At 42.0% G+C, this 72,089-nt stretch overlaps 1 long non-coding RNA gene across 1 annotated transcript; it reads left to right on the forward strand.

The window, feature by feature from the left end:
* The first annotated feature begins 13,156 nt into the window (after positions 1–13,156).
* Positions 13,157–49,478, forward strand: LOC311521287. Its single transcript, XR_014711848.1, has 5 exons — positions 13,157–13,307; positions 14,214–14,284; positions 34,794–34,875; positions 44,384–44,508; positions 48,559–49,478. It is a non-coding gene; the product is annotated as an uncharacterized lncRNA (long non-coding RNA).
* Positions 49,479–72,089: the final 22,611 nt, after the last annotated feature.

Below are 72,089 nucleotides of genomic sequence, written 5' to 3' on the forward strand. Positions count from 1 at the left end.
TCTGTATGCCAGTTGAATGCAAGGAGTTAAGCAAGCACCATGTTTAAAGAGAAATAGATTACACTATGCCTAACCTGTCACCTTGCCAAAATACTGATGAGTTTTTTTATTTTGTTGCAATTACTGTGGCAAAATAAATAAAGATTTAAAAATCACACATTGGGCCAAATAGGTCAAATTGCCAATTTAAGCAATTTAAGTTTATTTTTTCTTTTTAAAAAACAAAAACCCTACCCCTTCCTCCCCTCCCAACTATTTAAGACTTGGGTCCTGATTTCAATCAGGCCACATAAACTGCACTTACACCTTTGTAGTCACCTAAATTAAGCATGAAACTCATGAATTTTCATGCACATATAGCCAGTTAGCCACTTATGTTGCCACGTGTGTTCAAATATTCATTTTGCAAGCATACTCCAGGTATGCACACAACAGACGTACTCATTTGTAAATGCTGAACTTTGAAAAAAAATGCATAACAAACCTTTGAATTTGATAGTTTTGAGAATTTAGCTCTTCTGGTTAAGTAGGATATTTTTGTAAAATACCTAATGCCATACTGAAATTATTTATTTAAAAACAAAACTTTTGTAGTGAAAACTTTTCAAATAAAGCAAAAGGCATATAGAAAAGAGTATTAGACAGCGGTTAGGGAGATGGAAGAACCCACAGGGAGGAGAGGAAAAGGCTTATGAAAAAACCTAAGAACACCCTGAAGAGCCTTTCAGGTACATGAATCCGAAAAGTAAATCTACAAAAAATGTTTGCTGTGGACTAAAAACACTGAGGCCATAGAGCTTGAGATTCCTAAATCTTTTTACATCTTTCAGGGTTAGGTGTAGTAACCTCCAGTTTTCGTATGTGTGTGGTGATGGTAATGGGGGAATAGTTAACTTTATTTTAATGAAATAGTTACTGAATTTTACTTCACGGTGGAGGGGATTTTCAAATTGAAGTTGGACCTCAAATTCCCATGTGCTATCAATAGCCAATGGCCATCTATGCCTTTGAAAGTCTCCCTCCCCTTTATCTGTTTAATCCAAGATCAGTTTGGTATTTTCAGGCCCTGTGTTTACTTGGATTGAGGCAAGAGTTCCTGGCACAGCTCTGGTAATATCCATCACAGCGCTCATCAGAGCAGCATCAAGGGGCCGAAAGGATTCTGCCAATAGAAACAGAAATCCAAGAATGGGGTAAGACTACCACAGGCTAGATAGCTGGAAATGTGTGCTGCACCTATTAGCTGAGCTGAAGCCACAAAATCGCCAGGTGCTGTCTCACCTTTCTCTCTGCTCCAGCCCAGCTCCTATGCCTGAATTGGAGGAGCAGCAGTTATAAAGCTTACTGCAGCTAGACTGGTTTTATGCTAGCTAAGGATCCCCTTACACTGGGGAAACCTCAGTGACCTGTTTGAGGAAGCTTTACCTTTAAGTCCCCCTTGTGCAGCTGGAGTGGTACAAATAGCTGCTTTCCCCTACCTGAAAGGGGGTTCCAAAGAGGATGGCTCTAGACTGTTCTCAGTGGTAGCCTATGACAGAACGAGGAGTAACGGTCTCAAGTTGCAGTGGGGGAGATTTAGGTTGGAAATTAGGAAAAACTTGTTCACTAGGAGGGTGGTGAAGCACTGGAATGCATTACCTAGTGAGGTAGTGGAATCTCCTTCCTTAGAGGTTTTTAAGGTCAGGCTTGACAAAGCCCTGGCTGGGATAATTTAGTTGGGGATTAGGTCCTGCTTTGAGCAGGGAGTTGGACTAGATGACCTCCTGAGGTCCCTCCCAACCCTGATATTCTATGATGCTATGAAATGGGATTTAGGCAGGGCCAAGGATCTGGCCTACAATCTCTGACAAATCATTAGAGGAACCAGCATATAATGTCATTTTCCATAAGACCAAGGAGAGGAGAGAATACTTGCATGTTATGTAGAACACATCCTTCTTTTCACTTCCACTCTAGATAATTTCTCAGGCACTCATATCTCTATCCACCCTTTTAATAACAATACCTTGCTGTGTTGTTCATGCACAGCCTGCTCATAGCTGACGCTGTTTTCTGCCTGTGACAAGTCATTCCCTGTTTTGGAGTGTGCATAAGCAACACTCAGCTTTTCCTTTGCTATATCAGAGGCTTGTTTTTGTCTATATTCCCATTTTGGTTTGTTTTAACAGAAATTCCAGGCCCAATAACATAGTTTGTTTAGCAGAGGTGATGTTATCAGCTTTTCCTTACTGGTTGCATGCTTGTTTGCTTGTATTTCAATGACAGGAGATTTTGGCCTCCATCCCATATCCTCATTCTGATAATGACTTATCAGAGGTTGTCCCTGGAATTTCTCCTTCTGATAGAGTCTTTGCTCTATGAAAGACCAGTTTAAACTGTATGGTGTTACCACTTTTTGTGTTACTCATTTATTATTTATTTATGAATTCACTTTTAATAATATCTTAGATGGTTATTCCAACATTGTTCTCTTATAACACTCAGCCCTTAGGATAACATTCATAGATTCTAAGGCCAAAAGGGACCATTGTGATCATCTTGTCTCATCTCCTGTAGAACAAGGCCATAGAACTTCCCCTAAATAACCTCTGACTCCAGCAACTGGTAAGACATCAGCTTTTAAAATCATGCCACTACTGAAATGTGGAAAAACATGAAATGATAATAAGCATAATATTTTGATTTTATGGTTTGATATCTTGCAAGCTGCCAGGACTTAGCCAACTTGTAAAGGAGGAGTATAAATGCTTTTGGGACCAGCACATTTTCCCAACCTTTTGTCCTAGACCAGTGATTAGGAGAAAAAATTAAAAACCCACCCTGACCCCTAGCTGTGTGTAAGACACTGAACTGTGAGTGCATAAATAGATTGGCAATAGCCCTCATTCTTGTATTTTCTGTTCCATCCACAGAAGATGTAATTATATGATGCACAGGTGGCTTCTTTTACTCTCCTTAACTTGGGACTCACTTCTGGCTTTCAGGGAGAGTAAAAAGCTATATCTGAAATATTTTAGCTGAAAATTGAATTATCATCATTCTGGAATAACACTCTGGTGCCTTATGGAAGTTGTTGTTTGGATGCCTTATGCCCCTGTTCTCCTCTATAAGCTGGCATTCCTAATCAGACTACATCTCCCATGACATACCACGATCTCCCCTCTTGGCAGTCACATAGCCCCAGTGCATTATGGGAAGCGAGGAGTCCAGCCCATAGAGGAGAACAGGGGAGCATGAAGCACCTGAACTTCAAGTACCCATGAGGCACTGCGGAGCATTTCAGAATCAAACTATTTTCATTTTTGGTGAACACTGATTTTTGTTCCTCTAGTTCTCAGGCCTTCAGGATTTAAAAAAAAAAAAAAAAAAAAAAAAAAAAGAATTTTCCCCTGGAAAGTAGAAACTTTTCAGGAAAACATTTGTTTAGCTCAAAACCCGGTTTTCTGTTAAATTAATTTCAATGGCAATTTTTTGAGCAGCCTTAATTTTAGCCACTGCAGAGCAGCACTTCCCCAGCTGAAGTACCAGGAGGTTTTGTGCCTCATGGCTGACACCTCCTGAAGTTCCACAGCATGAGGGGGATCATCTCACTGCCAAGTCCCTCCAGGGCCAGCGCAGGTGAAGGAAGGCCCAAGGCTCCCTATTCCTCTCAGCTCTCTTTGGGGTGGCTAGTACCCCAGGGGTTAATAAAAGGGAGCAGACCCTATGCTCAGGAGCTCACCTGAAGAACAGCTCTGTGTAAGCGCGGAAGCTTGTCTGTCACCAACAGAAGCTGGTCCAATACAAGGTATTACTGTAACCTCACCCGCCTTGTCTCTAATATCCTGGGACCAACACGGCTACAACAACACTTCATTCACAGAAGCATCTTAGCTGCAGTCAAAGGATGGAAGACAAGGGATGACCTCCTGGTTTGGGAAAACAAGTTGTGAAAGGCTTGGGGGAAGGTGTCCATGTGATAAAATGACTGGAACGGCAGCAGATGGAGCTGCTGGTGCAAACAGAGCAGAGGACAATACATACTAATTCTCACCATGGCTTCATATTTCAGGTGAACCAATAAGGCAGTTCTTTTCAGCAGGCCAACACATGTAAGGCCCAGGTCTGGTAGGCTTTGTACAGACCAGAACCTGGAGACAATGCAAATATTGTTATGAATCATAGCTGTAATATTCACATAGCAGCTTTCATTCCAGGATTTCATAGTGCTTTAAAAATCATTTAATTAAGCTTTACAGAACACTAGTGTGGTAGATACATGGTATTATGGTATAGTCCATATTACAGAGTGATAAACCAAGGGAGAGAGAGATTAAATGTCACAAGGGGAGCCACTGGCAACTGTGGGATTTAAAGTTAGGAGTACTGATTCCCCAACCTCTGCTCTAATCTCTAGACAGCCCACCTTCCAACCCTCACCCCATAAAGCTAGATCAAGAACTACTTTTGATCTATCAGTAATACAGTGGATCCCCAGTATACGTCGGGGTTGTGTTCTTGAAAAGGGCCACGGATACTGAAACAACATATACCGGGGACCTGCTGGTATAGCAGTGGCATAGGCAGGAGGGGAGACTTGGATGTGTCCCAGGTGGGCAGGCAATGACAGAGGTGGGGAGTCAGAGGGGTAGTAATTGTAGTAATTATTTAACATTTATATTCTGTAGTGCCTACAGGCCACAGCCAGGTTGAGCTCCATTATGCTAGGTGCTGTACAAACACATAATAAGTGACAGTCCTTTCCCTAAAGATCTTATAATCTTCAAGCGTGTCTACATGGTGAGGTAATGCACGCTACAGGGTGTGATTTTCCAAAGTTCACTGACGTGTGCTGCACATTCAGTGACACGCCGCAAACCCTGCTGGTGGAAAGTAAAAAGTTCCCTAGTGCACTTTAATGTTGTGCACAGTACTACTTTAACCGAAACTAAGGATCTTTTAGTGTGGACCAGCCAGGTCTACATGGATCAATTAAAGTGCAGCATGTTAAGGCACTTTAGAAACCACACCCCCATAGTGTGCATGATCCTACCATGTAGACATACCTAAATTGTATGGAATATAGTCAGTGTACACCTGTTGCAATTAAATAGCTAGCCTCTAGTCACCACCCACTTAGTGACTCAGTTCCCCCATCTGTAAACTGGAATAAATGATACTGACCTCCTTTGTACAGCACTTTGTGACCTAATGATGAAAATTCTGTATAAGAGATAAGTATTATTATTATCAAAGATTATCACACTGTGGTTTCTGAGATTTTGCCATCTAATAACTGTTGATAGCTATTTTTAATGTCAGTATTTTAAAAAAACTGGCATTACTTTACTGGGGTAAGCACTGCAAATCCAGAATTATTTTAATGTATAAATTGTTACAGGAACCAAATTCTCTGCCAACGTAACTCCATTCAGCAGAGAATTTAGCTCAAAGTACAGAGAATCTGCTAAATCCTGATATCCTGCTGGATGGTCTTTTATCCCACTTAAGTAGAACTTCTGACTTAACAGAAGATGCAACTATTTGTATAGCACTGCTGGGGAGCTGTAGAGATCCTGTCACATCACGGTACATTGCAGAGGAAGCACGATCTGCTCTTGGATAAGGACTCAACCTGCTGCCTAAGGTTCAGCTGTGAGAGACCCAGAACAGCAGTCTAATACGAGTATGTGACATGGAAGGAGAAAACTGACAGTCACATTAAGCAATAGCATTTCATCACTTATATATGCTTTCTTCGGGTATCCAAGGTAAGGAAGAACTGAAAAGTGTCCTACAAGCCTACAGAACCAGGAAGAGACTGAGACGTTGTCAAGGTTCCTCCCCCACTCTGAACTCTAGGGTACAGATGTGGGGACCTGCATGAAAAACCTCCTAAGCTTATCTTTACCAGCTTAGGTCAAAACTTCCCCAAGGTACAAAATATTACCCCCGTTATCCTTGGACTGGCCGCTACCACCACCAAACTAATACTGGTTACTGGGGAAGAGCTGTTTGGACACGTCCTTCCCCCCAAAATACTTCCCAAAACCTTGCACCCCACTTCCTGGACAAGGTTTGGTAAAAAGCCTCACCAATTTGCCTAGGTGACTACAGACCCAGACCCTTGGATCTTAAGAACAATGAACAATCCTCCCAACACTTGCACCCCCCCTTTCCTGGGAAATGTTGGATAAAAAGCCTCACCAATTTGCATAGGTGACCACAGACCCAAACCCTTGGATCTGAGAACAATGAAAAAGCATTCAGTGTTTTACAAGAAGACTTTTAATAAAAAATAGAAGTAAATAGAAATAAAGAAATTCCCCCTGTAAAATCAGGATGGTAGATATCTTACAGGGTAATTAGATTCAAAAACATAGAGAACCCCTCTAGGCAAAACCTTAAGTTACAAAAAAGATACACAGACAGAAATAGTTATTCTATTCAGCACAATTCTTTTCTCAGCCATTTAAAGAAATCATAATCTAACACATACCTAGCTAGATTACTTACTAAAAGTTCTAAGACTCCATTCCTGGTCTATCCCTGGCAAAGACCCAGCATACAGACAGACACAGACCCTTTGTTTCTCTCCCTCCTCCCAGCTTTTGAAAGTATCTTGTCTCCTCATTGGTCATTTTGGTCAGGTGCCAGCGAGGTTACCTTTAGCTTCTTAACCCTTTACAGGTGAGAGGAGCTTTCCCCTGGCCAGGAGGGATTTCAAAGGGGTTTACCCTTCCCTTTATATTTATGACAGACGTGAAGATCTAAGTACCACTAAATCACCTGAAGGCATCATCACAATTAAGCATAATTACTGTCCCCAGTAGGCAGCAGTTATTACCATTAAGTGTCACTGGGCTTAAAATAGAGATGGCAAAACTGGGGATAACTTTGTTTTTGCAAACCTCTTTTGGTCAGGTTTTGTTTTGGAAAGGGTATTTTGAATCCAGATCCCATTTTACCTAGATCCCAAGACTTTGGACAATGATTTGGTTGAGATAAATATTTCCATTTTGGGTTTCATGGGAAGCCCATGGAATAAGTTTACACCAATTAAGGCCCGGTATTTAAGCACTGATCAGTGGGATTACTCACATGCTTAACATTAGGCATGTGCTTCAGTACCCTGGTATATGTGGACTTTTATAGTGTATGCTGTAATCAAATAGTTACTAAAAACTGCTTTGTTGCACTTTATTTATGGTTTTATAGGAATATACCATATTCAGTAAAACTGGGGAAATCACCTGGCCTGGGTTACTTTAATGGGTTCAGTTGTCTAGTCACCCTGCAGAAACAACATAGCCAAAGGAATGTTAATGTCTCTGACCTAACTATTTTCCTGGTTGCAACACAACGTTGCCACTGAAATAAATTCAAAGAAGTGGGGTGGTGCTATTTCAAAATCTCCCTGACCATATTCCTACCTTCAGCCATACCTCTGGGAAAACTGCAGTGCTAACTTCTGGAACCCCACCCCAGAGTCAAATACCAGAGTACTTACACTTAGATATAATAATAATAATTAAAGTATAAAAATGGCTTTTCAACACTGACACATGAAGCATTACGAGCTATGCAAGTTTCTTTTATTTCTTAATAATGGAAGTCTCCTGGCCTGTGCAATAGGTTAAAAGGAGCCTGGGACCAGGTGATAGCAAACACTGGAAATGCTGGTTGCTCGCCTTCGGTACTAATGTGTACTCAGATCAGGTGGCATTCGTACAACATAAAAGCAAAATACGAAGTCATCGTGGGAATGTTGAAAGATTTACAAGAGGGTGTAATTTGCTACGCTAATTCTCGAGGATCTCGTCTGCTGCTGCAAAGGTATCATCTGTTTCAGTGGTTTTCAACCTTTTTTCATTTGTGGACCCCTAAACAATTTCAAATGAAGGTGCAGACCCATTTGGAAATCTTAGACATAGTCTGTGGCCCTCCAGGGGTCCTGGACCACAGATTGAAAACCACTGATCGACCTGAAGCATAGAGAAGCCGGGGGAATGAATGGATCTTCCTCCCAGATCACTGACTGGTTTGCAACTGGAATTTGGGGTTTTTTTTTTTTGTTTTTTTGGTGAACTGAAGCCAGTTTAACTTTGAAACCAGCCTAATAGAGGTTCCTATTAAGGTGTCCTTCATAAATGGTTTATAAAGGGTTAATAAATGACCTCAAATTGTTATAAGAATGTTACAGACATGAGCAGTATGTGCAGAGATGGTTAAAACACACCAGGAACAGGTGTTATAGAGGGTTATAAGCTATGGTTATAAACAAACTGTTGACATGTGGGACTCTATGACAATTGAATACCTGTTTATTAAAACATCTATTAACCATTTATTAGCCCTTTATAGAAACTGTTTATAAATGGAGACCATATAATATGTCACCAAAGTGGGATAAATATAGCAAGGTCTGCACCAGGGAAGAAAGGTTGCACTTTCTTCACCAACTGTAGATGAAACCAGCATAATTTATTATGGAAGCTCTGCTGATGACCTGAAAGGCTGTTTGCATTATTTCTGTGCTTATTCCCTTTAATGGGAATGCTCTAATTTGAGTAGGCAGTTTCAACTAAAATGTCACCCTGAGTTTTAGCATATGGATTTGTTTGTGACACACAGAAAATGTCTTTTTGATTTCTCAATACTCAAGTGAAGAAGAGATATTTACCACAAAGCATTTGATTGAGAGGCTAAATCACCCTATGAGTTCTGAGAGGTGGTGATGAGGAGAGATTAAGCCCACCCAAGCAGATGTTTGATGATCTCCAAGGTTACTGACAGTTTTCTAAAAAGTTCTTTACTAACTGTCTTTCAGATTTATTACTGTCCGAATAAATAATGCAAGGTGGGGTTTTGGTTTTTAACGTGAGTGCATTTACCAAAATAGATTCTTTCCCAAGGGAGGAAAATTATTCCAGCTTATCAAATAAATATAAACTCAGCACCAAAATGCATACACTGTAATGTGTAAGCACTGGGTGATATTCATTCCTGGGGAGAGCATTACACAAGGCCATGCACCCCTTAAGTCCTCAAAACGGATCTTAAGTGAGACTTGAGTTGTGCAAGCGCCTTGATTTTTGCCCTCTTAACTTGGGGGTGTTTCAGCCTTTAAGAATGCTGAAATGTGCATGCAGAGGATTTTTAAATATTTGCCTTACTTATATGAGTCTATGTGTTTAATGCCTTGGTCAAAGACAATGTTTCGACAATGGTGTGATCCCTGTTACACAGTAAAAGCTGACAAAAGCCAGGAAACTCAGAGGCTGCGAATCTGTCAGTAAACATCAGGGGCCTGAGTTAAGGAAAGTCTGTCTGAACTTTGACTTTTTGTCAGTTTGTGTGTGTGTGTGTGTGTTTACCCTTCAATAAAGCATAGGTGGTTGTGACACGCAGCTTTTGTCTGGGAATAGATTCCCTCCCCCCTCCCCAGCAACTTTTTGTCTGCCTTTCCTGTGCCACCATCTGCCAGTACACCCATTGTTATGGACATGTTGTCTCTGAACCCCTAAAGTTGCATGACTGACAGGAGCTGCTGCTTTGGGGAGCACTGAATTAGGCATTGATTATGTCCAAGGGCTACTCACCTACTGCAAGACACTAAGCTCCCTCAATTCCCAGAACTAGGACTTGCAAGTCTCAACTCCTTGCAGGGGCAGGTCTTCAAAGTAATAGGAGAGAAACAGGAAGGATTGGGCTCTTAATCAACTGCCCCATTCCTCTAAATCTACAGCAATATTTCCATAAATAAGGTAGAAAGGAAGGAAGAAGAGGAAGATAATGACAGCAGACAACAGAGTGATACCATACTTGCTTTTTCCCTTGAACTAAAGACTATAATGCAACCCTGAGAGGTTTTCAAACTTCAAAAGCAAAAGGACAGCAAGAATTGTTGTATTATTTACCTGGATGCAAATTATGCTCACCTGCTTACAAACTGATGTCATTTGTGTTTATGCCATACAGAGTTCCTGGTTAATGGTTCTAATTAGTATCAGGAGCCAAACAATTTCCTGGCTCCAGTTGCATGGTTATTATTTACATATCTGAACAGAGAGGAAGGAATGTTTCTTGTAGGTGCATGCAGAGCAACTTCAGCATGTGTAATGCCTGGGAACTAACAAACCCTAAACTTCATGTTGGATGAAACGAAGTGGTTCTTCCAGGCTGAGATAACTACACAGTTGTTTATAAATAGAACAATGGATTCATATGAGAGAAATGTTTGGTGTTTTCTACTTAATTGTTCTCAGGCAGCTATTCTTGCAGTTAGAAACAGGCAGACTTGCAAAAATCTTGTCTAGACCAGCATTAAACTAACCTGTTGTGACAGGTTTTCATGGAGGATAGATAAATACGACTAAACTGGTATATTTACTTGGAATCATATTCTGTCTTGTTTCTTTCTTTGCTTTCCTTTTGATTTTGTGGGTGAATCTTCTGATCGTGGGAGACAGACTACAGAGCACTGGTTGGAGTGAGGCACAGCCTAGGCATGTACTATGCAAATTGCTCAACACAGTTCTAACAATGCAGCTAATTCCTAGCCTGCCACACCCGTGTTATTCCGATCCCGGTTGTCCTTTGAACAGAGACTTCAAAATTGTGTGGTGGTTTTGCAATCTGACTGCTTGCCAAACAGACACCAGCATGAGATTAGACTCTTGACATTTGTCTGAAGCATGATTTGGTCTCAGGCCTCCACAGATGCACTAAGATACTACACAATCCCGCTCTTCATGCAGGTTGTTTCTTTGGACGGGTGATGAGGGCAGAAAGACAGGAGCCTAATTAAGCTGTTTAGGTTGGAAAGGAGATCTAAGTTTTCCAAGTGGGAGTGAGTATCTGGATGATTCTGACTTGGAAATGGGATATGTAGCTTTCACTTTTAGATCACTGGCTCATATGGAACTCAGTCAGCTGTGACTAGAAGATGATACAGTGAGAAGGCTGATGGAAAATGGGTTGAAGTTGTCAGTAATATGGCCTATCACTATTTAGAAAATATAACTAAAAATAAAACACATGTGACCATTGGCAACAATGGTGGAGCTGAGTGGGAGAACTCCCTAGAATTCTCAATGTACATTGATATAGGAGGATAAAAGCACAGTGTTTAGTATAAGTATTCAGTAAGCAGGGTCCAGAAGGAATGATAGGGACACCACTGTGGTAAATTATATTTCTTATACGGAGAGTGACACAATATACAAACATCAAGAACTGTTTCAGTGCCAATTGTTTTGTCAGGAAAGGTCTGGGCATCTTAAAAAAGCTCTTTAGATCCTGCACTTGAATAAACACAGGAAGATTCTTGCATCTCCCAGTACTGAAGCTTTAGAATGGAAACCTCCTCTCAACTTTAATTACTATGAAATGTTTCCTGCCAAACTAGAACAATACTTTAAAACATTCTTCCTGGCTTTGAATTCTAGAACCCATGAATCTAAAAAGCGTTCTAGGTGAAAGGTTCTGTTCTACTCCCATCTATGTACCTTGTATCTATTATCTTGTCAAGCACCCATGGAAATTAGGCACATTATTTAGCTCTCATTTAAATTTCATGGTTGTTGTAAAGAAAGAAAGAAATAGTCTGCAGGCAAAAGGGAAAAAGGAGAAAGTCCCCTCCCACTTCCACACTTACCATGACTCATGAGGCTACTATATTTTAATATGTTTCATTTTCTAGCTTTTATTTGACTATAAGACTAGTGACATCAATTATTTCATAAAACATTTCAAAACCTAATTTCTATCAATTAACTGAACCACACAAAAACCACCTTTATTAAATTATAGGTTGATGAGCATTACCTATTTCAGAGTTGCTTCATGTACCTGGTGGCAAAATGCACTGCCAGTCCTGCCCCATGTACCAGGCACATCACTCTTGAACGGGCAAGATCCTACTTCAAAGACTGTAGCCACTCTTCACTGCACCAGAAGCCAAAAGAGAAAGGGATAATATGTCACACGATGCTTTGGTTTTGTAGGCCTTTCCAAGTATTTGGTAACCATGCCGTGGGATGACTGGTAGAAATGCAACTTGTGCAATGTCATGATTTCTCGGAGACTTTTTATCTTTGGTTTGTGACATATTCACCATATAAATTGCACGGTTGGAGTCTCCTACATCTTACTGATGACAAACATAAGGGGGAAATTCAAAGAGGACCAAATCCAAAATGATACAATTATATTTAAAACAAATTTCCAGCTAAGAACTCAGGGTGGGCAAAGGGAAAGAGGCAGGTGGCATGCAGGCACTTTGTAGACTTTGCCCTCTAACCCCAGAAGAATCAGCATGACTAAATGCAGATGGCCTGTCATTCAAAGGTGAAGAAGGAAAGGGGCTAATCTGCCCAACAAATATCTCCTTTGAAGAGATACTGGAAGCATGGTAGCTGCACAACTGAATCTCCAACAGCAGGGAGAAGCTGGCACTATGAGAGTTAGGGAGGAGCTTTGGGATCTCACCTCTGTGGGTATTACACCTCAGAAAAGCTTTTCTTTTGTGGAGACACTGGTGCTTGCCTTGCTTTAGCTCTCTTTTTTCTGCTGCTAGCGAGAGTAAGAGACTGGAACGAATACTGCAATGGCTTACACTGTGTGCAACCTCACTGGGACAAATTCTGCTTCCTCTGCTCCTTCCCTGGATTTGTCCCAGCCAAGCTAATATCCTAATGGTCTTTAAACTTCACTATCTGTGGCTGCTGTGCAATAATAATAATAAAAAAGGAAGTCACTTGAAAACTTACAGCTCCCAAGTGCTTCTAGTCAGTGCTTCCCAGCTGTGTGTTGACAGTCTGCACTCCAATGATTGTGGGGTGACCATCACTGGTTTGAAGGTCTTCAATGAATTGCCAGAAAAGAGGCCTCCTTAAATATATATGTGATTCTACATTATATTACATGTGATTCTAAGCTTATTTGTGGAGTTATTGGTGTTTTAACTCACCTGTTAGAATCGTTTTCTGGTACTTACCTAATTCATGGCATTGTTATAAGGATTAATTAAAAGGGACATTTAGATTTGGTGTTAACATCTAAACTCTCAGCTTACAAACCTCAACCTCAATGTAAATATTTCCAGGAATGCATTTCTAAAGCTTCATACTTATATGCAAACATTCCTCCTGTACCATTTGCAACCTCAGACACAAGCAGCATTGTACTAGCAGAGCAGCTCTCAAACAGTGAGCCTCAGACCTTTCAAGGTCCTCAGTTCACTTCTGGGTTCACAGACAGCTGGGTTGGGCAACTGGTGCGGCGCTTCCCTCTTGTTTCCTGCTGCTAAAATGTATGAAGACAAGGTAAAAATATAAACACACTCCTAATGTTATCTTTTCTGTGTAAGCAATATCTGTGGTTTGCACAGGGATATTTAGGTGATTGTGAGTAGAAGGTGCATACAAGACAAATCTTTCTATTAAAATATGGGACAAACTAGCAGGGGCATGCACAAGGAGGGGCAAGCAGAGGCACGCCCCCACAATCAGTGAGGACACTGAACTCCTCCGGGGCAGGGAGAACAAGATCCTTTAGCCCTGGGGCTGCGGAGGGAGAGCCAGCTCCACAGCCCGCGGGGTCAAGGTGGGGAGAACCAACTCCTCTGGCTGCAGGGGGCACAGAAAGTGCCCCTCCAAAAGTGGCCAAATTTGTATTCCTGTGCATGCCCCTGCACCGTAGAATTTGATGTTCAGTGTACTAGTGCATGAAAACTAGAGTTAAAGGCCAGATATTTCCCAGCAATGGAAAGAGCAAATCTGAGCTAAAGCCAGCTCCCTTTGTTCATGGGAATCCTCCAGTGACATAGAGCCCTCTGACCACCAGTGCTGGGGCCATCGCTGGGGGAAAGGGAATGATGCTTGGGGGCCATGGGCAGCTGGTGTAGATTAAGCCTCCTTCAGGCAGTTCTAATTTGTGTCTGGGATGGCACAGAGCACTACTGTAACTCTAGGACAAGGGGAGCACAAACGTGGCTTACGGCAAACTTTGAAACCCCATGCCATCTTGCACAAGAATTCCTTGCTTGCAACTCAAGATCCAGTCATCATTATCCAAGCGGGGTGAAATGCAAGAAGTAAACAAACAGCATCAATTGTGAAAAGTAAATTACTTTCTTACAATGTTCTTTTTTAAATTAATAATCTAAGATGTTATACCAGTAACAGGTAGAAAATTTGTTTCATTTAAAAATTATGGTTTCTCTTTAATAGGTTAAATCCCTTTGAAGATTAAGGGTGCTATATAGCTGAGGAGTTGTACTACTGCAGATAATCATTGTAGAGTAAGTTCTTTATCACTTTTGACTCAGAGCTAAAGGGCATAGTCTCATTTCTTGTACACAAATTCTCGCCCTCTTATATGACCACATATCTGCTATAGGAGGATCTTTCTAATTACAAAAGCAAAAGCGAAATTTGAAACTATTAGATACTGAATATCTTTTACTACTTGACAGCCAAATGGAGTTGTTTTCAAACATATTTGTCCGAAATTTCAGTCCAGTTCAACCTCTCATGAGTGAGCTATGAAATCCTTAAAAAAAAAGTGCTTATAAGAAGTTGGTCTGGCCATGGCAAATGTTTATGGAGCTCATAATGCAGTTTTACTTTTCTTTCTTAAATAACAGAAAGATATGCAGCACAATCAGTTATTATCTATTCTAAAGCACACATCTCCTTCAAAAGGTGATTGATGTGACTGTATCACTGTCTATCATAAATCTTCAGAGACAAATCCCATGTATCTGATGATAAGGTTGTGACGAAAATAACTATTGCAATTCTGACGTTCTGAGAGCGTCTGGCATATTTGATCAAGTCAGTTTCACGCACCCTCTTTAATGGCCCTCTCTCCAAGTCATCCTTAAGAAAACAAGTCTTCACATACCAAAAGAAAGAGAACCGAAAAGTACTGTATTCCATTTGCCTTTGATCTGAAAGGATTCTCTATTTTCCACTCCAATGCTGGGATCAGATATTTGTTCTATAGAGGGAACATAATGTTTGCTTTCCTTGGTTATCATCAGAATAGTACTTCAAAGCAGACGGGCACATAAGGAAGCAAGCTCTGGGCATATGGTCCATATGAACTCAATGAGAAAAGAAGAGAATTGTTTGTTTCCTTATACTATTCCCCATAGCAGTGTGGACCTCAGGAAGGAGGTAGAGGTCAGAGCATAGTTGAATCCCACCTGAAACCCTGTGAGTCACTCCAATATGGGCCCACGTTCCAGGTTATTAATTCTGGGGGGTTGAGAATCTACTACGAACCTGTCTAAAAATTGTATTTGGTAACAAAACTGGGCACATTCTATATGGTTGCATGTATCACAAAAGTTTTGCACTTCTCCACATGCATCCTGAGAGTTGGAATATAAACTCAGATTTATGTAGGTGAAAGATTAGTGCCACCTAACCCCACAGTGGGCACATTCATGAAGGGAACACTGAAATGAACGGGACCTATGAAATAAGTGGCAACTTGTCCTGACTGCAAATTAATTGTTTGATTAAAATATAAATATAATTAATTTAGTGAATGATGTTTGTCCTCCATAAAGCTCAGTTGGTGGATGTTCTAGAGGGGAAAAAATCATTCCATAAATTATATAGTTATGAAAAGAAAAGGAGTACTAGTGGCTTAGAGACTAACTTTATTTGACCATAAGCTTTCGTGAGCTACAGCTCACTTCATCTGTAGCTCACGAAAGCTTATGCTCAAATAAATTGGTTAGTTTCTAAGGTGCCACAAGTACTCCTTTTCTTTTTGTGAATACAGACTAACACGGCTGCTACTCTGAAACCTATACAGTTATAGCTTAGAGTGGAAGAGGCAGAAGAATTTGGTTTGTTTGTTTTAAAACTGGAATTATTATCAGCCTTGTATTAAGACCCAACCCTGCAAGCAATTACAACCAATAACAGTGCTTACTACAAGTGAAGCTGTCTTTAATACACTGAATTACCCCAGTGAGAAGCAGTAAGTGGGCACTAGTAAGTGCTTGCAGGGTTGGTTCTTTAGATTGGGATCTCCAAGACAGCCTAAGAGTCATAGTTGCTGAACTTCAGTGGGACTGGGGTTCTGACACAGGCGTCTTTGAAAATGGCGGCCTTTGTTAACTGTATTAAGGTTACCACCTTTCCTTCTTAAAATATTCTTCTTAGAAGTAAGAAGTGGCATCCAGGCAAGTCCACAAGAAGAAAATATTTTCATATGCAGTGGCTACAGGATCAACTTCCTTAATGGAGATGGTGCACATTGAGACTGTTTTGTTTTGTTTTTTTGGTTTGTTTGTTTTTTAATTTTAACTGTACTAAATGGGGCCCCAGAGGAATACTGTATGGTTCTGTAGTATAAAGAATTGTACTAATCTCTAAGTGTAATGCTGTTCATCTGGCACCAATTCAACTTTGATTGAGGTTTGTGAAAAATATCTTTCCATGATTCACAATTAACAGAGTTCATCCTTGATCTACCAAGGCATACATGTTCTTATTGAAAATATAAATTACCTACATCTTTTAGAAATGTCAATGACTGTATTCTTTGGCTAATTAAAAATCATAATTCTGAACCTCTGTTGTATGCACGTAAACTACCTTCAAGGCATACTGGTGCTTTTCAGTTTGTTCAGTTGGTTTTCTTTTTTTCTTTGTTTAATTTATATATGAATAGAATACAAAAATACAAGAACTAAGAGGTGAATGACAGCACTCTAATTATAAGAGAAACAGTATATAGGGTGAGAAGCAGGGCTCATAAAATTCATGTGATGGAAATCAATTCTATTTTTTAAGCAGAAAATCCCTTACAAGGTAACCAATTCTGTCATTTATCTTTAGGTTTTATATAATGTCCATTACTAAGTGCTGTATCAAGTGTCTTGCCAGCAAGCAATAAGGAATACCCCACAACAGGAAGTAAAAAATAATTTAATCCAAAGCCCCATGACCAAAGGAACAGTTGGCAAGGTTGGTGAACTAGGACAGCATAAAGTCATGGAAAGGAAAGGGAGGGGGACCTAGGAGGAGCAGATTGTTACCTTGGTGAGTGTATTGGGGTGTATTGGAAGGTGGCAAAAGCCAGATAGGAGGGGATCAACTATGAGGATAGAAGAGAGGAACTGGAATAAGGATAAGTTTTAAGAGTTTAAAAAGAACTGGCTGAGGAGCTCACTGGACCATTAATGATGATTTTCAATAACTCATCGGGGAAGTTGTAGAACACTGGAAGAAAGCAAGTGTTGTGTCAATGTTTAAAAAGGGGAAACAGGATAACCCAGGTAATTATAGGTCTGTCAGCCTGACAGAGACCCCAAACAAGATAATGGAGCAGCTGATACAGCACTTGAGTAATAAAAAATTAAATGAAAGCAATATAATTAATGCCAATCAGCATGGGTTTATGGAAAATAGAGCCTATCAAAATAATGATTATTATGAGTTTACAAATTTGGTTGAAAAAGGTAATACTGTTGATGTAATATACTTGGACTTTTGTAAGGCATTCAATTTGGTACCACATAATATTTTGATTAAAAAAACTAGAATGATATAAAATTAACACAGCACATATTAAATAAATTAAAAATTGATTAATTGATAGAACTCAAAATGTAAATGAGGAATCATCGAGCAAGTGTGTTTCTAGTGGGGTCCTGTCTGTTCTTTGTCCTGTGCTATTTAACATTATCAATGACTTAGAAATCATCATTGATAAAGTTTGCAGATGACACAAAAATTAGGGAACTGGTAAATAAGAAAGAGGACAGGTCACTGATTCAGAGTGATCTAGTTAGCTTGGCAAACAAGCAACATGCATTTAATATGACTAAATGTAAATGTATACATCTGTGAACAAAGAATGTAGGCCATACTTACAGAATGGGGGACTCTATCCTGTGAAGCAGTGACTCCGAAAAAGATATGGGATGGGCGGAGGGGTGGATAATCAGCTAAACATAAACTCCCAGTACAATGTTGTGGCCAGAGAGACTAAGGTGATCCTTAGATGCATAAACAGGGAAATCTCAAATAGGAGTAGAGAGGTTATTTTACCTCTGTATTTGGCACTGGTGCGATTAGTGCTGGAATACTGTGTCCAGTTCTTGTGTCCACAATTCAAGTAATATGCTAATTAAATTGGAGAGGCGTCACAAGAATGATTAAAGGATTAGAAAACATGCCTTATAGTGAAAAAGTCAAGGAGCTCAATCGATTTAGCTTAACATAGGGAAGGTTAAGGGGTGACTAGATTAAAGTCTAAAAGTAACTATATGGGGAACAAATACTTAATAATGGGCCCTTCACTCAAGTGGAGAAAGATGTAACAAGATCCAATGGCTAGAAGTTGAAGCTAGACAAATTCAGACTGGAAATAAGGCAGACATTTTTAAAAGTGAGAGTAATTAGCCATTGAAACTATTTATCAAGAGTCGTGGTGGATTCTCCGTCACCAGCTATTTTTAAATCTAGATTAGCTGTTTTTCTAAAAGTTGTGCTCTAGGAATTATTTTGGGGAAGTTCTATGGTGTGTGTTACACATGAGGCCAGACCAGATGATCACAATGGTCCCTTTTAGCCTTGGAATCTATGAATCTAGGGCAAATGAAACATCAGATTGAAGAATGAAGAGTCAGTTACTCCAGTTTGAACCAAGATGCTTTCTCACCAAGAGAATTTTTCTCACCATTCATTTACTTTGAATGAGGTCAGAGCTCGCATAAACTCTTAGGCATAAGCAGACTAAAGAATTGCTTAGGGCCCCGAGCAGCTCAAGGGCCCCTCCCTATTAATTATTAGTATGTGCTGTGGGGGGTCCCCCCCCAATAGTCTTCCTTAGTGCCCCCAGTGGGTGAGTACCACTGAACAAACTGCTTGAAATTACACTACCAAAGATGGCAGTGCATGCTCTGAAGTACTCTAGATCACCCATGTTTTAATATAAATTTATAACATTCACAGTGAGGAATGACAGAGAATACAGAACACAAAAACTTCTAGTCTACATGTAGCCTATTCTATTTTATATCGACCTCTGATCCCATCATCGGCACTCAGAGGACATCAATCTAAGGTTGTAAAATGAGGAACGTGCAGGTTTTACACTTCACTGGAGACACTTCGTTAGATGCTACATTTCTGAGCTACATTCACCCTGCATGAAACTCATCCCTGTGCAGAAAGCCAGCGCAAACCTCTGCACCCTATTAAGTCCCAATTAAGCACCTCAAGATTTAAGTGGGACTTAAGCGATGCATAGGCCTTTTGTTTGCCCTCAGCACATGGCCAGTTTTCACCCCTGGTAACTACTAAACCAAAAGATTCTTGTCTTGGCACTTCTGTGGTCCTAGCGATAGGCCTGAATCTGCCCCACCACAATCTGAACTATGGGGAAGTTTGAATCTGGATATAGATCTGGAATGGCAGCTTGGGTGTAGTCATGCAGAGCACTTGCAATTATAATTGAAACTGTAATTGTTTCATTGGCCTTCTAGATGGGCAGCACTGGACTGTTATGTATCAGTATGGCCTACCTGTACTTTCTAGTACCACACCCTTCTTACCACTGAGGTTTCTCTCTCCTCCCATTGCACAGGCTACACATAGCGTGCTAGACTGCTCCACCCTAGGGGGCGAGCTTCCTCGGGGTGGTGGGTGGGCAGTTACAAATTTCCTCATCATCTCACGCGGTTGCTCACCTCCTCCTGAACATGAACCTGTGGCTGCATGAGCGACAGAGTCATTTAGAGAACAGTTCCTCCATGTGAAGGGCTTTCGGGTATTAAGGAGAGAGAAGACAGAGATAGACAACGAAGGAACAAGGGTTGCTCATGAGAGTTGGGATTAGATTGACGGGTGCTGGAGATGGGGAAAGAAACCAGGAACTGTGGATGGTGTAAAGGGGGGGGAGGCTGAAGCAGCAAAAGATGGGATGGCCATGACCCCCCGGGGGAGAAAGAGGTAGCCAAAGAAAGGGGAGGAAAAATTAGTCAGACCATAGAAGAAGGAAAAAGCAATGAGGATGACAGGAGGGACAAGAGAGAACTGGAGATGATGGTGGAACCGGGAAGCCCACATGTCAGAGGGAGAAGAGTTACTTTTATAAAGAATAAAGAACCACAGGGGAGAAGAGATGGATATGAGCAGTGCACTAGAACAGGAACATAGAGGGAAACGACGAGTGAAAATGGGATGGAAAGAAAAGAACGAAGAAATGGAAAGAAGAGGAGAAAAAGCAAAAGGGAAGCAGTTTATCTTTCTTTAGTCACATTTCTACACTTCATTGCATAGCCCCTGGTTCAAAAAGAGAACGGAAAGGAAGGGGGCATTCTAGTTGCCTTTTGGGTTAGGATGAGTTTGAGAATCTCCAAGCTGATTGTGGTCCTGGGAGCGCCACTCATTTTTCCATTTAGAGTACTGCAGCTGCCCTCCTCCCCAGGACTGATGCAGCAGAGCATCTGAATGGTTGGAAGGCTGAGCCATAGGAGCACCGTGTTAAATATAAAAAGGTAAGACTCGATCACACAATGCCAGCAAACTGAGAAAGAGCAGATGGAGATTGAGAGTTTCAAAAGAGACTGAAGCAATTAGGTGCCCAGCTCCCATTCTAATTCATTAGGATTTGGACAACTAACTCCCTTAGGAAAGTCAAGCCACAAAGTATAAAGCACCATTTGTTGTTACAATCACCAAGAAAGTGAAAAAAATTCATAGCCAAATTATGTATTGTCTTTTGCTGTTATTGGCACAGACGTTATTTTTGCTGAGTGTCTAGATTATCCTCTAGCACTTCTAGTTGAAACCTGGATGGATTTAAATCTTAGGGTCATAGCCAGGATTCCGGTAATATACAGATATGACTGTATATCAGTAATCTTTATCTTCCCTTTGAAGGTACCTCATCCATCAGGTTATACTGAGCAAAGTAGTTTTCTTTCTGATAACTTCAGAGAGGAAAGAGAAATAGTTATTTAGTGTAAAGTCGAACTAGCTAGTGCTCTGTATTCTACTGAGCACTCATCTCTTGAAGCACAGAGCTGGAGGAGCTCCTGGAAAGAAAAATGAGAGCCTCAGTTGATTTTTTCAAACATTTCCATGAAAAATAATTAGCTTACTCTCTGCTGCATTAGTGACGCTTTCCCTAAACCTTTAAAATATTCAAGAAGAAATGCTCTGAAAGCTTTAGCTTCCCTTTCACAAAATCTGAAAAGTAAGCTAGCCATAATTAGTACATGTCCAAATAGTATGTATCAGATTCAAGTCTGCCACTTTCTTTGGAGCAAGAGTGCCTGCATTGACACTAGGGACAGGTGAACCAGTTCAGATAAAATGGGAATCAGCCAAAATCTCCTCACCACTTTTGAACTGATCCGTTTCAGGTGCTAAAGTTCAAAGAACTGTGCTCTGAACACAATTGTCTTTGATATTTCCCTGGTCCTGCTATAAATTAGAAGTAGTAGAGATCTCATGAGAAAACCTGTTCCTGTGTGATTCCCAGCACAAGTCTGCTTCTGTCCGATATGGATAGCTTGCAGCAAGTTCCACTGCTGACAGAAGCCATCACCCCTGATTTCACATATGTTCTGCAAAATGCAGCAGGCAAGTGTTATAATCACTGCATTAAGCACTAAACATCATTGTGAGTCAACATCTAGCTTTCAAAGCCCACTGCACCACCGTCCTGCACTTGCTAAGTATCTAGCTGAATCAGGGTCTGTCTACACTGCAATTAAAAACCCACTGCTGGCCCATGCCAACTGACTCAGGATCACAGGGCTCGGGCTGAGGGTTCTAGGACCCTGTGAGGCAGAAGGCTCCCAGAGCACAGGCTGCTCTACAATTAAACAGCCCTGCAGCCTGAACCCAAGTCAGCTGCCATAGGCCAGCCGTGGGTGTCTGACTGTAGGGTACATGTATCCTCAGTGTCTCTCAGGTTTGTGTAATTAGGGTTTGATTTAATTAACTCTGGTAAAAAGTGAGCATGAAAAGTATGGACCTAGAAATGCAGTGGGAATAGGGACACCCTTAACGTCAATACTGTTCTGTACAGAGAATCCCCCTTTGTCCACTCCTGAAAAACCTAGAATTTGTGATAACTCTTTCATCATATGTATTGCTTGGCCTCCTTGTGTGCACATTCTGGAATCAGCCACAATGATCCACGAAGATCAACACCACTACTAAGCAGCATCTCTTGTTAGATAGGCTTAGGGGAGGAAATAGAATGGACACAGAAGCCCAGCAAGATAAAGAGAGTACTGCACAGCACAGGAATCCTAATGATTTAACTCCATCATTGTTCTCTGGCATGTTGTGCATCTATGTAGTGCCATGCCAAACTCCATGACAATCTCACCCAGCCCAGGCTTCCTGACCCCAAACACATGCTCACCTGAGCAGCATGTATCTGGAGTAGCCAGCCTCCACAGGGCAACCACCTCAGGGGCCACTGAGGACCCCATTGAAAGACAATGAGGTTTCATATGTGCAACTCAAGGACTCGTTGGCCTTGCAGAACCCACGATGGTTTTGCAAGGCTGATAGTCAATGAGCACACCTTTTTGTCAGCTGAGCACATTTAAAAATGGAAATCAGGAAGAGATGATAAGCAAGGAACCCCTCAAGGCCATTTTTAGACTTGCCTTTAAGAGTAAAGCATTAGGGGCTATCCATTAATAACTCAGACTTCAGCAGAAAGGCTCTTTCAACAGATTCCATCAATCTATAGTTTTCTATGAGAAATGGTAGGAATGTGTTTGGGATGATGTGGGGAGGGGAGGGGTTTGAGCCTTGCAATCAAACATGTAAAGCCATATTGTGCCCTCAGTTTCCATGCACACCTGCTTTTCGTGTCAATGGGAGTCCTGCTCTGCTCAAGGACAGAGGATTCAATGGACAGAGTCCTGGATGATCGTAGTTGGAGGATCACAGACAATGGCCTTCACCCTCTTCTCCAGGCAAAGCCAGACGAACCAACCATATTTTCTCTCATTCTCCTACTCTTAAGTTTTTGACCTTTCTGTACTGAACAATCATGCCGAGAAAGTTATATGCAACAAGCATGGAAGCTGCCTGCAATGATTCATTCAGACTTAACATGAATTTCTGTGTATTGAGTGCCATAAAGTATTTTAGGTGTAAAAACAACGAGGAGTCCTTGTGGCACCACATCTGATGAAGTGGGTTTTAGCCCATGAAAGCTTATGCTCAAATACATTTGTTAATCTCTAACAGTGCCAAGTGCCACAAGGACTCCTCATTGTTTTTGCTGATACAGACTAACATGGCTACCACTCTGAAACCTATTTTAGGTGTGCCACTTTAGCTTAATTTAAATGCTCTATTAGGGCTAGAACACGGGTTTTCAGTTTGAAGCCACAGATTCTCTTTCTCTCACCCTCTCTTTATGGTTAGATAGAAGGGGAGTCCTAAACTTTTTGTTGTAACGTGGAACATGATATGGAAAACGTCAAGAATCTCTGAGGCAGGAAAAGCCAGGATGAGCTTCAGCAAGACACCAGTCAAAATACATGCTAAATCAAAGCTGGAAGAGACTGTATAACTAGGGTGAAATGTGTACAAGATTAGCAGGAGAGATCTGAGAACCAGTCTAGATATAACGAGGAGACTGGTGGTACCTTAAAGACTAACAGATTTATTTGGGCATAGCTTTCGTGGGTAAAAAACCCCACTTTTTCAGATGCTACTTGTTTTTGTGGATACAGACTAACATGGCTACTCCTCTAAATCTAGATATAATCTGGGCTAATTTGAAGATTGTGCAGTTTCTTTCTCTTTCGCAGCTTCCCAACTTGTGTATTTTTGCAGCAAGAGATAAAAATAACCCAGATAAACAGCTCTTATTTTGAATGAGGCACTTCCCACAATGAAAGCAAATGCACAACGATGGAGCTTTCTACTATGGATATGGGGAAATGGAAGGAAAATGAGTTTTTAAGTCAATTTATAAAATAGTCACAATGCACTAACTCGGAGAGGTAATTTTATGAGCCATTCTCATGTTTATTAGAGGCTCATTCACAATTCAGAAATCAATTAAGTGCTTTGAGACCTCAGCAGCAATGACAATCCCACATTTATTTGACACTGAGCTTTGAACCTGAAATCAATTGCCTCCGCCCACAAATTATTTCTACACATTCTGGATTCCCATCTAACTGTCGGTACAGCGTGTATCTGAATAAGACTTCAAGTTTTTTCTGTGAAACAAATAGTATTAATTGTACATCCTAACAAATTAACTCTGAGCCTTGAGAGGTAGTGTGTGTGTTTCAGATATGTTAGAAATGGATCCACATTGCAAAGTTAAACACTGGGTATGAATATGTCTTACACTGGGGACATATGAATGAATTTATATATATTATTTATATACATGTGTTTATATGAGAAAGTAAGCATGTATGTATGCGTGCATATGTGTGTGTTTAGAAGTATTTCTTGTTTTGAATCAAATGAGAAGGAGAAATGTCAAATGGCTCAGGAGCATTTACTCCTGATGACGAATGTTTCCAACTCTCAGTTCATGGCGATATTTACAAGGCTACAGTGCGGTACATAGTTCTGATCTCAATTACAGGAATGGAATGTTTATGATACCGTATCTTTCTTTATTTAATTAAAAACCAGGCAACTCGTATACAATGAAAATAAAGAGAGCTAGCTTTCTTTCTCCTACTGGCTAGAAATACTGCTACACCCATTGGTATGCAATGTGAGGCACAAAACCAGTATTTCCTTAAACCACAGAGAGAAGATTTTAAGGGAATACTGTAAACAAAAAGGAAGTTTCCAAAACTTGAAGTTAATAGTTTCTTTTTCTGACAAATTAAATGCAAGACATTCGTATCAGTATATCTGGAATGAAACTGGAACGTGCCTAATCATATCAAATGATCAGATATGCAGGGCATTTACTTCGCCAGAGGCCATTGTCGGCAGCCCAATCTAGGCTACTCAGCCTAAAACCAGAAGGAAACTTTGATCTGCATGGTAGCTGTTTACTTTCAGCGGCAGACATCATTACAAAGTCCTGATGCAGCTTGCACGACTGTGAACGGGAAGTGAAGTGAGTGACAACACATTTTCCAGATAAAGCAAGTTTGGAACCTTTTGATTAACCCATGCTGCTTTTCTAGCTGAAATCTAGTACATACAAACAGTATTAAGAATGCTTATGTTTTGCTTTGCCCAGGATAAATGACCTCATCTGAAACATTCAGATACTGCATGGAGCCCTCCAATTTTTCAAAGACAGACAAGTAAATTGTGCCAGCAAAATTTGCACATTCACCTTTTATGCCCCCAAACAGCCTTTGAACACATGATGTGAGTTACTTGGCATATTGCTGCTCATTTGGGCAGTAGTGCAGGATTCGCAGATACAACTTAGCCACTCACCTTTGAAAAATTTGTCCAAATAGTTTCCAAAGTTTTGCTAATGCCTTTCCGAGAGATGGGTCAGAAATGAAAGAATTTTGCTATAACCCAAGCACTAAATACCAGATTCTTGTGGGAATTAATTGGTGCCACCAATTCCACACAGAAGGGCATATGTCCTTCACCCCCATGAATGCAAGAGACCTCCCTACCAACACTACAAAAAGAAGGATTCTAGGTGGACTCCTCCTGAAGGTCGAGACAGCAGACTGGACTTCTACATAGAGTGCTTCCGCCGACGTGCATGGGCTGAAATTGTGGAAAAGCAGCATCACTTGCCCCACAACCTCAGCCGTGCAGAACACAATGCCATCCACAGCCTCAGAAACAACTCTGACATCATAATCAAAAAGGCTGACAAAGGAGGTGCTGTTGTCATCATGAATAGGTCAGAATATGAACAAGAGGCTGCTCGGCAGCTCTCCAACACCACTTTCTACAAGCCATTACCCTCTGATCCCACTGAGAGTTAGCAAAAGAAACTACAGCATTTGCTCAAGAAACTCCCTGAAAAAGCACAAGATCAAATCCGCACAGACACACCCCTGGAACCCTGACCTGGGATATTCTATCTACTACCCAAGATCCATAAACCTGGAAATCCTGGGTGCCCCATCATCTCAGGCATTGGCACCCTGACAGCAGGATTGTCTGGCTATGTAGACTCCCTCCTCAGGCCCTACGCTACCAGCACTCCCAGCTACCTTCGAGACACCACTGACTTCCTGAGGAAACTACAATCCATCGGTGATCTTCCTGATAACACCATCCTGGCCACTATGGATGTAGAAGCCCTCTACACCAACATTCCACATAAAGATGGACTACAAGCCGTCAAGAACACTATCCCCGATAATGTCACGGCTAACCTGGTGGCTGAACTTTGTGACTTTGTCCTTACCCATAACTACTTCACATTTGGGGACAATGTATACCTTCAAATCAGCGGCACTGCTATGGGTACCCGCATGGCCCCACAGTATGCCAACATTTTTATGGCTGACTTAGAACAACGCTTTCTCAGCTCTTGTCCCCTAACACCCCTACTCTACTTGCGCTATATTGATGACATCTTCATCATCTGGACCCATGGAAAAGAAGCCCTTGAGGAATTCCACCATGATTTCAACAATTTCCATCGCACCATCAACCTCAGCCTGGTCCAGTCCACACAAGAGATCCACTTCCTGGACACTACAGTGCTAATAAACGATGGTCACATAAACACCACCCTATACCGGAAACCTACTGACCGCTATTCCTACCTACATGCCTCCAGCTTTCACCCTGACCACACCACACGATCCATTATCTACAGCCAAGCTCTGTGATACAACCGCATTTGCTCCAACCCCTCAGACAGAGACAAACACCTACAAGAGCTCTATCAAGCATTCTTACAACTACAGTACCCACCTGCGGAAGTGAAGAAACAGATTGATAGAGCCAGAAGAGTTCCCAGAAGTCACCTACTACAGGACAGGCCCAACAAAGAAAATAACAGAACTCCACTAGCCGTCACCGTCAGCCCCCAACTAAAACCCCTCCAACGCATTATTAAGGATCTACAACCTATCCTGAAGGATGACCCAACACTCTCACGAATCTTGGGAGACAGGCCAGTCCTTGCCTACAGACAGCCCCCCAACCGGAAGCAAATACTCACCAGCAACCACATACCACACAACAGAACCACTAACCCAGGAACCTATCCTTGCAACAAAGCCCGTTGCCAACTGTGCCCACATATCTATTCAGGGGACACCATCACAGGGCCTAATAACATCAGCCACACTATCAGAGGCTCGTTCACCTGCACATCCACCAATGTGATATGTGCCATCATGTGCCAGCAATGCCCCTCTGCCATGTACATTGGTCAAACTGGACAGTCTCTATGTAAAAGAATAAATGGACACAAATCAGATGTCAAGAATTATAACATTCATAAACCAGTCAGAGAACACTTCAATCTCTCTGGTCACGCGACTACAGACATGAAAGTTGCTATATTACAACAAAAAAACTTCAAATCCAGACTCCAGCGAGAGACTGCTGAATTGGAATTCATTTGCAAATTGGATACAATTAACTCAGGCTTGAATAGAGACTGGGAGTGGCTAAGTCATTATGCAAGGTAACCTATTTCCCCTTGTTTTTTCCTACCCCCCCCAGACGTTCTTGTTAAACCCTGGATTTGTGCTAGAAATGGCCCACCCTTGATTATCATACACAATGTAAGGAGAGTGGTCACTTTAGATAAGCTATTACCAACAGGAGAGTGGGTTTGTGTGTGGGGAGGGGGAAGGAGGGGGAGAGAAAACCTGGATTTGTGCTGGAAATGGCGCAACTTGATTATCATACACATTGTAAGGAGAGTGATCACTTTAGATAAGTTATAACCAGCAGGAGAGTGGGGTGGGGGGAGGTATTTTTTCATGCTTTGTGTGTATAAAAAGATCTTCTACACTTTCCACAGTATGCATCCGATGAAGTGAGCTGTAGCTCACAAAAGCTTATGCTCAAATAAATTGGTTAGTCTCTAAGGTGCCACAAGTACTCCTTTTCTTTTTGCAAATACAGACTAACACGGCTGTTACTCTGAAACCAATGGAAGTACTGTGATTCTATTGGACAGCAGACAAGACAAGATACAGAGATGTCTTGTGTGCCACACAGCCATGGACTGCAGGGACTCCTATCATCCCAATGGATCCATGATCACATGGATACACTGCAATAGTCTTGACAAATGGCCTAAAGTGCCACACGAATGCTATAGCCTATCAACTTGTCAACTGAAAAGTGTGCCCAAAAATAAAAAAGTGAAAATTCTGAGAAAAACGTGGATTTTAGGAGTTGGGGGGAATTATCTTAAAAAAATAATATCCAAAGAGAAAGCGTTCCCCTTTTGGAGAAATAACTATTTCCATTTCTTCCTCTACCTCCACATACACAGGAAACAATTCCTGTTTCTAGTCTTAATGTCTAAAAGTTATAATAGCAACTGCAATTAATGAAGTGGTCATGTACCAAAAATAATCTACTTGTCCCAAGGTCAGAAGGAAACAGTAAACAGTTTTTTCAGCAGGGGTATTTGGCTAAGTGATATGGAGATATAAATAAAAAGAAAAGGAGGACTTGTGGCACCTTAGAGACTAACACATTTATTTGAACATAAGCTTTCGTGAGCTATAGCTCACTTCATCGGATGCATTCAGTGGAAAATACAGTGGGGAGATTTATATACATAGAGAACATGAAACAATGGGTGTTACCATACACACTGTAACCAGAGTGATCACTTAGGTGAGCTATTACCAGCAGGAGAGCAGGGTGGGGGGGGGAGAAACCTTTTGTAGTTCCCCCCGCCCCGGTTCTCCTGCTGGTAATAGCTCACCTAAGTGATCACTCTGGTTACAGTGTGTATGGTAACACCCATTGTTTCATGTTCTCTATGTATATAAATCTCCCCGCTGTATTTTCCACTGAATGCATCCGATGAAGTGAGCTATAGCTCACGAAAGCTTATGTTCAAATAAATTTGTTAGTCTCTAAGGTGCCACAAGTCCTCCTTTTCTTTTTGCGAATACAGACAAACACGGCTGCTACTCTGAAACTGGAGATATAAATGTATTCCCTTGTCAGGAAGGATATTGAGAAAGTTGGGTACAGAAATTGCTCTGACTTGCTGCATTCCCTATTGATCTGGTTTTAGATCTCTGTGCATGGTATGGAGATAGCACTGGTATATTTGGGAAACCATCTTCTTTAGATGAAGAAGAAATATCTAAGTTGAATGTATTAGACCTATGACAGACTTTGATTCAGCTGTCCACAGTATATTGCTGATTAACTTGAAAAATTTGGCAAATGTAGGTAGGACAGGTATTCAATGGTTCCATTTCTGAGGTCTCAGAGGATATTGTTCGTTAGCTTCTTAGTGGTGCAAGGAGTCCTCAGATGTAGGGAACACAGAGATCCATTCTGTTACTTCTATGCAACAAGAATAAGGCTACTAGAGGAGATTTAAAAAGTTAAGTAGGTAGGGCAAAATTTTTCCCCCACTGAATTCAATGGCAAAGCTCCCACTGACTTCAGTGGGGTCAGGAATTCACCCATATAGGCTGGCTAAGAGATAAGTAAGGGAGGGAACATGGTACCAGTCTAGCTGAAATGTAAACACCGAGGAAAGAGACAAATGAGGGTAGCGCACACAGGGTATAACTGTGAGTAATGGGATAAAAATACAAAAAGGGAAAGTTTAGGTCAAATATCAGGAAAGATTTAGTGATGCTGCATTGTGTGCTCACAAAGGTAGTGATGGAACCTCTACCACTTGGGACATCAGAAACTAGATTGGCCAACATACTAGAAAATGTACTGTTGTGAGCAATGCTGCATTGTGAGGGGTATGGACTGGATGATCAATTGGACTTTTCCACCTCTAACTTTACGTGCTTATCATAACCACGCCTACAACTCAAGAGTCATCGGTCACTAATGAGAATGTCAACAAACTAATTGTGACTAATTGTGGAACCACTGAGGCTACAGATGGAAAGCTCGTGGTCAACTACACCATCATCTTTGACAAGGCAGTAATATAAATGTTGTCACAAGAGGGAGCATTCTCTGTTGTTTAAAGCATAGGGTTGGGTGTTGGAGGACATGGGTTCTGCTCCTGGTATTACTTGTGGCTCCCACTCTGAGCATGGACAAGTCACTTAACCTTTCTTTGTCTGTGCTTGGCCATCTGTAAAATGAGAAAAATGCTCCTAATGTGGTTGTGAAGGTTAACAGATTAAAGTTGCTAAAGACCTTTGAGATTTACAGGTGGACGTTGCCACAAATGAAAAATATTATCAACTATTATTATTATGCCCCAGCAGTCCCACTGGTGGGATGAGAGATGGGGGTTAGCCTGTGCAACATTTGCATGTGAAATATGGGACCCAATTTTGTACTTGCTTTAGGCCAGGCCTGAAGCCTTTGGGATGTTCATCTCACACTTTCAAAGGATCCATACAATAGAGAAAGCAGGTTGGAAGATTTCTATATGTAATCTATAAATTGTTTCTAATTTCTTTCTTTCTTTGTTTGTTTCTTTGCTTACCATTTCCGTCACCATTCTTTGGTTTCTTAAGCAGAGTAATCAGGTAAGGTGAATGTTAATATTTGAAAGTGTCAGTGCAAAAAGAGCTTATCCTTAAATGACTGATTTTATTTTCATTTAATTTCCATGGGAAAAATGCTTATACTTTGTTTAATAAATTGACAATACTTTAACTGGTTGAAGTAGATGCAATGAAGCAGGTACTTTGAATTAATTAAATATATCAGTCGATCCTTAAAAACCGAGATATTGCACTGAGCTTTAGCTTTGTAAGAGCTGACAGGATAAAAAAGTCAGATGCAAAAGGAAACTTCACCTTCCATATTGCTGATTATCTTATTACTGTAATTCTACATACTTGCTTTACTGAGCTCATTTTATCCCTGCAGACTACATGACAATATCATTATAACAAAATATTGTTCCTGGACATTTTCTAAGAGCTTCATTTTTAGAAAAAGATATTGTAGATATTTTATCTTAAGGACAGGAATGAGTAGGGTACCATCTTTGCAATTTTCCATTACATTTTACTAGCATTGCATCATATTAGCCGAGTAAAAATGTTATCACGAATAGCTCTTAATCCTGTTTTATTTGCACTGTATTGTAGTCAGCTGATATGCGTGGTAATGCAGAAAATGAAAAAAAGTTTGTCATATTTTCTTGGGAGCCTCATTCTTTGAGACATTTTAAACATTGAGTTATTTGGACAAAGCTCCCCAAAATATACTATTTGGGTGGGAGGAATCTTGCATTGACAGAGAGATCAGGATGACCTAGTATGTCTTTTCAATTTCTATTTTTTCTGAACCTATGAAAATCTTTTTTTTAAAAGACAAGTGCCTAAATTTTTTTACAAGGCGTGTATATACTTTTTGCTTCCTTATAGAAAAGCATGGATAGTTTGTGGGGCATATTGGTATAGCTCCATCAAAATCAATGGCATTAAAGTAATTTATGCCATCTTTGAATCTGTGAATTCCTTCCATCCACATTTAATTTGTAATACTGGTTCTAACAATTAAAGATGTCCATGGGACCAAGGCTGCAGCAGGTATGTATATTTCAGTATATTAATAAGCAGATACTGCTGTGGTCGGTTACAATATCCTAAGTCAGAAGTGGGCCCAATCTGTGAAGTCCAGTTCTGAATCTTGTCAATTTTGGAAGAAGATTGGATCGTGGTTGTGTTTCTGGCCCATCTCTCTATCTATGACAGTCAGGTATAATCTTTATACACACACACACTTTTCAAAAGATTTTTTTAGAACTACCTATCACTGTTTCATTGTCTCCACACATGAGATTTGTCCTTATGTTCTCTGAGTGGAAACTGTTCTGGCAACACTACTAATACAGCAGCAAAAGGGAGGTCATGCTAGAAAGCAAGGCCCAAGTCTTGTAATAAGATTTACAAAGGCCTTCTGTCCTGAGCAAGCTCCACTGAATTCAGTGGGAGCTGCATTTCCATTATTATTAAATATTTCTATTATACTTGCACCGAGAGGCATTCTCAAAGTTGTACTCCAGACTTTTAAGATGGTAGCATTCTATATAATTGTTATGAATTCACTTTTATTATTTAGAAATACACTTTAAAAGGAATTTTTAATGACATACTCATCTCTGTAATTTGATGTGGTAATTAAAGTCCTGTATACGACAGGTTTCAAAGTAGCAGGCGTGTTAGTCTGTATTCGCAAAAAGAAAAGGAGGACTTGTGGCACCTTAGCGACTCTAAGGTGCCACAAGTACTCCTTTTCTTTTTGTATGTTACAGGTTTCCCTTTGAAGATCTATCAGTATATGTCCTGAGGGAAGTGGGGAGGGGTTGTATGTATAACTCCTGTTAATACTAATTCTATCAGTGTACGTAAATCTCCATTTATCAAAACATTTGTGGGACCTTGAGCATTTAAAGGTTTAACTCTGCCCAAGTCACATTAGACGGGATAATGTGTATCCCAGGATTTTTCTTTCAGAAGCTTAAAATGTCAAAGCTTACTAAGGCATATATGAGAAAAAGAAAGCATTTAAAATATGTATTTTATCTTATTTGTATGCAACTATAAACCTGAATTTAGGAATAGTGATTCCAAATGTTTAGTTTCAAGCTTTTACACTGAGCATTCTAGTAGTGGGTGGTATGTTTTGTAACTAAAGTACAATTAAATGTTGCACTTTTAACTAATTAAAATGGCAATAAATCAAACATACCCATTGCTCTTTGAACTGCCCAGTAATAAGTGTGTACTCAAGGATGAGCTTTCAGATTAAGGGAAAACAAAAATAAAGCTACACTCTTTAGTATAATAATATGTCCATACAGGTGACAGTGCTCATAGGAAATAGACTAGCAGCAGGTGGTTTTAGAAGATATACAGAAGGAAAAAAGTTACCATAAATAATCGTAATGCAGTCAGTTGAGCCAGACAAATTAAACTTTGGAAGAATCCCACCATTTGAGGTTACATTTGTCTATAGAATCGAAGGGCTGATACCAGAGCTGGGTTATACCTTCCTAAGTTTCACTTTGAGTTTAGGATTCCAACAACCCTAAAATTTCAAAATGAAACTCAGTTGAAACTCATCAGCTTTATGTCCAAACTATTGAGTGTGTTATTCTGATGCAGACTACAGTCATTCCAGTCTGGCTCTAGGTTTGCTCAAAATGTTTGTGAACCTTAAGCTTTTCAGCAAACACAATCTGAGTTTAGCATTGTAACAATACTTCAAACCAAGATGGGTTCACATGGTTTTGGATTTCATATGGTTCTAGACTCCATAGATGCTTATAAATAGGGTGACCATCCATCCCGTTTTTAAAGAAACAGTCCCGTTTTTGGGGACTTTTTCTTATATAGGCACCTATTACCTCCCACCCCGTCCTGTTTTTTCACAGTTGCTATCTGGTAACCCTACTTATGAACCAATTACTACATTTTTTTCAGGAGAAAGAATTTAACACACAATGGGGCTACATTGCTTCCTTATTTATACCTGTGCAACCCTTTTGACATCAGTGAGAGTGGAATCTGGCAATCACTGATTTAATTTGGAAATTGTAATTTCTAGTTTTTCATGATGCCAAGTTATGGAGGAAAGCCCCTAAGATAGCATTGCGGTTTCCAGAGGACATGAATTCAGTAAATAATTCAGATGGTTGGAAAAATGTCATTTATTTTTATGAAAAATGCCTTTTCAACAAAATGAAATTTTCATGAGAGAAGTTCTGTTTATTGAAATGTTTCAAGTTTTCATCAAAAACCAATTCTTTGCAGTTTTAACAACCAAAAAGACAAAACCAAAACATTTTCATTTTCATCAAAGGGAGTAAGGGAGTGGAACCTGCCGTGAATAGTTCTAGTAAATAAAGATGCACGTAGCTGTTACATACAAAACAAAGAATAAGGAACCATGGGCCACATTCATGATGGGTGACTTGGTCCTCACCAATTCAGGGACTGGGGGAAGCAGTTTGGTATACCTGCTTCAGTAGCCTCTACGGGCCATTTCAGGACATAGGATTGCCAGGGCTCACATCTGCCCCAGCCATGTCCCCTTCCCTCCTCCAGCCTGACCCCACTCTGCCCCATCCCATTCTGCAATGCCTCCTTAGGGTGAAGGTGTTGCTAGGGGAGCTGCACAAAGGCTACTGAGCAGGTTTAATGCCAGCTGGGGACCGCTGCTGCACTGGGGATATTCTCTGGGGGAGGGGTGCATATCTGCCCTATGACCCCATTGCACCAGCCTAGCTTCTGCCAATGGGCTTTAGGGTAATACTGAACTGGGCTCTATGGCATCTAATCCATTCTAGAACAACAGGAATGAACTGAGTCCACACCATGTCCTTTTCAACAGTAGCTAACATATTCCAGAATGCTCCTCAGTAAGTAACCACTGTACAGTCATAAGAAAGAGAGGAGAGACGGACTTTCTCTCTGTATAATCAGTGCCACAGATTCACCATAGGATGCCATACTGGAGCCCAAAGTCATAAGGCAAATCCTGAGTTTTCCGATGTTTCCAGGGCTCAGGAACCATTAGAAAATATCAGGTGGTGACACTCCCCCTGGCAGTGTAAACACAAGCAATTTCAAAATGTATTTTGCAATGCAAATGTTTGCTGATTTCCATACATTACATCCGGGAGTGCTGAAAAAGGCACAAACATTTAAATAATAATGTTTATTTTTCCCTCCTCTCTGTCAGAGTCCTGAACCTCACGGTGCTCGTTGGATGAATTAAACATGCTTTTTGAATAGTTCTACAATTATCTGAAAAGCAGCCACATGTAAGTACGCACAAAACAAATTGAACCAGTGGAACATTATTATAAAAGTGGCTGAATTTATTTGCTTCCTCTTTCATATTTAGCACATTTAAGGAGGAGGCAAAAATGCTACAAGAAACAGACTCATAAAAAAGAGGAGCAAAAAAAAACCTCCTAGTGAGGGAACGCTGATGCAATTTTAACTCTAGGAGTCTCCCGCAATGCAGCCAGTGGCCTTTTCAGTAATCAACCTCAGCTGGAAGTGAACATGTAATTTTGAGTAATATGACGATAACCATAGCACCTCATTCATCTTCAGTGCTTTCCATTCAAGTTTTTTTTTTAAAGCAAATATTAGTCAGACAAGGCTTCACATACTTCCCTGACTCACAGCGGTTATCCTCCTAATTTTCAAAAAAGGGAAACTGAGGCACCAACAGGTTAAATGACCTGCCTCAAGTTGCACAGTAACTCTCTGGCAACTCCAAGACTGGAATCTGCAGCTCCTGACACCAGTGTTTAATCTGTGCCAGGGCTGAGCCCCAGCGCCTCTAGGCTTGGCAGTTCATAGCCCCAACACCTCTAGGCTTGCTGCATCAGTTATTAATGTAAAAAAATTGCTTGAGCCCTGGCACCTCTTTCATGACAAATTAAGCTCTGCCTGATACCCAGTCCAAGGTATCTGTATATGGGTAGGAGTGTGTGTGCACATGCTGGTGGGGAGTGGAAGAGAGGATGGATAAAAAAGAATGGCACCATGAGAGCTTGTCATGGGTGGAAACAAGAGTATGGCTGTGCCCCTCTAGGTGGGGAGCGTGCAAATGCACTAGTGTGAAGGGATGAGAGCCTGGCAGAAGTCTCTACATGTGCACGCAGGTGAGAACATGACAGAAAAAGTGGCTGTGGAGAGGAGAAGAATGTGCAGAGTGAGTGCCTGCGTGGGGGTGTATGGGAATGGCAGAGCGTGCGTCGGTGTAGGAGGGGTGAGGAAGGAAGGAAGGAAGGAGACACTGAGAAGGAGAGATTGCCTCTCTCTCTCCTTCCACAGTGTTTGCTAAGGAAATGTTAAGCATAAAAAGGGAGGGAGAGAGGACATGGGGGAAGAGGCGGGGGGGAACTGGGATCATGGGGATTAGGGGGAAGAGAGAATACTACCCAGGGGAAGGGGCTAAAGGGCAAGGAGGATGGAAAGATATCCAGGGTTAACGCTACAAAGAAATCAGACTGAAAGAAAGACAGCTAACCAAAAGAGGAGGGGATACACAGATGTGTCACGGTAGAAGGGAAAACGGAAGACTGGAGTGAAGGAAAAGGAAGGACTGAAGAGAATAAAAACAGGGAAGCAGATGTTACTAAGTTATGAACACCTAGTGCCAATGTGCTCAGAAACAACATATTCCTGGATTTATATGAATACACAAGATCCTAGAAAACAGAGGGGCCTGCTCTGTGGGCTGCTAGAAGGTATTCCAGAAACTGCTTTCCCCTCTCTGCCTAGGCCTTCTCTGCCACCCCTACTCCCTGTAAACTGTCTCACCCTGGCTCCCTACTAGCCTCTGTCCTGCTGCTCTTCCCCACTGCTTAGTAAAAACCTGCAGAGCTGAGTTCCAGACCCCGCTATTTATCTGATGGGTGCCCTAATCCTTAAATCCCATTTTGTGTTAAGGAGGGAGATACATGGATTGTAAAACCTTCACAAATCTCTCTCTTTCTCTCAGTTTCCAAGCAGCGAAGCACAAGAAAAATAAAGCCTAAAAGGTGGAGGCAAAGGGACATTTTTCTTGCTCTTCTCTGCAAAGAAGCTGATATGCTCTTTGGTCCAGGGACTTTTTTCTTTTTTGTTATGTGTTTACAGTGTTTAGCACAAACCCTAAACCCCAACTGAGACCTCTAGGTTGTTTCTGCAATACAAAGAATCATTAATGAATTATAGTTATTAGGTTTTAATTTTACAAAAGAGTGACTGTCCTCCCAACAGAGCTATGCAGAATTTCTGAGGTTTGCATGATGAAAGCAGGAAAATTGCTTGAAATGTTCTTTGCTTCATCAACTTCTTTTGGAGTAGGACATTTTTAATTCTTATATCCTTTGGGGCAAATGTTCACTCTCTCTGTGGTAATAAGTTGCCAGCTGTGTCACCTGTGCAAAGCGCTTGGTGTGTGGTGATTTCAGTGGAGACAATGCCAAGATGTATCATACTCTTGCTGCAGAATTGCCAGACTGAGGATCTGACAATGCAGTGCTCCCGCCACCCCTTTCTCCTGCCTGCCAACAGTACAGTACAATAGAATTCTAAAGGCGTACAGCGGTTAAATGAGGACCCAATCTTTCAGAGATCAAGGTTTCTGTCATCTTCCTATCCCACCAGAGAGAAACAGCTGATTCATGCAATCTACTACCAAGAATCAATCCCAGGTTTACAGCCCTAGAGGTGTGCTGAGTGCTCTCTCCTCCTCCGTTAAATGCCTCCTGGCTGATTCTGCTCTTGTTGACTAATATGTTGGAATTCTTGGAAAAAATTAGTCTGAGCTGACTGCTTTGGATCGAGTGGTCTCCCTACTCACAGCCATCCAATTTGATGCTATCTGAAGAAGAGTCAATGCTAAGGGAAGCTTAGCAAGCATCTGGTTAACAGCATGCATTTAATACAGTATAATTCCAGTTATCTGAATTCCCTTTATATGAAAATCCTGCTTATCCGAATCCACAGTGCATCCCCCATGTAGCCCTAGATTAGTTAGTAGCACTTCTGTTGATCCAAAAGCCCAGTTATCCAAAAGTTTCCGACGTCCGCCAGGCCATTTGGATAGCTGGAATTGTATTGTAATTTAAAAAGCTCTGCTATTCTATGCAAAGAGGTTTTTGGTTCTTTTTGGGAGGCGTTGTGGGCTTTTTTTGTGGCTCTGTGGTTGGTGTGGTTGGTTTTAGTAAGGGAGCTGGGCAGATTTCTCCCAGGAGACTTGAAAGGCCTTTCTGTGTGACGTGATATTTCAGGGAGATTAGGCAGTCACTTGAAATCACATTTCTCCTTATGGCATGTAATGAATTGGATCTGCTGATTCAGTCCCAGAAGACTGCTGCATTCAGCTACTCTCTTCTGCATTTCAAGAGATGCCAGCGGCAAGAGCAGAATGCTACATCTTGCTGATGAATGTTTCCAAAGGGAAAACATTAGTACAGCAGTTTCAGATTCCTGGGACTTGATATGGGAAGGAAAGTGCATTGTAATCAGTGGTCTTGAAACATTGTACTGACCAGGCACTCACTTGCTTAAGCATGGTACACACTGTTAACATAGCTACACTAGGGCTAAAAAACAACTTTAAGAGCAAGTATAAAAAAGACAAAACCATTCAAAACAGTTTTCAATACCATTTCAGAAGACTTGCTTCCAGCAGGTCTCAAACACACTTTCTGAAGTTGTTTTGTCTTGTCTACGGTAGCACTGAAATAATTTTGGACACTGATGCTGCTTCACTTGATATTACTAATTTGTACCTCATTTTCTAGCTCACAACAGAAGCACTTTTACTGCACAACTTGAGTGATTTTACACATTACTGGATTTTTAATGCAAGTGATTGAAGGCAGGGTCTCAAGGATAAAGCAGGATTAGAATCAATTATCACTCGGGATTGCTATTTGTAAACAGAGCAAGTATAATAGTTCTCAGAGTAACAGCCGTGTTAGTCTGTATTCGCAAAAAGAAAAGGAGTACTTGTGGCACCTTAGAGACTAAGCAATTTATTTGAGCATAAGCTTTCGTGAAGTGAGCTGTAGCTCACGAAAGCTTATGCTCAAATAAATTGGTTAGTCTATAATAGTTCTGTTCAGTCTCTTAGACTCCAGGCATTAACAATTGTTTCAGTTTCTGGAGGAACACAGTTGTAACCTTTCCAGAGGAAAGATGCAATGTTCACATATTGCTATCATAATCTTCATCCTCATCATATTAATGGCAGTTGCATGGGTAAGGCGCTGCAAATGGAGATAAGAATATAGCCCTGGAGCTATATGACAAAATCTCAGGTTGCAGAGTAACAGCCATGTTAGTCTGTATTCGCAAAAAGAAAAGGAGTACTTTCATTGTATGAAGTGAGCTGTAGCTCACGAAAGCTTATGCTCAAATAAATTGGTTAGTCTCTAAGGTGCCACAAGTACTCCTTTTCTTTTATGACAAAATCTGTATTGTTTTCTTCTAATAACCATAGCATGTGCTCTTTTTAAAAATCAGCTGTAAATTAAAATGTTTTAATTATCCTCATTTTATCTACACCTCCATGTCAAAACTCAAGCCTTGACATTCAGATTGGAGACTCAGGAAGTCATATTGTAAAGGTGACTCCCCACGACTTTTCTTGTAGATACATGAAGTCTCCCTCTCTCTCTCTCTTTCTCTTTTTGAGGGGCGGGGGCAGAGGGGAAGTTGGAACTTAAAAAAATAATACCCGAAAAGCTACAGCATAGGCTTAAAGTATTTTTGGATTTGACACAATGAGTTTTAGGAGACTGATGGCAAGCATATTTTTATGCTAAGGCACTGTGCAAGTTCTCAGACACTTATAACTTTTGCCTGATTCTGTTCTGTTTTGAGTCCTTTTTGCTGATCTATAATTTGATAGTGACCAAAACCCTTATCCTGAAATTCTGCCTTCTCTGGTGGGAGAGAGCACAAGAAGTCTCTTTCTTGTCCATAAAACTTCAGGAACACAAAAGCTTATGGGCATAGGCGCTGACTCTGTGGGTGCTCTGGGGCTGGAGCACCCATGGAAAACAAATAGCGGGTGCTCAGCATGCACCAGCCACAGCTGTTTGTTTGCCCCATCATCAGCTGATGGGGCGGGCGGCATTGCTGCCACCCAATAGCTGATGGGGGGCACAGCCAGCAAACAGCTGCTTGGTGGCTCGGGGAGAGCTTGGGGAAGGGTGGAGAGCAGTGGATGGGGGCCTCGTGGAGGGGTGGGAGTGGGGGTGGGAAGAGGTGGAACAAGGGTGGGGCCTGAGGGGAGGGAGCAGAGCAAGGGCAGGGCCTCAGGGGAAGTTGCAGAGTGGGGGCGGGGCCATGGGGTGGAGCAGGTGTAGAGCACCCCCAGGGAAAAGGAAAAGTAGGCACCTGTGGTTGTGGGCAGGGTGTTTCCTGGAGCAGTTGGCTGGTGGCTCAGCTAATGTGCTCTATAGAGTCCCTGGAATAGCAGATGCTAAGAGAACCAGGCACAGACAGCCCCCTTTTGGAAGCAGAGGTAAGGAATGCTACTCAGAGGTCCTCTCCTTCCTCCACATAACCCACTTTAGCAAGGGCAGAAAGATTTGTCTTTACTGAATGTATAAAATTGCTTTTTAAAGTTGCGCCTTATGTTTCCAGCATCTGCTTGCTCACTTCAGCTTCACATCAGGATAACTCAATGAAGATACTCCAGTTGTAAACCAGGGTAATTCCACTGAGTTATAATGACATACAATTAGAGTAACAGGGTGTTGAAGCAGGCCTTCGGTGTTTAGGGCACAAAGTTAGGCCTGAGCTAAATTACATTGGGCTATTCTGTGTGTAGGGTAACCAGATAGCAAGGGTGAAAAATCGAGACAGGGGAGGAAGGTAATAGGCACCTATATAAGACAAAACCCCAAATATCGGGACTGTCCCTATAAAAACTGGGACATTTGGTCACCCTAGCTGTGTATTGTGTTAGACTAGATGGTATCATAGGCCAACCCAAAACCTGATGTGAAAACTTGCTAGAAACTACTATAAAATCTTTTCTCAGTGATTTGCACAACTCTGCTTAGCAATACAAGAAATCTTTACTTTTCTCCTCCGCTCTTCAGGTCCCTTTCTGTCTCCTTCCTCCTAAGAGCCACATTTTCAAAGGAAGGAAGCATTTGTTGCACCTCCAGTGCCCGCATTTGTGCCCACAAATTGAACTGCCCATAGGCATGTGATTCTCTACTTAAGTACTTGGTGTCCGATTCTTGGGGGGGTACTCCCATGACACCTTCACTGCTCAGTACTGGCCCTCAGACAGAGCCCTAATTCTGTAAAATGCCTAAATAGGTGCTTAACTTTAAACAGATAAGTAATCTTGTTGAAGTCAAAGGGATTACCCCCATGCTTAAAGTTAGGCACACGCTGAAGTATTTTGCTAAGCAGAGGCCTATAAAGGCATCACAAATTCCATCACAAGAACTGCAGTCATATAATGGGCTCAGTCCTTGCCAGGTTTGTAGTATTTTTAAAATGATTATCTAAAGTGAAGAGGGTTTTGAAAAATGTTATCAGTACTAGATGATGAGTCAGTAGTAGATAAATTAGAATCAGACCCACATTATGCCCTAAAACCTGTCTGACCCTAATCTTCGTCCTCCAGGCTTCATGTTTACTCTGGCTATCAGCTATCAGCCTCTGGACAGTGTTTGTGTGGTTTGAAAATGTATAACTGTTGAAATCATTATGCCTCAGGTTGCAGCGCGAATGCGTATCGGCTGCTGGCGTTTGACTGCAAATGCTCAGAGTAGTCTTCAGTGAAATGGTTATAATGAATTATGTCTCCCACATTGGATAGGTGACTGAGACAAAGGAAATGAAAGATTACAGTAATATTGTAATGCTACTTGGAAGCCCAGGGAGAGTTTTCCTCCTTTAGTTCTGGGTTAGACATGCAGGAGGAAGCATACCAGAAACACAGCAGCTTTAATTAGTGCAAGGGACGGGGGAGGGGTGGGCATTGTAATAATTGGACTTCTTGTCAGATTTCCTTTCCTTTTCCTTACATATGGAAACTGTCATTTTGAATCCCATCTTAGACAAGAGATTTCCAGCTCCCTTGTGCAAAAACAAAAACAGAGTTGTTATCATATTATTTTAGTGATTAAAGCACAGGGTTTTTTTTAAAAAAATAATGATATTGATGATGCCAAGTTAAATTTTAGAGACAGACAGGAAAGACTGGTGTACCACTAGGAATCAAACTATTAGTTTTTAGGGTCAAGGATTCTATTTTAGTTTTGGGTCTGATATAAACTGCACCCCAAATTGTGCCACCCCAAAGCTCTGCATACCCTTCACAAACTTTACAAACAGAAGAACTTAGGAAGCATAAATGAACAAAAAACAATCAAAGCACAGCACTTATTCCTATTACACATTGTCTGATCACCAGTCATGTGACCAATGCAGCTTAAAACCTCCACAACACCTTTCCATGGAAGTCCCACATTCAGCCTTTCACCAAGGCCCACATTTCAATAGACGGACTTTGCAAAATAATTGGAAGATCAACAAATTCAACCTATTTTGGTCCTTGGAATGCCAAATATCCCCCCCACCCCCCACCCCCCAAAAAGGGGGACTCACTTATCTGGAGGGCAAGCTAGGGTAAGGGCCTCTGCCAATCACTGCAGTGGCTGTATGACACAGGGAGAAAGACTGTCTTCCAAGTAAGTTGCCTTTATACTTGTATATAAAGTGCCCTTCATCTGTCTATCTAGGGTGCTTATATGGCCCCAATCCACCATAGTATCAGATCACCTCACAAGCTTTAATTACTACATCCCTGTGAGGTAGTGAAGTACTGTTATCCCCACCTCACACATGGAGACCCTAAATACAGAGAGGCTGAGTGATTGCCCAAAGTCACACAAGAAGTCTGTGGCAGAGAAGGGAATTGAACATGGTTCCAGGACAGTGCCCTAAGCAGTGGGCAAATCCTTCGCAAAATAGGTATTACACAACTAGGTAACAATAACAGAAAGGCAGATGGCAAGTACAGTGTGGTACACTATATAGATCTATTGTCCAAGGAAACGTTTCCTTTTTGTCCTTTATCACGTCTTTGTCACACATGCTGATAAGCAGGTGAGGAGAGAGAAGGAAAACACTGAACACAAAGGGAATGAGGGAAAAGTTACAGACTAGCTCATTCTTTGTGTTCTCTGTTAGCAGGCATTGGGGTCATGCAACATATCTGCAAAGAAATTTGAAAACCCTGAATTAGATTTCACATTGTGTTTTGAACTACTGTAAATGGTTTGGTTTTACACTGTGAAATAGTGCAGGGAGTTTCTTTATAATGGGATCTTGTGAATTTTCACCTCAAATAATGCAAAAATATTGCAATTTTGCCTGGCTTCACAGCACAATTGTGAAAATATAAAACGTGGGACATTTTGGGTCTGTGAAACAGCCCAGAAAGCATTCTGGAATACTTTTTGCAAAATGTAGTGAAACAATTCTCACCATTTTCTAACAATTAGGCCTGACCTCAAAATGCCAGATAAAGGGGTCATAACAACGTAAAGGGGCTCTAAAAATCACAGCATTAATCCTTGGAGGATATTCTGCAATACAGGAACTAAGGAGGCAGCCACAAGCTATCTTCTGAGGACCACCTCACAAGCCCTGGCATAGGGGACATGACAGGACTTGTATGTGGTGCAAAAAACACAGATCAGACTTAGCAGAACAACATAGAGAAGGAATTGTTCAGACCAGAATAGATGGCACAGAGAAAATTATGTTCTTAGCCTCTTTAGTGCTGCCTACCAGGCATCCAGGAAAGGTATTCCTCTGGAGATTCTGAGTGCTGACCTAGGCCTGATCATACAAACATGCATATGCTTAAATTTACTAAAGTGAGCAATTTCATTTGACTACTTACATGTGTAAAGTTAAGAACATGCATAAGTGTTTACAACATCAAGGCCCTTACTTAACAAATATGATATTAGAATAGACACGTGCACTGACAGATGTAACAAAATCTTTCTCTTAAAATAACGCTTCTTCTGATAAACAAAACCACAAAAACTCAAAGCTTTCACGCCATCTTTCTGCTTCGGCCATCTTAACTTATTCTTCCTTGGAGCCCTGCCAAGAGCTGAGTGAAAGCCTCAACTAAGAATTTCCTTATTTGGTAACTTTTAGTTTGCAATGTCAATTTCATGTTGGCTTGGTTTTAATTTACTTTTCATTAAAAAGAGTAAAGTGAAAAACAAAAAACAAAAATGTAAAACAATCTGCATTTTGCCATGGTTGTTTCAAGACAATGCTTTCAGCTGGGTCACAGTTCCCCATGCCTGAATTCACATTAATGAATCCTCATTTCATGAAAGCAGAAACTGAATCTAAATGTCAGAGTGCATTAGCAAAATATGAAGATTTACACAAATTAAGCAGTAAAATAGAGCTGTGCCCAAATTAGAACACTGTATCCAAATGCCTTCACATTATAGGAAAGTTTAGAATCCTGATCCAAAGTCTGCAGCCTGGACTTTCGTCTGCTGCATCCTAAGACACAACAGACCATGTAGGAGTGTTGCTTAATGCACAGTGCATGTGCTGGGTGGGGAGCAAGGGGATAAATTAAGTAGTTCACCCAGGAATTGCTTTATTCAGTGCTAACATACATCTTGAAATGCTCAGCTATGATTAGAAAAATCAACTGTAACAATGGATGGGGGAGAATTTTTCTGTGTTTAAGATGATTGTTAGGTGTTCTGTTGCCATATAAAAGTTTATGGGATTTTCTTTTAATAGATTTTGCTTCTTGACAAAAGCTTTTTCCACACTGTAAGGCGCCAGTTCAGTGGGGTAATTTAAGCATGAGCTGAACTTTAAGCAGAAGTCGTGTTACTGAAGTCAGACTGCTCACGGGCTGAAAGGTAGGTCTCTGCTTAAAATATATTAACCTCAAGTCAGTGTTAAGTAAGGACAGGGTTCTCATCACCTAAACATTCTATTAATATTACACTTTATAAGACTTTTAAAATTCTATAATCTGTACAGATTTTACTTCATCTTCCTGATAGCATCCCTTTATCTGACCCAAGAGCATAAATCAGAAGATGGAAAATTAAAGGGGAAATAGGGATGATGAAACACATTGCTAAGAATCAGTCTCTGATTTTGCATGAAAAGGGGCCATCTCAGCTAGCAAACCCTAACAGAAATGACATCGCCCCAATCCAGGTAGACAGAGCTGAACTACCCCCAAATCTAGAGCAACGTGGACAGAGCAGCGATAGCTCATTCTACAGCTAAAATTCCTAAGTGAAATATGGTGACAATGGTGAATTGAAGAAACACGCATGAACAGTTTGAAAATGGCAGCAGGAAGGAGGAAATATCAGAAGAATGATGGATTACAGCAGCAGGATAGGTTGGGCATCACAAGCTCCAGTATATGAAAGAGTATTCTTCACACAACGCAGTCAGCCTGTGGAATGCCTTGCCAGAGGATGTTGTGAAGGCCAAGACTAACAGGATTCAAAAAAGAACTAGATAAGTTCATGGAGGATAGGTCCATCAATGGCTATTAGCCAGGATGGGCAGGGATGGTGTCCCTAACCTGTTTGCCAGAAGCTGGGAATGAGTGACAGGGGATGGATCACTTGATGATTACCTGTTCCATTCATTCCCTCTGGGGTACCAGGCATTGGCCACTGTCGGATGACAGGATACTGGGCTAGATGGACCTTTGGTCTGACTCAGTATGGCCATTCTTATGCTCTTAATACTTTATGGGGAGAAGAGCAAAAATGGACATCCTCAAGAGCAGAATGGACAGCATGGATCTGGAGAGAGATCTGTTTCACTGATTTCTATGTTGCTGGGAGCCCTGCATGGGAAAGAGGAAGTTGTTACCAGACAGTGGTATAACAGGAAACTGCAGCAGCTACTGCTGTGACTGTCTCCACAGCACAAGAATACAAAATCCTTGGCTATCCCGCACCTGTTTAGATTGCAGAGGAGATGGGTTGTTGAAAAAGACACCTCCCAAGAAAATCTTGTGTAATTCTTGTTCTTCACACACAAGGCATATTTTTAAAATGATGTATAGGGGTTTTAGCTGCATGACTCACTGAGATCAGTACAAGTCACTGAGCTAAACCCATCCTCAAAACTTTAGAAGTGCATCCATATGTTTGCTCTTAGTCAATGCAGCATAACACCACAGCCTGAACCAAATTGAATCAGCCTTTCATTGAAGTCAGTGGGACTGCACAGGTATAATGGAGAAAAGATGTTGGGTCTAAGGCCTGGTCTACACTGCGGAGGGGAGGGATCGATCTAATTTATGCAACTTCAGCTATGTGAATAATGTGGCTGAAGTCAGCGTACTTAGATCTACTCACTGTGGTGTCTTCACTGCAGTGAGTTGACTGCTGCTGCTCCCCGTCGACTCTGCCTGCGCCTCTTGCGGCGGTGGAGTACAGGAATCGATGGGCGAGCTTGCGGGGGTCAATTTATTGCATCTAGACTAGACGCGATAAATCGACCCCTGCTGGATCGATCACCGCCCGCCGATCTGGTGGATAGTATAGACATACCCTAAGTCTCAATTTTTTACATTTTAAATATAGCCTTGCTTTGTTACTAAAGCATAGCAAAGAATACCTGCAGGCTAGGGAGTAGAATTCAGTTAAATCAGCATCTTTCAATGTAAAGGAGTGACGTGAGCAATTCTGCATAGGGGGGTTCTCCCTGGGTGCAGGGAACCTGTAGTCACTGAGCCTGCTACACGCAGAAGCAGTTGGCAGAGAAGGGAACTTTGCTCTGGGAGCACCCTGGAACATAGGAAGAAGGAGTTTGGGTTCACTGAATGTTATGGTCAGTAGAACCCAAACCTGAGCTTTTTGTTATTCCCGCACCCCACCCAGGCCAGATTTAAAGCCCACTGAAATCAGTAGATTTTTTTCTAACTATGTCAATGAGCTTTGGATTAGCTCAAGAGTTCCAGGAGAACTTAAAAATAAGCGGGGGGAGGGGGGGGAGAAAATTCTGGCCTCATTGGGGTTTTGCCATTGACTTCAATTTGTTTCATTAGGGCCAGGATTGCACCCAAGGTCTTTTCATAGCTCCCAAGGCCAGAAGGGACCACTGTGATCATCCAGTCTGCTCTCCAGTATAATACAGGCCCATAGAACTCCCCCAGAATAATTCCTTCTGAACTAGAACATCTCTTAAAAAGACTCCAACCTTGATTTAAAAATGGCCAGCGATGAAAAATCCCACCCTTGGTAAATTGGTCCAATGGTTAACTACGCTCACTTTTAAAATTTACTCCTTATTTCTAGTCTGAATGTCTCTAATTTCCATCTACTGGATCTTGTTATATCTTTGTTGGCTAGATTGAAAAGCCCATTATCAAGCATTTGTTCCCCTGGTCGGTACCTATGGACTGTAATCAAGTCACCCTTTCACCTTCTCCTTGTTAAGTTAAATAGATTGAGCTCTTTGTGTCTATCACCATAAAGCATGTATTCTAATCCTTTAATCATTCTCCTGGCTCTTTTCTGAACCCTTTCCAATTTAGCAACATCCTTCTCGGATTGTGGACACCTGAACAGGACACAGTATTCCACAGTAGCTGCACCAGTGACAGACACAGATGCAGGCCCGCGGATGGGGGTGGGGGAAGGGGGCAATTGCCCAGGGGCTGGGTGATTTAAAAGGGCCCGGGAACCCCCAACCACTACCGCTGCAGCCAGGAGCCCCAGGCCCTTTAAAATCACCCGGGCAGGCCACAGGGCTCAGAGGCGATGCTGGGCGGAGGGGCGGGGGAAAGGTCTGCCTCCTGCCCTCCCCAGACACCTGCTCAGGGCACTCAACTCAGCAGGGAGAGGAAGGGGCGGGGCCAGAGCCAGAAGGGAAGAGGCGGGGCCAGAGCCTCTCCTCGTCTGGCCACACTGCCCGGTGCAGTTGCTGCCCTGGGGGTGGGGCCCAGCTTCTCTAGGGACAGTGGCCGAGCGAGCCGGAGGCCTCCCGGCATGCTCAGCATCGGCTCGTGTCCCCTGACAGCTGCAGCCCACTCCCTGCCCGGGCTCAGCTTCTGGGGATGGGAGCCGGCTCTGAACACGAGGGGGAGGGCGGGGGGTCTCTGGCTCGCTCGGCCACTGTCACCAGAAGCTGAGCCGGGGAGGGCGGGGCTTGCTGCTGCCACAGCCAGGCGCTTTCCCAGGCAGCTGCCGCCTGCACCAGGCAGCATCCAGAGCCTGGCTGCCAGAAGAGCAGCCACACAGCTGGGGGGAACCAGGCTGGCACAGCAGGAGGACAGTGCCCCCCGCCCAGGTAACATGGGATGGGGAGGAGGGGCTGGGGAGAGCGTGGGGACAGGGAGAAGTCACGGGGGAGGGGTCACGTGTCCCCCCCTTACCTGGTGCCCCCCTTTTGTCCCTCTCACTAGTTGCCTCTGGCAGGCTCCTAGGCGCGCGCAGGGTGGTGCCGCCGGTGGCGGCGAAGGCAGCCAGGCAGGCATGTGGAAGCCCCGGCTGGGCCGGAAGAGCGTGCACAGCAGCGGAGGCGGCAGCCCGCTGGGCACCAGTGGCACAGCTGGCAGCAGCTCACTGGGCACCAGCCAGCGCAGGTGCAGCACTGCCCAAACGTCAGGAAGACCACGTCCACGCGGGCTGGGGGGCCCACTGACTGTTCTGCCCTGGGGCCGGGAATTGCTGTCGGAGTGTTAACTCGTCGCAATGTTAACTCATGTTCAGCTGATTATCCACCATGGCCTCCCAAATCTTTCTAGGATAGAGTCCCTCATCCTCTAAGTAGGTCCTACATTTGGTTCCTAGATGTATACACTTACATTTAGCCATATTACAACACATAGTGTTTGCTTGCACCCAGCTTACCAAGTGATTCAGATCACACTGTATCAGTGACCTGTCCTCTTCATTATTTATCATTCCCTATTTTATGTTCTCTTTCAGATCAAATAGCATAGGACCAAGAACGAATCCCTGCAAGAAACTCACTAGAAACACACTGCTCGATGAGGATTCCCTGTTTACAGTTACATTTTGAGACCTATCAGCTAGCCAGTTTTTAAATTGATGTAACTTGTGTCATATCACTTTTGTATCATTCTAGTGTTTTAATTGAAATGGTGTGCAGTAGCAAGTCAAATGCCTTACAGAAGTCTAAGTATATTACATCAACACTATCACCTTTTATCAACCAAACTTGTAATCTCATCAAGAAATATATTAAGTTAATTTGACAGAACCTATTCTCCATAAACCCATGTTAATTGGCATTATATTACCCTCCTTTAATTCTTTATTAATTGAGTGCCTTATCAGCCATTCCATGATCTTGACTGGGAGCGATATCAGACTGACAGGCCTATAATTACCCACATCATGCCATTTCCCCTTATAAAGTATTGACACATTAGCTTTCTTCCAACCTTTAACCTGTGTGGGAGTTGAGTCACGCCAATGCCACAAAATTCCAGCAACTCTATGAGCAAATTTTGAAAAAAATTATATATCCAACACAACATCCCTTTGCTTAAGTGGAGATTGGTTTGATACCATCTGTTCTCAATGCCAGTGTCACTTTAGAAATCACGGTGCATATGATCAAGCTGGAGTTTTATTAAGGGTGATAATACCAGTACCATATTATACAGTTATAGTATCTTTTATAGAATAAGTATTGTCTCTCCTCAGACAGAAGCTGTTCAATATCTTTAATCATTTTCGTTGCCTCTCTCTCTACCTTTTCCAGTTCTAATATATCTTTTTTGAGATGAGGTGACTAGAACTTCATGCAGTCTTCAAGGTATGGGAATACCACATTTTGGGAAATGAGGAAGCAGGGTGGGGAGAGGAAGATGAGCACCAGTTGCTGGATTAAAAAATAAAGTAAAGATGTTTATGTATAACACTTATGTCTACCCGATTGTTCATAACTGAGATTGCTCTCAAATGACTCATATATAAAACACTATCTAAAAACCTTGCAATTACAAATTCCGTTACATTTGTTAAAGAATGAACCGCTGCCCTTTTTCATACTAGATCTGGTTTACACAAGCTTCCCTTCCTCCATCAAAACACCTTTCCAGCCCCAAGAAGCCTCCTCCTCTCCACTCAATCTCAGCAACCTCTAACAAGCCTCTTGTGACCTTCAGCGGACCTAATCCACTCCATCTCTATGGCCCCACAATAGCACCCCGGCTCCAGCCAGAACTCTCAGGGGTTCCGGGCTCCCTACTCATCTGGGAACCATGGCTGAGTCAGGAACCTTGGAACTTGGGCTGTAATCTGTACAAAAAACATGTTTGTAAAATCCTATCAGTACACTGGGATTCTATTTTCTATAGAATTCTATGTATGCTGTACTATATTCGGCACTGACGAAAGGATGAATATTTATAATGCAGTGAAAAATTTCAAAATCGGCCACCTAAATTACACCCACCAAAGGTGGCTGTGCCTCTACCTTTGCCTCTGGAAAATTAATACTTCCATACATAAAATATTTAAAACATGAACTGCAAAGTCAGGTGACAGCTTCCTTTCATCAGTCTGAAGCTCCAGCTTCCTACACCAGAAAGTGACAACAGTTAAGGGAAAAGTAGAGCGAGAAAGTCAAAAGGCAAGCAAGAAGGGCTTGGAATTAATGATTACATTATGCTTATGTTGTACCTTTTCATGGCTTACTCACTACAAATACACACGTGAAAATCAGTCCTGGCTAACAAGGTGAAACCATCACAGAGACAACTGTATGAGAGCTTCACTGCCCTTGGTGAGTTTGTTTTGTAGAAAGCTCTGGTGGTGACTATCCAAAGGAAGAATGATTTTGTAGTTGGTGCACAGGACGGAGTAAGAGCTGGGTACTACTTTTAGCTATGCCATATACTTTCTGTATGAGTTTGGATAAGTCACAAACTCTCTGTGCCTTAGTTTCCCAACTATAAAATGAAGATCCATGTAAGGAAGACTTCTCTACCACAAAGGATTATGATGAGGTTTAATTCATTAAGGCTTTTAAAGTGCTGCAAGAACTTCTGATGGAAGGCACTATAGAAATGCAAAGTATTAAGAACAAATTGCTTAAAGCATTGCTTTGTATTGCTGGTTCCTGGGTTTGTCCAGTGCATAGCCATTCCCCTTGGTTGCATTAGAGGAGTCTGAGTTCTGCTCTAATTTAAGCCAACCTTTAATGGCCATATGGTGCTTAACACACAGGTCTGGATCTGCCCAGCACAGTGGTGTCCTGAATGCACCCACATTCCCTTTTCCCTGCTACACTGGCAGCAAAGCTCTATGCTACTGAATAGTTACCTATGCGCTAGCTGGCAGCGTAGGAGAAAGCCAGCTGCACCACACTTGGGGATCTGTGTTTAAAGTTCTTTAAATGGCACCTGCTTTATAATGCAGGCTAACCACTACAGCATTGACTCACATCCTCTCCAAAAACTGAAACCTAAGCAGTCCAGACACTGCCCTCATTCTGTCTACAAAATTCTCACTAGCATGAGCATGGCAATGGCAAGTATGATTCCAACTCGTGTTCACTTCAGAAAACAAGAGTTGACCATTTACATTTATTAGGTCCTATACCGTACTCTATTCATTTTATTGGACTCCCCCAATTTTCTAATTGGACTTGAATTTCTGGGAGACAATTGAGAAGTTGCCAGAGATTTTATGGGTACACAGGAGTGTGTATGTGGAGTAATTTTCTTTTTGGTACAACTAGACTCCATAGACTCCATGACCTCCCCCCACACGCATGTACTCCCTTGGTCCCAAAACTCAACCAGCTGTAGAGTAGTAACTAGCTGTGTGCTCTAGCCAGGAGCTTTAAATCTGACCATACCGCAGTTAGGAATACAAATAAGTGCAAAAGGACTTAGCAATGGTCCACATAATACACACACATATGCATTCAGTGTATTTCACAATAGGAGACTGCTGATGTTCCAGTCTCAATACAAATTGCAAGAATGATTTCATGTTTCATTTGCATGTGCTGTTTAGGCTACTTTCCTCCACATTCAGAAAGGTTTAAGTCTTTTTAAAAAAGAAAGACTTTGCTGTCCATTTGACTTTCCAAAATAGGTACTAAATCCTTTCTGGAATACAGTCTTAAAATATGCAAAGCCAGTAGCGGCTTTAACTTCAATAGTGAATGGTCATTAAACTAACTAGGTAAAATACAGATTTGAAAATTATTATTTTGCAGCTTTAGGACTTACCCATTTCATGGTTATGTAATGGGATATACACAACTTGCAAATGTCAAGCAATTTCAGTCTCCCATACAGTCTCATGGTCTTTCCAATAATAAAAACACTCAACATTTTTCCATCAGTAGATCTCGGAGCTCTTTACAAAGGAAGTCATATAATGATCCCCATTTTACAAGTGAGGAAACTAAGGCACAGGGTGGTCAAGTGACTTACCCAAGGTAACCCAGTAGCAGAGCCAGGAATAGAACCCTCGTCTCCTGAGTTTGAGGGCTTGACTTCTCTGCACCAATGTAGCGTGTATGGTGAAGATGCGCTATGTCAACAGGAGAGCACTCTCCCGTGGACATAATTACCCCACCTCAGCAAGAGGCAGAAGCTATGTTGGCAGCAGAGCATCTCCCACCGACATAGTGTGCATAGACACTGCTTTAAGTCTATGTAAGTTATGTCGCTCAGAGGTGTGGATTTTTAACACCCCTGAGTAACATAAGTTACATCGACTTAAGCGGTAGTGTAGACAAACCCCTAGTCCAGTGCTTTATCTGAGGCAGCATTGATAGAATGCCTCAGCATATTTGTGTGGACCAACAAAAAAGATATTTGGTGTGTCTATTTTACTTTATTTTATTTTAACATGACACATTTTAAAATGTTATATATTACAAGAATATACTTGTACTTTTTCAAACCACATAAGCCAGGGTAGTACTAACCTTCATAATGTCACATGGATACAAAATCATATAGTAGGGGAGATATTTATTTTGAAATAATTGATTACTGTTTCTCATTTTCTTTCCAACTGGTTTGTGTTGTTCTTGCTAAGACTTGCTCCTTTACAAGGTTGTCTCTGATCAGACTAAGCCCTGTGCGCCTCTGGCAGACTGTCACTCAGATCTGAATTTCTATAGCAAGAACACAAAGTCATCTAGTCCAGTGGTTCTCAAAGCCGGTCCGCCGCTTGTTCAAGAGAAAGCCCCTGGTGCGCCGGACAGGTTTGTTTACCTGCCGCGTCCACAGGTTTGGCCGATCGCGGCTCCCAGTGGCCGCGGTTTGCCGCTCCAGGCCAATGGGTGCTGCGGGAAGGGCAGCCAGCATGTCCCTTGGCCCGCACCACTTCCCGCAGCCCCCATTGTCCTGGACAATCAGCCGAACCTGTGGACGCGGCAGGTAAACAAACCGGTCCAGCGCGCCAGGGGCTTTCCCTGAACAAGCGGTGGACCGGCTTTGAGAACCACTGATCTAGTCTACCCATGTATCCCCCAGGGGGTACTGGCTTACCACCCAATGATACAGCTTTCATGATACAGAAAATGGTAAATAAACAAGAGAACCAGCATTCTGGGGCAGTGACCCATAAGTACAAGCGTTGGGCCTGCTCCTGCTGCCATTAAGTCAATGGAAAGACTTCTATTGCCTTCACTAGGAATTAGAATAAGCTGTTAAGGATTTCTGAAATCCTTCCACTGACAATTAACTGATAAAACAGTAGGCAATAATATTCCTCCAGAATAATCTAGGAGTTATATCAGGGTATGGTGGGTATCAAGTAAGATACCAGATATTTAGTGTACATCATATAAAGAACTTTTCCCCACTAGGTTATACTACAACTTCTCTTATCCACTTATTTCAAAGAGAGGAACAAAATGTTCTCTGAGAATTGTTATGGCTGTCAAAAAATCAATATTTAAATATTGAAAAAGCCAATAGCTGCTCACAGAAAGATATTTTATATGTCATGATACACTAAACAGCTACGATCCTGCAAGGAAATCACTCATAGAATAATAATGTGAATAACTATGACAAGAGAACCAAAAGAATAACACAAGAATTATCCAACAAAAATAATCATTATAAACCCCACACACTTTATTCCCTTTTTGCATGATTCTGATCCTCTACTTCCTAGTCATATCAATCAGACATAGTGTACATTGAACGTACGCTCACAATAAGTGCCAAAAAACAACTGAATAATTAGTCTTTTTTTCCTTCTACATTTTTTTTTGTCATTACAGGTGTCAAAACGTGATTATCTTTGACAAGAAAGAAAATGTATCAGTTAACTTGTAAACAAAATACAATGCAGATGTCGTTCAGCTGTTCTTCATTAGGAGGGCACTCGCCCATTACGGACAAATTAACCTCTGACTCACAGGCACCCAGTATGTCTCGCTTTTATTGCTGTTAAATGACATCAGCCTAATAATCATACTTTGCACTTAGATAGCATCTCTTATCCTAAGACTGTAATTTTGTATGTAATTAGAGTGTAATTATTTTAATATGTTATCATATTGAGATTGTAAACTCTTCAGGGGCAGAGACTGTCTTTTTGTTCTGTGTTTATAGAGCACCTAACACAATGGGGTCCAGGTCCTTGACTGGACTCCTAGGTGCTACCATAATACAAATAATCACCATAATCCAACAACCTCAAGACACTTTATGAAGATGGGATATTATTATATCCCTTTTACTGATGGGGGAGGGGGGACCTCAGGCTCAGAGAAATGGACAATTTTTCTGAAGCAAACAGCCATGCACAAGTGAGACCTGCATGCATATGGAAATTTCAAAAGACGTGCCAAAGGATGCATGCACTCAAACGGGCTAGACCGTTAGAGTAGCCATTGAGATAGGTGTCCACAGCTGCTTCCAGAATTCCAGGGAACTGCACAGGCTAACTTAGATGCATGCCAATTAGTGGGGGTCCAAGCAGGCATAAACTGGGAGGCACATGAAGAACTGAGCTGCCATTAGATCTCCCTTGCAAGCTTGACAAAAGAGTTCAAACAAGCTGTTGAGGGGACGAGGCCTGAGGAACAAGCAGTCGTGCTGAATGTATAGCTATAAACACCTACATAGTCCATGCAATGGCAGAGTTCCCACCTGCCTTGTGTTTAGTTGACTCCGCCCACACGCCTGCAGGTTCCCAGGTAGCATAATGCAGACTACAAAAACAGGAAATCCACTTAGTCCCCGAAACATGTTGACTGTCTGTAAAGCCAAGCAGATCTTCAGTGGTGTGTTGGCCACATATGCAGGATCCTATCATGACTCCTTTATTCCAAGGAACTCAGGCCTGCCAAGGCTCATTGAAATTAGCACAGCACAGCACAATATAGGCAGGGTGGCTGCTGCAAAAAGCACTTTATGCAAACCCTTATGCACCTTGAGTGTTTTCCCAGGATACACCCTGTCATTTATAGGAGACAGGCTTTCTCCAGTCAGTCTCCAGATCCCAGCAAAGCAGATTGACAGTCAGGCCTCTCTGTAGGTAGTCTGGTAAAGAGCCTTTGGCATGCTCAAGAGGCAGCAGCTCAGGTGTCCTGTTCAGTTTGGTGGGCAATTCAGATAGCCTGGAGAATGTGAAAGCAGCACATGAGGCCATCTGGAAATTCTGTCAAACCCCACTTTATCCCCTTCCTAACTGAGATCAGACCCTGGCTCTTAGATACCTGACGAGTTAGTGCTCAAGCTGTGGGACCTATTAAATTAGGTTGTCTGACATACTTCCTTGCACAAAAGAATACTTCTTGGACAATGTGTAGGGTTTTTTGTTTGTTTGTTTGTTTGTTTTTTGGCAATTTCAGAAGTGTTTCACTGAAACTAGACAGATCAAGTTCTAGCCTAGAATTTGAATTTGGGTTTTCGGCAATAAAATTAATTGAAGATGATCTTTTTATGTCATCCTATTTGATCCCATTTGAAAGATATTTTCTGCAAAAAGCTGAAAGGCTATTTTGTACTGCTCTTTGATTTGTATCTGCTGCCTCCCCTTTCTGGAGATTATTAGGGAAGAAAATTGGTGGGTTTTGTGTAGTTTATAATGCATGTGTTAACCTCCTACTCTTATTATCCAACAATATTTTTCCTTGTTTCTCAAGAGCTGTGATTAACAGAAATGATAACTAGTCAAAATACTGGTGAATGTTAATCAAAAGGGGAATGTTTAATATCAATATTTTGCTTTCTCAAGCAAAATAACAAAACTAGCATTTTAAAAAAAAAAAAAAAACCACCACCTAAAGGTCATTCTCGCCTCTGAATAACTTGCTTCTAAACAATAAATATCACTTGATTATCAATAGTAACATTGACTGGCTTGATTTTTCTGTCATAAGTAACTCTGAATTTGTTTGTCCAAATACTAAAATTAAGAAAAAACAACAAACTTTTTGTATTATAGTCTTAAGAGACAGAACAATGATCACAGGAAATGGTTCAAATCATCTTCTATACATGCAATGCTACTATTTAGAATGTGAAAAAACCCACAATATTGTAGACTAAATTACTCCAGGAATAAAAGATAGAATAATATGTTCCTCTACTGGGGAAGGTTTCCGTAAGATTTTATGCTAACAAGTTTAGTAACACACATTTTCTACCTACCCCTGTTTATGTTACAAAAATATTTGGAAACATTTTAGATAGGCCAAGTTCTATAAAAATAATAATTTATGGCTTTCTGCACATCTAAAGTCTGAACATTGGCTGACCTGGATGTATACCGTTAACTGATTTCAGAGTTCGTTCCTTGTACACCTTGGGTAGAACCTTGGGCCTGCTGAAGTCAACAGCAAAACTTCCATTGACTTCACAGGGTTTAGGGAGAGTTAGTGCTTAACCTGTGGATCCTCAAGATAAAAAGGGTGCTGTCTGGAACCCAGCCCTTGTGGACTGCTGCCCCTTCCATTAGTAACAGCCTTAAAAAGTGTGATGATTCTCAGGGTACGCAGAATTGTGAGACACCTTGTTACCCCCAGCCTCTAGTGAGAGGTAGCTTTGCTCAGGTAGCTTGAGTATCAGCTCCCTAATGCCCCAGCCTGTCAGCCACTCAAGAACTCTCTTCTGGGATACTATACAAGCCCTGCCTTTGTCTTGCAGGTTAACAACAGGTGCACTCTGGCCCCCAAGTCTCTTTGAATCGTTACCCTGTGACATCCAGCCCCTTACACTGGCTACTCACAAAAATCCCAGATCCTCTGCCCCCAAGGGAGCAGTGTATCCCAGTTTACTAGTTTTACCCTGTCCTTTGAAGTCACACAGATTTGCGAACCCATTAATAAAACAAAAGTAGGTTTATTTAAGTAAGAACAGAGTCAACTGGAAACAAATGGATACAATACAAATTCATGAAATGCAAACCTGGGTCCACGCTTAATAGTTACCATTCCTAACTAATAAAGTAGGTTTCCCTTTTATGTCCTTGGGATCCTGTAGGAGGTGGGAGAGGGCCACTGGCCTCACCAGGCAACCTGCTAGCTGCAAGATGAGGAGGATGTCACATGGCTCTTGATGGCTAGTACCTGAGAACTGTGGGTTTTTCCTATCACCACAGAAAAACTTGTATTCGGGAACAATATTGCTTAATATATAAAATGGCAAGTGATGTCGGAAGCCATTTAAACAGGCTTCAGTGAGAAACTGCAGAACTGGAATTAATTTGCAAACTTGACACCATTAAATTAGGCCTGAATAAAAACTGGGAGTGGCTGGGTCACTACAAAAAGGAATTTTCCCTCTGTTGATACTCACACCTTCTTCTTCTTGTCAACTGTTGGGAATAGGCCACATCCACCCTGATTGAATTGGCCTCGTTAGCACTGACCCCCCCACTTCATAAGGCAACTCCCATCTTTTAATGTGCTGTATATTTATACCTGCCTATTATATTTTTTACTCCATGCATCCGATGAAGTGGGTTTTAGCCCACGAAAGCTTATGCCCAAATAAATTTTAGTCTCTAAGGTGCCACAAGGACTCCTCGTTATTTTTGCTGATAGAGACTAACATGGTTACCCCTCTGAATCCTGTCAAACAGAAGATGATTTAATAAACCACTGTGGAGGCTGCCTCACCTTTTATGAACTTCAAATGATAAAGTAAAACTGAATGATCCTTCCCGACTCCTCACGCAAAAGCTGGACGATACCTGGTAATTTGTATAGATTTGAAGTACTAGCCAACAAGCACCATTTCTCTGTTCCACTCTGCTAGAGCGCAGCGTTCATTTTTTCCTCTAGTGTGACTACATAGATGAGGAAAGATGTCTTTTCTCCACAGACCTTTGATTTTAGGACATTTTGTGCCAGTTTATACAGACCGTAAAATAGCCAGATGAATAAGGGTGTATTTTCAAAGTCCTACTTTATGGGTGTGGAAATGAAGCCACCATTTAGTCCTACTGTAAAAATCAGATTAACTGCAGAGTGCGATTAAAAAATATTGACCTCAGAGTTCCACACTTCGACCTTGGAAGATTGAGAGCTCTGCACGGCTCACTGGAACACAGTATGCTTTTCAAACACAGGACAGCTAAACAGTACAGCCACCGTGAGGAAGCTGAAGCGCTGCAGCGTGCTATGTGGCCTGTTCTGGTGCTGTTATGGAATCTTGCCTTAACCCTGTTGTGTCCCCATTTGCACAACAGTAATGGAGCCATTTACACTTAAACCACTAATCTTCAGGGAAAGATTTTTAAGGGAGGAGAAGCCGTTCTGTCAGAATCAGCCAGATATGGAAAATTAACCTTTAATAAGGATCTCAGATTTATGGCACAAAACACTCTAAAATCGATCCTACCTATTTTACAGTTTTATACTGCTATCCATCAGTGCAGCATTTAAGCACTTTCCACATAAAATCATGTTTGGTTTCTGTGTACATTCACCGGAGCAGAAGGTAGTGGCTGCGAAAGGAATGGATGTGAGTGCTGTGGATTTGAATGGGAAGTTTTCTGAATGACTAATAAATAGAAAACTTGATCAGGAATTTTTTTTAGGTCAACCATCTTCATTCTTACACTGTATTGTTTCTCTGGTGCCCTAAGTAATAATGTCATAGGATGCAGGCTTCCTGACACATAGTTGATTAGCTAATGTTTGCTAATCTTCTTCAGTGCAAGGATCTTTTAAAAAAAACCTAGACAACTGCATTAACCTCACCTCCACCCCACACATCCCACCCCCACCCCTACACACTCCCTCCCTCCCTCCAGATGCAATTACTCTGAAGAGCAATTTTCCAGAATCATGGCAGTTTGCTAGTGGAATACCTGTGCATTTTTTGCCTTCAGCTGAAAAATATGGGTCCAAACTCTGCACACAAAGGTGCTGATTGTGACAGGGGCCTAAATCCAGCCTCCCATTTTGTACCCACAAGTTTGTAAGTGCACATAAATGTAGTTTTGATGGCACACGTATGTGTGGATGCAACTGATGCCAAATGCCATGCCCGTGCTCTAATATACCATGCTCTAACACACCTGATAGACCTGCACAGCCAGGTAATTAAATGTGTGAATGACATCATGTGCACCTCAATTTATTTGCACCCACCAAAGTACAGACAAAAGCCACTTCTCAAAATCAAACTGACAGCCTAAAGTAAAAAAAAGAAAAAGAAAAGTAAACTAGGTCGATTTATTAATGCTTCAGATAATTTCCTTGTATTCTGTCCTTTAACTGTTTTAATAAACAGTGAATGGAAGCAAGACTGCATGTGATAGACAATGTGAGAGCTACTTAAAGAGCAACTGGCCTTTCCCAGATGGCCTGTATAGCTCTTAAACATTTGGTGGTTGGCAAACTGTGTCCAGAGATTTAATGGGATTTTGATGCTCGAGTCTGCATTGCACGCTATCTAACAGAAACCAAATATCCTACATCCCACATGGAATTTTTGCATGAGTGGATGCATAGCAGTGTTAATGAGGGATAAAATGTTACAAACCTGTCACTTCTCATAGTTTTACAGTGGGCTTTGCTGAAAGGTCAATAAACTTGCTATTTTTTTCTTCTAGAGAATGTCAACAAGTCAATTGTTTAAAATATACATTTTTTATGGTCACTGCATAATATTTATGGTCTGAAAACAATCATGAAATGCTTAGCTGTAACTTTTTATTGACACAGCCTTCCTGTTTCTGACTAGCTTCCTTTGAGGAAAATGGGACGTGTTGGATGATTTCCCAGTTTCTATTTGTAGAGGAAGTATATGGACTAACCACCAATCAACACAGCTACTAAACTGCAGTCACGGAGGACCTGCAGTTACGGAGGAACACCCGCAATTGAACACTTAGTTTCTTCTACTGTGGAAGGTTTGCAGCTACCAAAATAAAACTGTTCAGCGTGGAGTGAAGCTGACATTCAACCCTGCATGACTAGCCTCACTCCTATTATACATATAAAACTGCATAAGGAGAGACTAACTAGAATTCAAGTGTGGGTCTTTCTTATTCTAAATGGAGATGAGTAGTATCTTAGAAATGAAAAAGAAACTGTGGTTAACCTGGAAAGACAGAAAGATACATTTTGCTCTTATGTGCTCATATGCCAATAAGGCTCTTATCATTGTAGTACACAACTTGAAGGTAGCCTTTTCCTCCTCTATTTTCTATGTTGCACATTTGACAGCATATTGTGTATAGTAGTTTCACTGTTCTGTTGCATTAGATACTCATTTTCACCCTTGCTGAAAAGGCCCCTCTAAATATCAATGGAGGAGCAGAAAAATCCTTAAAATTGTTTTTTTTAAAAGGATTCTCTTAAATTCAGGACATGCTATTGAGGAGCTTCTCACTCAGAAACTGGATTTTTAATAAGTATTTGGATTAGTCAGTTTAAAGGGACTACTTTCAGTGGATGCATGGACAGGACCTAGCACAAGGAACCCTCAGCCCTCTACCACATCACACAGCCTAGCAAGCTTGGCAATTCAGCACTGCCACTGGACCTGGCCTTGCACTCCTCACTCAGACAGAGCTACTATTCAGGCACTAAAATTGTGTGTACAATTCATTTCTCCTGCCCGTCTGTCTTTGTAGGTAACATTGTGATTGGTACCACTGGGGTGTTGCTATCCTTGAATGATCCCTGTGGAGTGAGTTATTGTGAGAAACTGCTTCACCCCCCCTTTCTGAGCAAAGTTTCCATTAGGCCTGCAGGGACCTCACAGTGAAGGAAGCTGCTTGTATGGTTTGCGGAGACAGAGCTTGCATAATAGCAGGGATAGCCCATAGCGTCCCCAGTCTATAGTCAAACTGGCCATGAGTCAAAGTTTCAAATATTAAAAAATTAAAGAGAATAATGCACTTTAATCATTACAGTGTCATGATCATCCTTCCCAGGCCATTCAGATGAAGCTCTCCGTGGTCCATGAATGCTAGTGCCAGGGGTCTCAGGTTCCAAGGATCCAGTGATTCCTCTCTGTGGGGAACAAGGTATGACACAGGATTCACTGTGATTCTGAAGGACAAAACACTGTTCATGCAACGTGTGTGTTACGGAGGATACATGGAGAAGAACTGTGTCCTTTATGATCATGCCCCCAGTGAATTTGAGCACACACTAGGTGCTGACGAAGAATGTTATGGAATTCCTTTAGTACCAATTAGAATGCTACCAAGGTTTGGTCCAAGGGTAAATTATCCCTTTTATGCAAGCCTGAGTAAGCAGGTTAGGCAGCAAGGTTCAGTGGCAGCTGGGGATGAGGAGTGGGAGAAACTGAATTTATCTTCTCAAGACTTGGAGCAAGAGCGGAGCTACTCTGTGACCTCAATTAGGGCTCCCATAATCTCTTCTGCAACATTGCCCTCCCTGCCCACTAGGAGAGTTTGGCTGGTGGATCTATATAGTTAGTGGATCTATGAGCTAAAGCACAACCAACCAGTCCACCCTACCCCAAAACACCCCTCTATTAAAGCATGGATGGTGCCCCCCTCAGCTGCATAGTGTTTGGAGTGCTGATCTTTCGAGCTTTCTGCACCTTTCAACCTCAGCTCTCTCCCACAGGAGAACTGCTCTGTTTTCATTGTGTTTCACGGCTATTGTGTTAGGAGAAGGCAGGGAGCAGAATTTGTTCCCAGCGTTCTATTTAACTTTTTGTTCCATAGTTAATGAGCATGCCAATATAATAACATAGCCCTCAGAGGATCCAATTAAAGATAGGCACAGGGAACAGACACAGGTGCCTGGGAGTTCCCAGAAACACCTCCACAGCAGACCTCACGCCACACAGGAGGCAGCAGTCACACGTTCTGTGAGGTTTTCTGACAAGCAGTTGCACACACCAAGCGATCAGGACAGCTGTGCAGAATGAAAGCATGCCCATTTGCACAGTAGAGTTCATCCCTGAGGACTACATTCCAGGAAGAGGAATGTGCCTGAACCACATGTTTACATTACTGCATATTTATCTCATATACGTGCAAGTCATGTTTATTTCTCATGCCTTTCCATCACCATCACATCCGATCCCGTCCACAGACTGGTTCTGTGTCCTCCTTCACTCAAGAACAGAACAGGCAGCCTATATGGTATTTTTTTTCTTCAGTGTTGGCCTACACATTCCAGGCCATGACTTTTATTATATCATGAGTTTTTAAATGACAGTATGTTATTCCTATGCAAAATACCAGTGGTTTTATTTTGATTCGCTTTTTAAGTCTATAAACAAACAGAATGCTGCTGGAGATGTAGGTCTCCTGGGGCCACACTAACTCACATGTTTTAGGGCTGCCCTGGGATACAATCCCTTTGGCTAGAAGTATGCAGGAGGATTAATAAGATAATGGATACCTCCTGAAAAGTTATTTCCAAGAACTGTGCTTTGGGATATATCCCATCAGCTTGAAAACTCTCCTACTCAAAGCGTGATACTCTAAAGCAGTTGCTTGTAACCAAACAACTCATATTGCTTAGGTGGAGGAGCAAAGCGCCTCCAGGGATAGAAGCTTGGCACAGTGACTTGGCTAACCTGGCAGCTAAAGAGCAGGCAACATTCTGGAGAAGAGGGACCTCAGAAAAAGTTGAAAGGATTCGGTCTGACCTTTTAGAAATCTTTGATTAATTCCTTGCAGATACAAACCAAGATATCACTGTCCTTTACCCCTCTCTGCCCCCTTTTCTTCCTTTCCTTTTCCCCTCTTTCCATTCCTGTACTTTTTTGTGTGTGCTCTTTGTGTCTTTGTTCTCCCCTTATTTTTGGAGAAAAAAAATCAATAAAACAGAAATTAAAAAATGACAATGTGAATCATGTGCCCATTTTGGCAGCACTCTATACTTGTGTCATTGCAAATATTTCATTTTGATATCAGCGCTTGAAATAAGCTCTTGAAAGATCATTTGCACTGTTCACATGTCCACCACAACCAAGGCCAAGCCAAGGTTGGAAGTGGGGGAGAGCAGAAATTCTAGTGGGTTCAGAATGTCTGGTGGACCAAAGTAGGAGCGAGAGCATGATATACCAATGTTCTAATGAAATCAGATATACTGGGTTGGGACCAAGATATTCATGCCTGATGTCTTAATATAAATTTTTAAATTCTTTTACTTGATTATATAAATTATGTTAATATACTCTATGTTATATATGCATCCATTCTGTATTTTACATCACATTTCTATTTTTAAATGAATGAAAATAAACGTTTCCCCTGCATGGGGTTTGTGGTGGATACGTGCCTTATCAAATAAGGGGAAGGGAGTAGTAGGAAATTAGCCTTATGGTGACATTGAAGCCTATCAGTGTGGAATGTAGACCTGTCTGTTCAGAAAATGCAGGGTGTGTGGGATGGCCACAGGGCCTTCAGAGGGAAGCCTTTCACTGCTGGGTTACAAGACAGGATACAGCAGGGAGGAGGAGCATTCCAAGGTGGAGCTGTCCTCTGAATGCCTGTAAGCCACCTGGCCATTTTGCAGGGCTGTAGGGGCTGATAAGGTGAAGAGGGCTCATGCTGAGGGGGAAAGGGGAACTTTGGACATAGGGAAAATGCTCCTGGGACTGAGGGCCTGATTCTCGTAGCCAGACTCCATTTAAGAGAGGTTGTGAACTTGGTGTGAAAAGTGACCAAAAATGGTGTAGGAGGCAACATGCTACAGAGAACAGAGCATTGGACTGGGAGTCAGAGTGTCAATTCCTGTCCCTACCTCTGACTCACTATGGGACATTGGGTGAGTCCTTAGGCGCTCTGTGCCTCAATTTCCTCATCTGTAAAGGGAGGGTGATGATTACCCATCTTCGTGAAGCACTGCACCACCATCAGATATAAAGTGCTATTATCAAACACCACACAGGTGGGCATCCGGAAATATTTTGGTGGGTGTATGTGTGTGCTTGCTGTACCAGTAAAGCACCCGTTCACAGCAAAAACTCTTCTTTCCTTAAAGACTCTTAACAATAGCTCCAGGAGCAAATCACAAGGGCTTATATTCATCCCGGATTGGGATTGTTGAATGCTGGTCTGAGTAGTTGCTAAGGTTGCTTTTGCTTCTTCTCTCTTAGGGCTTGTCTTCACGTCCAGTGCTGCATCACTGTAACGCTTTAGTGAAAGTGCTGCGACACTAATAGGAGAGCTTTTCTCATCGGTGTAGTTAATCCACCTCCCCGAGAGGTGGTAGATATGTCAATGGGAGAAGCTCTCCTGTCGCCATAGCACTGTCTACATGGCGGGTCAGGTCAGTATAATTACGTCACTCAGAGGTGTGGATTTATCACATCCCTGAGCGACGTAGTTATATAGCTATAGGTCTGTCCTGGCCTTAGTCCCTCTGGATTTAGCTACCTGGCTGCCACAAGGGCTGTCTCAAGAATCAATTCTCCAACTACAAACCAAACCATGACACTCACAGCCACCCACATCAGACAGGATGCTTCAAGGGGTTGTCTTCTTAAGAAGTGCTGAGCACCTTCTTCAAAGTGCTAGCATCAATGGGAGTGGAGGGCATTTGTACTTGCACGAATTGAACCCATTATCCTGACCATCCATCCACTTTATCTTAAAGAATCTGATACACTTGACAAAATCTGATACACTTGACAGTTCTGAACCTGCCCCCCCACAGCTCAAGCAACCTGAGGTCAATGGGAATTTTGCCTGAGTAAGGAGTGCAGAACCAGGCCCTTTTTGTACAGAATAAGAATATTTCGCTCTTATTATACCATATATTGGAATTGGTGACTGGGGGAGACTTTCAAAGATGAATGGAGTGAGGTGCCTGTCACAGATCTAGTCAAATACACCAGAGCGCTGTTAGAGGATCCAAATGCTGAATACCTCTGTGCTTTAAGCCTCTGGAATCTGAACAGAGTTCATGCTCTGCCTTTGGTTTGGGGTTTTTAGACACACTCTCATGTTGCTATTCCTCTACCACCCCCACTTGAGAGCTGAGACCTCATCATCCAGCTGTCTAGCCCCTGCAACCAGTGCTGACCCCTCAGATTCCCCACACCCTCACCCAGAACTCCAGCCACGTGGGTGCTCTAGTTTCATAGGTTCACTCTTCAAAAGGCAAGCGATAGGTATAACACAACGCGCACACATTGCACAACATTCTAAAAGCACCATTGCTCTTTGCTGCACAACACAAACATCTATACAAAAATAATAAACCCTATACACATTTCTCTGCTTCGGTTTCCTCACCACTCAGAAGCATTCTTTGGGCTGGGGTCAGGGTCCTCTAATGGTGTCTAGGATCCTTCTGCTTCTGAACAATGGTGCCTCTCTCCCCATAAGTCAGCTTGTTCTCTCTGTCTTTGTTTGGTCCCACAGCTAAACCAGCCACCCCCTGCTACGAAAGCCTGCCTGACTCTTTGTCCAAACTTCCTGTGTCTCTCTCCTGAGCCTTCCCCCCATGAGTTCTTTCTAACTCCCGATTTGTTACCTCTGTGTCTTTGGGAGTTTTCCACATTCTCCACTTCCCCCTCCCTGCAGACAAGCTGGAGGACGTTTTCACCGGAATGGACAACCGTTTAAGGCCTAACAACCAACCACTGCCCCTGGTCTGGAAAAGACATACTTATAGCCCCATCAGCAATGGTGATTTCCACATTTATATAGAAGCATTTAATGATACAGCAATTTTCATAGTAACTATTCCATAATATCAACCACAGTTCATAAATGGTACAGAAAGATTCCCCAAATCATTACAGTGCTAAACTCCCATTGATTACCAATAAGAGCTGGGCACTCAACTGCCTGCTGAAAGTCTACGCATCTAGATATTTCACTAACTGTGCAGAGCGGCTCTAAAGTGACTACGGTCACTTGGTATTTTTGTTTAGTTAAAAGTTTAAAATACAAAATTCTAAGACTAGAAAAGGCAACAGCTCCAGGAAACAATGGGCAACATGGAGTGCAGGCAAACATGCCCAAGGCGGTATCCCCACGACACCTCACAAGGAAAAGAGAATAAATCTAGCAGCTGTTATAATGGACTTTGTATTCTTGGGTTTTCTCTAGTAATGCTAGTGAAAATTATGCCTATTTTTCATTTTAAAAATTATTTGTTTTTCCAATCTTTATTGTATCCCTTATGTAATCCATGATTATATATATGCCACTAAGCCTGTTTCACTGAGATACCAACTAGTTATCTTTATGCAGAATGCAGCTCTGCTGCGTTTTATTAGGGATGGGATTAAACTGCAGGAGATGCTGTTATCTTTAAATCCAAATATCATCAAATATTTGCACAGAAATCACTGGGATTGCTCACGGGTTTACAGGGTTACAAAGCCTCAGAGTAACCCCCGTGAGCAGTTTGTTTTAAAAGGGCATAAAAGGCCAGAAGAAGGGCACAGCGTATTAACAAGCAATAATAATTTTTTTACCATGCTTTTGCTTTCTTAAACTTTCCATAATGCGGGATACCGTGGGCATGATTCTGCTCTCATTACAATGGTTTTGCGTTAGTGTAATTCTATTGATTGCAATAGAGAATTCCTCCAGGTTTACACTGGTATAGAGGAGAGCAGAATCAACCCCCTTAGCTTTTCTCTCAACTATATTTTAAACTGTTGATTTGGGTACCGCACTGGAGCATAATGCTGACAGCAGAGCTACAGATTCAAGACTCAAACACATGCAGCCTGATACCTGCGAATTTCTGGGGCCAGAATGTGGTATAACCCTATTATTCACAACAGAAACCTGGTATATGCATCCAGTCAGGGAGCAGAAAGAAAAGCACATGGCTTGTAACTAATCATAACTAATGAACACAGCCTGGATTTGAGTTCAGATTTCATGAATGTTATTTACTCTGACTTGCAAAGGGTTGGAAAATTATTTCAAATAATGAGTCAGATCATTGACTCTGGCTCTGTCTGCTCAGCAGCACAAAACAGCCAGAAAGCTGCCCTAAAAGGGCAGAAACGGATTCTCTTTGACAGAGAAGAATCCTTTGGTAGCATAGAGCCACTTATCTCCAGCTGATGTATAGTGTCTTTCAGACCATGCAGACACCTCATCAGATCTCAGTCTCCCCCCACTTACTGGTTGCCAGTCACCATCCCTTTGCCCAGGCAATACCAGTCTCTGCCGCCACTTCCAGTCCCACTTTCCCTTTCTCCTATTGCCAGCCTTCAGTCTATAGGTGTGGGAACTAGAGATGCAGGGGGTGTTGCAGCACCCCCAGTTTTTGTGTGGGGTTGTGCCCGCCAACCCACACCCGGGGTCCCAGTGCTGCTGGTCCAGTGCCTGGGGCTTCGCTCCTGGCCCCACACCTGGGGTCCCGACTCCCAGCTGCAGGACCCGTGCCTGGGGCTCTGTTCCTGGCCCTGCACATGGGACCCTGGCTGCTGCTGGAACCGTATCCAGGGCTCTGCTCCCAGTCCCCCATGTGGGGTCCCTGTTGCTGCTGGCCCTGCACCCCGGGGCTCTGCACACAGGATCCCAGCTTCTTCCAGTCCCATGCCCAGGGCTCTGTTCCTGACCCCGCACCCGGGGGCTCAGCTCCTGGCTGTCGCCAGCCCTGCACCCAGGGCTCTGTTCATCTCCCCAGCCTGGAGTCTGAGTAACCCACACACCTTCTGGGTGTCGTGTTCTGTCCCATTCAGTGGCACCAAGACCACTTAAAGAGCAATTGATGAGTCTGCTTTACAGCCTTAGCTAACAGCCAGTTGGCTTTTAGCTCATGGGGCTCATGCACTAAGCTCCAGAGGTCCCCAGTTCGATCTTGCCCGACGATGACCAGGATCTGTTGGCATTAAAAGCGGGGGCTTGTCCGGGATTTCAACTGGGAAGTCTTTGGAGGTCGGGATGCACTTCCTCAGCTAGGGGAAGTAGGTAACCCACACACCTCCTGGGTGTGGTGCTCTGTCCCATTGAGTGGCACCAAGACCACTTAGAGAGAGAGTTAAATGAGTCTCTCTACGGCCTTAGCTAACAGGCAGTTGGCTTTTAGCTCATGCGGTAGAGGCTCATGTACTAAGCTCCAGAGGTCCCCGGTTCGATCCTGCCTGCTGACGACCAAGGTCTGTCAGTGTTACATCTGCACATGGGGACCCAGCTGCCGCCGGGCCCCACAGCTGGGGCTCTATTCTCTGCCCTTCACATGGGGTCCCAGCCTTGGCCTCCTTACCCCTGTCTGCATCCTCCCCCCAAGAGCCGCAGTCCCGCTCCTGGCTCCAGCTCTGGAGGGTGGGGGCCAGGGTGAGGTAAAAATTTGGGGTGGGGACCACTGGCTTTCAGCACCCCCACTGTAAAAATTGTTTCTGTGCCACTGCTTCAGTCCCAGTCTCCCTGTCCCAATCTACTCTCCTTACGCTCATGGCACCTCACCCGCAGATCCATCTCTTGTCCCTTCTATACTTGTGGACATACAAAAGTGATTTAATTACTGAGGTGGCTGTACATCGACATACATTAGGTTGGCATAAGGTATGTCTACATCACAAAATTAAGTCTTTGCTGAGCATGTGCAAAGTGTGATTTTTCAAAGGCTTATAACTTGGCCAAATTTGGATGGACTGGGTGACACAGCACAAGACACATGCCTGATACAAAGGCCACCCCCAGCCAAATTTCAAATCCCTGAACCAAAACTTGGGGGTAACTAGGGCTTTTTTTAAAAAAATGATTCATTAGAATTTTTTTTAACAGGAGTAAAACATATATTCTCCCAGCCTTGTTCTCGGAAATCACTAACCATTTTGTCAGAAATTTTCCAAAAATATTCAGCCTCAGAAAAACACTCGGCATGGAAAATTTCAGCCCAAACAGTGAATCTGGCAAAATTAGAAGCAAAGTGAAAACATGGCCTTATAATGGGCAGGGTCAAGTAACTTAATAAGTGGTGCTACTAGCCTTGTCTATAATTCAAACACAAAGTCCAACAGATAGGGAGGGGCTCAAAGGGATGTGCTGATCACGACTAGGTATTTTGCCCTTTGATTTCAGTCTCCCATGGCTAACAGCTTAGCCTTGCAATCTCCCCAGCACATGTCATGGTAAGTTTAATTGTGATACTTGCATTTGCATCAGTCTCACTAACTGGATAATTTTAAAGTAGAGCGGTAACCTGCATCCTCTGATTTTCTTGGTAAGCAGATATGCTTCTCTTGCCCTTGCAAAGCACATTTTCTAGCAAAGGCTGGAGTGCTTGCTGTGTTTGTGAAGTGATGCTTGCTTCACATCTATGGTAATGGGGATTTGGCAGCTCTAGTTCTTGCATTAAATCAGTTAGTATTCTTTATCCCTTGGACAGGCTGCTCTTAATTCATCAAGCCCATGACCTCTTGCTTCAGTAAACGCCAATGGTGAAAATCTGGCAAGGTGCTACCCGCCGACTTTGATTTCAGTGTTGCCATGGAAGCAACAGATCCATAAAAAAAGGAAACAAATATTTCAAATTATCCATCACTTCAATTTAAGCTCCTTAGCAACTGTTACAGATTTCGTCGCACAATTGGACTTTGAAGCGACCCGAGCAAGGACCGTCGTAACGCTTGGCTAAAAAGCGCAGAACACTTCAAAGCTCTGCAGCTGGCGATCCTTTGAACACACAGCAATGGGTTTAACAAGAAAGATACACTTCCCAACATCCATCTCTCCCCGGCATTGCCATGTGCTCTTACGTGTCTCAGGGAGTTCTGAAGAGGCAATTTTTCATTGCCCCATGCAGCAGCTTGTTGCCAACAAAGAAATCTGTTGGGGGGTGAACACTCACCTCTATTTGATGAGCTGGCACATGACTGCATTGCCAATGGCATCACGTACACGTGGTCACTTAGCAATGGGCAAGTCTAAATAAGCCTTTCCCCCATCATGCTTTTGAAAAGCTATTTTGCACACATCATGAGCAACTTGCTTTCCAGCATCTCGAGCAGTGAAAGACTGATTACAGCCTTTGCAAGACTGATTACCACCTGATAGAATGGACTCTTCTAGAGTAAATATCCCATATAGAGCTGCTTAGAGAATAGTAAGCATTGTCTGAGAATTTTCAAAAGAAAAAGAAAGTGGTGGGGTTTTTTTTCTTTTCATTTTTCACAAAAATGTTACAATTTTTAATGGAAACCCCAAGCACTCAAAATTTCAGGTTTCAAAACCTAATATTTTTTTAACTGACAATGTTATTGGCTGCTGCAGCCAACAGAGCAGCCCAGAATCTCCATGGCAAAACAAGTGACTTTAAAACTACCTTTGCCCTCTCTCCCTCTGGTTTGTGCTTTCAGTGCTGCACCTCTCCCCTCAAAACAGAAGAGGAGGCAAAAAGAAATCATGGGGAAAAGAGGAAAATAAATTCACTGAAACTACAGAGAAAGATAAGGAAGAATGCAACACTTCACAAGGTGCTGCATAAGGTGAGGTTGACACTAGAATACTGTTTCCTGCTCCGGGACCCACATTTGAAAAAAGGATGTTGAAGAACGGGAGAGGCTGCAGGAGAGAGCCAATTATACGATTCCAAGGCTAGAGAAAAATACCTTAGTGTGGGAGACTTTCAAAGTGGATTAAGCTAAACAAGAACACAACACCCTTATCCCAGAATAAGTGTGTCCACACATGACAATATTCAAGAATAGCTGTTCCTAGATGGCTCCATGTTTAGACAAACCCGTAAAGAGTTCAATCTGTTTAGCTTATCAGAAAGAAGATTGAGAGAGAACTTGATTACGTGATTGTATAAAAACCTTCACAGTGAGAAGGTACCGAGTTCTAAAAGGCTTTTTATCAATCTAGCTGAGAAAGGCATAACAAGAGCCAATGGCACAAAGCTGAAGCTAGACAAGTTCAAATTAGAAGTATGGCACAAATTTTTAATCGTGAGGGTGTTTAACCATTGGAACAAACTACTATGGAAAGTGGTGGATTTTTGATATTGTCAGATCAAGATTAGATGCCTTTCTAGAAAATACGCTTTAACCAAACATGAAATATGTTTTATTCAAACACAGGTTATTGGGCTTAATACAGTGGTAATGGAGTGAAATTTAATGGCCAGTCATATACAGGAGAGCAGAATAGATGATCTATCATCTGTCGTTAAACTCTATGAATCTTCCACTAAAACTGCCTCATTTAAAGTAAATGAACTAAAATTCACAATAATCCACCAATCTGCTTCCTTTTTTACAATTTCTCCCCCAGATTACTTGGTATTGGTGTCATGCGAATCACATTTACTCCTTCCGTTGTGGTATTGGGAAAAGCTGAAAACACAGTTATGGGACTGCACTCCAAGGATCCAATCATTAGACACAGTTCACCCTCCTGCATGCACAGTTCACTAAAATAAACCAGAGATGAAACAGCAGGAGATAACTTTGGTGTTCTGATTCTTGTAACACAGCTACCTTGGTTTCCATAGCAACAGGGCTATTTAAGATGAATTTAACACACAAAATCAAGAGACAAAAGGAAGAGAAAAGAGGAAAGATTGTAATGGGGAAGGTAAAGAGCAGAAGGGAAATTCCCTCTTGCTTGGACTGCAGGTCTAACCTGAAAGAGCAGTATGTAAAAATAGCTCTTTCTGGCTCAGTAGATCTGCTCCCTGCAAAATTCCAATATCAAAAAAAATGTCTTACCTCTCTGATCATTTCCAAAACCCAGGCACTTGAAAGCAAGAACAAGAATGATTATGGACAACATCTCCCTTCCATTGCTTGTGAAACGGACACTACTATCCTTAACAAGATAACGGGATGCAGATTTCACCACACACACAAAAGGAACACTTAGCAAACAATTCAAAAAGTCAGTTTAAAGTCTTAATCTCTAGTAGTACATATTCACTTTAGTCACCTTTTTTACAATATGTTCTAGATATAAAATCTGAGAGCACAGGATTCCTCTTCCTTTTCGGGGGGCGGGGTGGGGAGGGCAGAAGTTACAAGCAGAATCAATATCAAGCTATGTCTCTACTAGGAGCACTTTATGAAATACCAGTATATTATACCAGCAAAGCACTCTGAACATGGATGCAGCACCCCATGAGTGAAACAAGC

The sequence above is a fragment of the Lepidochelys olivacea genome, assembly GCF_965140295.1.
Source record: "Lepidochelys olivacea isolate rLepOli2 genome assembly, chromosome: 5".
Taxonomy (NCBI): Eukaryota; Metazoa; Chordata; order Testudines; family Cheloniidae; genus Lepidochelys; species Lepidochelys olivacea.